Source organism: Hirundo rustica, chromosome 13 (genome assembly GCF_015227805.2).
Source record: "Hirundo rustica isolate bHirRus1 chromosome 13, bHirRus1.pri.v3, whole genome shotgun sequence".
NCBI lineage: Eukaryota > Metazoa > Chordata > Aves > Passeriformes > Hirundinidae > Hirundo > Hirundo rustica.
In genome coordinates this window covers 8,068,493-8,134,124 of record NC_053462.1, presented here as the reverse complement: position 1 = coordinate 8,134,124, position 65,632 = coordinate 8,068,493, and the positions used below count along the sequence as shown (strand labels likewise).

Genomic DNA, 65,632 nt, shown 5'->3' with positions numbered 1-65,632 from the left:
ACAACTGCTTTTGACATGGCTGCCACCTCTGTGGTATAATGCTACTGCAGCTGGGAGAATATTATTGCAAAAGGATGAAGACAATCAGAAATAGACTGGAAGGTACAGTATGCAATGGAACAAACTTGAAATGTGCTAAAAAAACCCCTATGAAGAATCAACTGTCATTTAATTGTCACCAGCAGTAACCACTTTGCAAAGAAATGAGTTATGTCCTTATACGAATTTATTAATTCACTACAACTAATAGATTCCTACAAGCTGTTACTGAAACTGAATTATAAACCCTTATCTTATACAGATAAGGGGATCTAGTTCAGTGGAAAAGAGTTTGTTATAATTCTTTCTCAAGATACCTATAAGCCCAATAGCAAGATTAGCCTGAGACAACTGTCCTATGTCTGCCTACCTTTGTGTTATGCTGTTGGCTTCAGCCTCTAGCACTTAGGAGTAAATATTTTATCCCCAAAGATCTTGATTTAACAGCTTGATTTAAGTTTTTGAATAGCATCAACCTAATAAGATTTTAAAATACATTAGAAACAGCTGAACTGCATTTCCCATGCTTACAGCTTTCATGTAACCTGGCTCACTATATCATGCCAAGATCCATGAGTGTCATTAGGCAGTGCTTTCAGAGCTTCTCACCTTGCTTAATTTATGGTCTGGGAGGCAGGAAGACCTTGGCAGTGGGTGCTGCAGAGGAGGTTTTGTTCTGTATTCATCCCCAACCCATGCAGAAATTCCTCCACAAAGCTACTCCCCAGCATCCTTTTGAACCCTTAAACCTCTGTTACAGTTGTGGCTTGCCTCAGGATCAAGAAGAGGAAAGTGTATTTTTCTAATCTTTTTGTTTTGAGTCCCCAGACACACTCACACAAGAATGTCTGTCAGGGTGAAATATACTCATGTTCTAGAGTACTACATGATGAGTGCTCTGTGCACTGGGTACAGGCTGGTACAGTTATACTTTGGGATGGGAAGTTCAAACCTTCAACCCAGGATGTCCAATATGCCTGTAACAACACCAGGCATTTAAATAAAACAGCCTGATTTTTAAAGGAAAACTCACCTCCAGCTCAAATTGACTTCAGCAGAATTTGTCATTCCTGCAATGTTTTCAAAAACCAGTCCACCTCTACTCAAGTTCCTAATTATGGAATTAGGCATCTAATTTTAGATTCTTATTTCAGAAACTGTTGACCCATGTTGATTGTCATCTTGTTGCATCAGCTCTCCCTGGAGACAATGGAGGTACTTCTGCAGGAAGCCTGTCCCATGTCTGGAAAATCAGGATCTGTGACAGAGTAGGAAAAGCAATATTTTAGTTTTCTTTCTTAGAAATTCATATATTGTGGTCATAGTGTTTAATATTTTGAAGAGGGTGAACAAACATAGAAAGCATAAACCAACAGGTGCTCTGCTGTTAGACCCTGGCTGGTTTCTAACTTACAGGGATTTTTTTGTCCATGCAGTTCCTACCAAAGTCATCCATTGCCTAATTTCACTACTAATTGTCCCTTTCAAGGCAAAAACATATAGCTATTAACATGTTCTCACTTGCTAAATACACCTTCTGAAATCAAATGCAAAATGACATCTTGGGTTTTTTGTTTTCCTCTGTGTGTTCCCTCAGATTCCTTTAGGTTTCAAGTAGAACTTTCTCACTGGAGACACAGCCAAGACTAAATTGAGGAGGAACTGGGAGAACAATAGAGAAGTAATTGCACTCCTCTCAGATGGAAAACTTATTCTCCTCACCAGAAAATGATTTCCTGGACTCAACACTTTGCTACTAAACTCTGTTTACATACAGAAGATTCCTTTCTTTGGAAACAAACTGGTCCATGTCCAGTGCTGCTCCTCAAGTTTCCCGTGTCACATGGGATGCCCTGTGCCTTCTTTACTCTCCTGGCAGCAGCAGCAGGAGCTTAGCCCCTCTCAGGATGGAATCTCTTCTTCTGCCAGTCTTCCAGAGGCTGAGGTCTAGCAGTCAGTCAGGCCTTCTTGCCAACAGAAACTGAGCCCTTCCTGCATGTCTATAATTCACCTTAGGAAAAGTAGCTTGCATAATCTCTTCTCTATTTGGAGCAACTCCTGAACTGATATTTCATAAACTTTGCATGCTTCTTTAGTAGCTGATCTGTGATGTGTAATTAGATACCAGCTCCAGAGGAGAACAGTGCAGTCTCATCTGAAGTGGCAACCGGTAGCAATGGAAATATAGAAATGGGATGGTTAAAAGAGAGAAAGGTTCTGTTTTACAAAAATACTAATGACCTGTTCTTTTTAAATGTCAATCTAAGCAGACACCTACTCAGTAAGATCATTAAGTTTAATTGCATCACCACTTGACTAATCAGGCAATAATGCACTGAAAAGTAAATGATTGACTTGGGAATCGTTCATCAATCTCTGAAAGAGGAAAATTATTCTCTTTTACATAGAAGATCTTTTCTGTGGCTGTAATATGCATTCTAGACTGAAAGCAGGTTTTTGAAAAATTTTTTCAAGGGGATTGTGCAAGTCCACTGATGAATGCTAATATTAAACAATGTTTACCCAGGACTAAGCTTGATGGAAATATTAATCAGAAAACATATAGGTTTCCATATTAAAGTTGAAGTTTTTGTAGCAACAACAGGCCCTGACCAGAAGCTGGAGATGTATGTGTGCCAAGAGAAACAGGAAGATATTGCCAGCAGTAGGTTTGGGGAAAGTGGAAGCACAAGAACTGTTTTCAGTCTAGGTCATCTCTCTCCCCTCATCACTGTATTTACTTCTGAGCAGATACACCCAGGAGCTGTACCCCAGTTACTCAATGCAGTGATCCATCAGGAATCCAGGCACCCCATTTGCATTATTTACATTAATTTCAGTGGAAAGTGAGTGCATAACACTTGGAAGGAGGTGATTGGAGTTTTGCAATGTTGTTTCCCTATTGTTAATGAGTTGATCTATCTCGCAATAATTTCCAGCACAGTTATGTGGAAGTAATTGTACCAGATTAATTGCTGATGTAACTCCATCTGGTAAGAGTTCACAAAGTTCATCTTCTGGTGCCTCTGCCAGCCCTGTTTCCTTTCCCTCTCCTACTGCAGCAGCTGGGTCGTGGCTTTGCACTGCACCAGTTTGGTGGCACATCCCAGCCAGCTTCTGCCTCTCCGGCAGCTCCCTCACTGCCAGCAGGACTCAGGCTCGCAGCCTCTGCCCTCGTACGCCTCCCCTGCTAGCAGAGCTCGGACCAGAGGTAACGCTTACCGAGCTGCCCTGGCTCTCTGCGCAGTTGCCATCCCGGTCAGCCGGTCAGGAAGGCCTTGGACTTGCCATTCTCAGGCAGCGCTCATCCTCTGTCACTTAGTGCCCGTAGAGGCAGAGCCAGCATCCCTCCAAAGGGCCAGCTCGGCACAGACGTCACCCCGCAGCACAGCTGTGGCGCCGGGACAAAACCGGCGCGGTGAGCGCGTGCACGACACGCTAAAGGATCGGCACGGCTGCGCTGCCGAGCGTGCTGAAATTACACACAACTTTCCATGGGCGCTGAGAATGAAAAGGATAATTCAGTTATGTGGAGAGGCAATTACCTTGCTGGAACAACAAGTCCAACCTATAGTTCCACCCAAGCTAAATTAAGGCCACAGCTCCTACCAGACTTATGAGAGTAGGGCAGGAAAGTAGCACGTTGTTAAATACAAGGCAATATTTAATGTAACCCCATGCCAGGTTTACAAGAGAAGTCATGTATCATTTACTGAGGCAGTCAGGGAGTTGGGGCTTATTAGGCAAATGTCAGAGCTATGGAAAACTGCCACGGCCTTGTTCTAAAAATTTTAATCACATCGTTATTAGCCACAGTCCATCTAATATATCCATGGCCTTCAGTGGCCTATCCTATGTGTTAATAGTAAAGACTGAATGGAAATGGCACTGAACAGAATGTATTGCACACAGTCATGGGACTGGGGTTTTTTTCAATACAGAAATGTGAAATAAACCTAGATTCAAGTTTAAGTGGTTTCAAATGTTTGTGGGTTTATTTTTCTTCAATTTTTTAAAAAATAAAAATATTCTCTAAAATTCCACTCATGAGCTGCTAATCCTGTAATCCTATGGCTACAGTGAAGAATACTGAGGCTCACCTCATTTGTTGGCAAGGTCAGTCCTAGGCCCAGCTCCACTCTCTTCATACACCAAATTTCCTTGATACACACAAAGCCTCTGTCTCTCACCCCAAGCACAGTATTTGTTAGCTTTACTGCACCTGAAGCAAAACAATTGCTTTTTTCAAGAGTTTGACATCCCCAGAGTGAGAGCATAATAGCAACTATAGCAGAAAAAAATGAGCATTAAAGCTGAATACTGAAAGTCCTGATTGTGCTTTACTGGGTGAAAATAAATAAATAAATAAATATACACATATAAATCCCAGTGCCTGCCACACGTCATCAATAGTGAAATCCTTGGTCATACACAAAGGTCAGCTCCTCCTCACACAGAAGCAGCTAGAATTTCAGCTCAGGGAGAACTTTCTCTCCTACTTTCACACCAGGTCAATTATCATTTTAATCCTTACAGTTGATTTTTCTCATGCTGCACAGCATTATTTGAAGGGGAAGGGGAGCTTACATTCATTAAACTATCTTAAAGAAAGGCTGTAAAGTACATATACTAAAACACATAAAACTGCAGAAACTTATTAAATTGCTCACCTTTGGATGTCAATTAGAACTCAAAAACGAAGATCAGCATACACATCTATAGGGAAGTCAATACTTCCTTAATTAGCCTGGGTATTTTTTTCAAACTAGCAATACAGTTGGAATATTGTAGCTGTATCTGTGCTTATATTGCTTTTGGCTCCTTCTGAATTTCTTGGTTAATTTATTTCCCTTTAAAGCTGTTTGACTGAGTTCCTTTCTTTACACAAAACACAAGCAGCTTCGCTGCCCGGAAAACACAGAGCCCGATTGTTCTTACACCAGTGCAAATCAGCAGTGATGCCATCAGTCTATAGAATTACATCAACGTAAAGATGACGCCACAGAGATAGCAATCAAAGCCCTTGTTTCAAAGTTAATTTAATTGGTTTTGTTTCAAAAAAAAGAACAGATGAATACAGAACACATTTGTTCTCTTTCTCAACTGAAATGTCAAAAGAATCACTGCGGTTTTGGCATCTGGTCTGTGTGGGATTTGCACACGTGGATCACGTTTCAAAAGCAGGGCCCTAGTCACAGTCCACCATGTTAAGGATCCATTTCCTCAATCCAGTTTTAAGGAAGGGGAGGGTTTTTCTCCTCTTCCCTCGCTGTCATTGAGAGTGCTTTTTGCACTGTCCAGAGCCAGTAGTGAACTGCCATCAGCTGCCAGCAACGGAGCTCCAGCAAGGAACACGTGGCGCATTTAAAGCCTTTGCCCAGCTTTGATTCACCAAGCCACTCTGCACATTTAATGCTTCAGATTTTTCCTTGGCAGGAAAGAGCACTGTGAGACCTGTAATATTTTCCCCTCTTTACATAAACAGATATATTGCTTATGAATGGGGGTTCTGGTTTGCCTTAGGAGGCTGCTGTAGATCACAGCATCTTTAGAACTGCTCTGATTTACAGCAGGTACCTTTCTGACACAAATCATGTGAAGCTGCTTTTCTCTGCATCCTCTGTCTCTGGTCATTGTAGCAATGAATCTTCATCACTGTTTTGCTGTCAGCCTTCTGGATTCCCCTCCCTTATGTTTAAAAATCTGGAAGCCAGGTCCTCATTGCAAAGGACCAGGTGACGGCCGTCCTCGCCAAAGCAAGGCAGAGGTACGTGGCACTGGGGCACAGAGGGTGCTGCCGGGAGCCGGCCCCTGGCCCGCTGGCAGCGCCCCTCCAGCTGCACAAAGGCTTTCCCTGCCAGCAGCTCAGGTGGCTGTGTGCCGCCGTCTCCACAGTGCCTGTGGGGCATCAGCAGGGGTTAATGCACTTCTGACACGAGTCGGAGCCGCAAGGTCTGGTTGGCGTAACCTGTCCCTCCATCAGCTTTCGTTTGAAACTCCTGATGGAGTCATTCCCCTTACATCCAAATTGGGGGGTGGCCTTTTTCACATCGTTACTCGAACACCGAAAGTACTTGGGGTAGAAGCTACAGCATGTGTGGAAGAGAAAACTCAGAGATTTCCTCACACTTCCCCAGGGTGAGGGAAGATATATTTTCAGGGGAAAACACAGTAAATCACAGATGAGAAGAAGCTGCAGAATCTAGACGCAAGAGCAAAACTGATCAGACAGAGATGTGCCCCACTGGCCCCCCAAATTCTGCCTTTACCCACAGTTTCTAGGAATGCCAGTGCAGCACTGCCCTCAGAGCTGTGGAGCTGGAGAATCTCAGGGAGGCAGGTGTGTGTTTCTTCTCTCTTTTGGTGGAAGCTAAACAGCCTTTCATCCTTCTCGAGTATTTGTGTGGAACTCCCAGGCCATGTACCATGCCAGATATCATAAAGCCAATCTTTGCTGAAATAGAGGAAAACATGACAACTTCTGCCTAGCACATACAGAAGCTACAGCTCTAAAGGGTGCTGGAAGAGGTTTACTTGTACAAACAAAATTTGGTTGTAAACTTCCTCCACCTTGGTCTCCAGCCCAGCAGCTGGAGCGGGTGGTGGGCACCCCTACCCCAGCTGCCCCCTGCCCTGTGGCCCAGGGCAGCCCTGGGGTGGCACACACTGTGTCAGCACGTTAAGGTTTCATGCCAGAGGACTTCAAGGAGGCTGAACTCCCAGAGGAGATCACTGCCAGGTGTGGAACACTGGCTGCTTTATGCACAGGGGTGAGAAAGGCAGTATTTACCTACTGGAATAGCTGGAGTTTAATTATTTATTTTTCGTGGCACGTAGAGTCTCTGTTGAGTAATGAGACTCCACTGTGTGCCAAGTGCAGCAGACATAGAAGAGGAAATATTATTTCCATGAAGAGGCTGAATCCTGGAAAGGCAGGGCCCAAACACATAAACAGAGAAAGGAGTCGCCAACGGTCATATTTTAAAAAATTAAACAAACGAATCACTCATTTGTGAATTGCTGTTATTACTTTTTCACGTACTTTAGAGAAAACTCATTTTCATTGTAATAATTTCATTAATTAAATACACAGTAAACATAAAAATGCCAAAGGAGTAGCTATGATTCTTGATGTTTACTATGTGGTAGTTTAAATATTGTCATTGAAAGATGACAAAAATAGGAAAAAAAATTAAGATTAGCCAGATTACAATGTTCAGAACTATAGGCAGGAAATGAGGATTCACAGCAACTACCTGTGAAGAGCTTCATATTTTCAATCATTTGCATTTTATCTGGGAGATCGTTTGGAGTAGCGCTTTTTCACTCACTTTGAGTACCTGTTTTTGCAGACATTACAGTATACTTGTATTTCAATGCATGAAAAGACTGGTTAAAAATATCCAAAATACCTGTGTTAGCTGTACTGAGATCAGTGAACCTTAAGGAATATGTGTGTTGCTTGCAATACTCTGTCCCGGACAGCACTTTCAACATGTTTAAATGGAGAAGCACAATTAGAGGGTTTTAAAAGAGCTCCACCCTGCCCTAACCTCTCCCGTGCTGGCTTCACTTGATGGCCTCTCCTTGGCAGCAGTTCCCTTGTCTTCACTTAACTCCAGCTGCCTCTGAGGTCAGATCCAGATGCTTCTCAATCTAATGAAGAAAATCTGAAATAAGAGAGCAGTGTAAAAGCACAGTTTGCTAATTTACCAAAGATCAGAAAAACTGAAAAGGGAATAGCAAAGGCCATAAAAAACAATGAGGAATAGAAAATAGATTACTGGAGGAACAGCCCCTTTCCTGTTGCTGCTCTGAGGACACACACAGTCTTCAGAGTCTTCCACTGTCTGGTTTTACACTAAAATGCCTTAAACCCTCTGACTTTTCCATCTTTTCAAGTTTGGATTTGTCATCAGGTGTTAGCAGATTACATGGACCACAAGTCTCCTAAACAGCCTCTTTTGGTTTATATACATTAATTGATCCTGCTGTCAGCCACAGGGAGATGCATCACCCACAGGATAATATATAAAGCTAAGTCCTGTCTTGCTAGGGAGTGTAGAATAATATTCTGATTTTTATAGCACCTTTTCCCTAAAGCCCTCAAGGCACTTTACAAGGAAGATTGAATTAAGCTTGTCAGCACTCCATATGGGAAGTAAATATTTCTTTTCTATGGTGGAGAAGGGAAACTGAGGCATTAATATTAAGTCCCCAGCAAAGGATTTAGCTGCATGCTTTCCAGCTCCTTAAACTTCTCACATGATTTAATTAAGCACATACTCAAGTGTTTTGCTGGAATAGTGCCTAAGAAAAATGCTACAACCACACAGCAAATTCAAACTGCAGCTGGGAAAACACCACAGGCTCCCCATCACTCATTCTGTAACCAGAACTTTTTAAATTATTATTATACTGATGGTTTTCCTAAAATTAGCATCACATCTTTCAAGTGCCACTTATATGGTGTGTTGCTGCCTGAGCCTGGATGAGTCTTGGGACATGGCAACCCAGGAGACTGTTGTGTCTCAAACCTACTCTTGGGTGTCTCTTCAGCCCTGCTTTTCCCAGGTCTGCCTTACCTCTGTTGAGACAGATGTTCCTTTCCATCTCCAGTTTGGCTGTGAAAGGGACAAAGAGGACCAAAGTTCTCCTTGGGGCTGGTGCTCAGCTGGAGGGCCCGTGGCATCTCCTTGGGGAGCAACACATGCACTCAGTACCGAGTCACACAGAGCTTCTGGGCTGAAATCCTTAAAAAACTGGCAGCAAACCTCCATCCAAGTACCAGATTGGCTCTGCCTGTTCTCCCTTCTCTGTAGGGTCTAATAACTGCAGGAGCCTGGTGGGGTTGTGGAGCTGCAGAGTTTGCAGCTGTGTTGTCATCTCAGATGTTGTCACTCTCTTCCTCTTCATGCCAATGACCACACTGAGAGCCAGATAAAGTGAACTTGTTTCTGTCCCTTACTGCACATGACTTCCTGCAATTTAGTGTTTGCCAAGTGAGGCACAATGTAAAAAAAATTAGTGAAACATAAGAAAGGGGCAATCTAAAGTCCTTCTAAGGTCAAGTGCTTTGGAAATGCAGGGCTATATAACTTCAGGGATTTAAAATCTGGTTTTAATGCATATCCTCATACCTACATAAGCAAGCCTGACATCAAAACAACCCTTTAAAATTAATGCACAGATAGTACATCATTACTAACATTATATACACTCTAATTAAAGAGATAAGGAACATATAATTTCTGTTAGAGGTGAATGGGCTAATTACTCTAGGTAAGCCTCCTTCATAAGTGAGTGACACTGAAAAAGCTGCCAACACCCAGCTGATGCAAAGCCCACTAAAATTAGTTGAAAGAGGGATGGGTCACAGTCTGCCTTGCTCTGGCCACTAATTTCTCCCTCCAGAGGTTCATGGAAACCTTCATCAACCTGAAGAAACTATTATTAACCCTAAATGTTAATGTCATTCAATAAACTCTCAAATATCACTGCATTGATCTACAATCAGAAAGAATTGCAGTTGATAGAACTTGGCACATCTTACCTGCTTTCTGGTTCTGAAATTTTTAAGGATCACCACCATGACGTTTTTTCTGACTTTCACTCTTCAAAGCAATGTCCCAAGTGAAAGTTACAGTTCTCATTTGTCTCCCTCTAGCCAGTGAGGCTTTAGGGAAAGGGTAGATTTTGAGAGACTTCTGATAAAACAGGAAGCAGGCAGTCACATAAATCTGAAGGCAAGTTGCTCCTTTGAGCAACCAAAAAGGATTTCGATGGAGAAGGACAGGTTTGGGAGGAGATTGGGGCTGGGTCAGCCCAGCACCTCATGGGATTGCTCTTCAGCCAGGCTTGTACTTCACAGTCTTTAAAATGCCTATGAATAGAGTATTTGCTCACCATTTGGAATGTAAACTAACTGCAAAAGGTTCCATACCTGAACCAGAGCAGTTCAGCTCATACCAGCTGTACTCCGTAGCAGAAGCCTGCTAAAATGTCTGATGTACATCCAACCCCTTCCCTGAGCTTGCTGGCAGAGCTGGGCCTGGCGTTACAGCCCCTCCCTTGCATCTCCCCCGGTGAATCCCCTCCTGTCCGAGCTGTGCCCGCAGGGATGGCTGCCCCAGCTGCACTCGTGGCCAGCAGAGCCATCTCCTGCGTGCAGCCCTTGGCCCCCTCAAAGTGTGGGCACTAAACTGGGAAGCAAGGGTAGGAAAAAGATGTAGCCACCTTCCAAGCATCTGCAGCCTGGCTGCAAGGGGCACTTGTACATCCTTGCCATGTGCCAAGGGTGTGATCCACAGCCCGGCAGAGCCAGGGGAGCTCCTTTGGCTCGGAGACCCAACTCCTTCTGCCTAACTCCATGAATCAGGCCCCAGAGTGCCTCATTTCTCATCAACCCTCTGGATATTTATGCTTTCACCTGCTGCTTTTGCCTTCATCATTACCTGCACCTCTTCATCGGCACGTTCCTGTTCAAAATAAATATGCAAAATTTCCTTGCACCTTTGTAAGACACAGGGGCAAGGGTTGCACAGAAAGGAAAGACGATGGCTTTTCCTTCTTGTGTAAAGGAACACTTTCAGCCACATTTCTCCTTGGGGCTTTCATTCAGAGTATTTTCTGAGCGGATTTCTTATTTTGTTTACTAACTTTGGGACTCCAGGGATGCAGACAAGCTGGATAAATGAAGTGACTCCTGCTGGTAACTCCACACTGCCTCCCCACAGCAGGTAATCCTCCAGGAACAAGGGGACAGAACCCCAGAAAACACTTGTGCCTCAGGGAATGCAAACCTGGGCTCTCAGCAGAGGTCCCAAGGAACCCCCCAGGTTGTGATGACCCAAAATGAGCCGAGGGTTTGGGGTGCTGGCTTTTCATTGCGACACTAACCCTCGTGCATTCTCTCGCGTGTTATCATTTCTACAAAACCCTTAAGGCTTTTACTTTCTCCATCCGCCCCTCACCAGCAGTGCCTGGGCCCCACAGCTCAGGTGTGTGCTGGGCAGTGCCCAGGGCTGCTCCCTGGCCCCTGAAGCCCAGCAGAGCCGCCGGGGGCACCCCGGGGTGTCTGTGTCTGTGTCTGCCCTGGGAGCTGGTCCTTCCCCGCCTGCTCAGCTCAGCAGTGGGAGCGGCTGCTGTGCTCCAAAGCAAATCACTACTGCTCGCTTGCTATTTTCAGTGCCTGCTAAGAATATAACAAATTTTCTCTTCTTCCTACAAATCCAGCAACCACATAGTCTTTCACTACCATAAAGAGTAAAAAAAAAAAAAAAAAAAAAGTCCAATTCAGGATTTAAATTAGATCCAGGAAACCTCTGCTGTTTTTTCCTGCCTTAAAGATATTTTTAAAATAAAAGACAGTTTGAATGTGGCTTTACAGACCCAAACTGCAGCCCTAGATCTACCCTTAGAAGTGTCAAATTTCATGGAAGGAAATTAAAGAGGAATTACTGAAGTTATTTGTATTTTAGTGCTATACCTAACTGGAGCCAGGATTTGGCCAGATGGGTGGAAGTGGCAGGGTTGCTGTGGGCAGAGCTCTGCCCCTGCCCAAGGGAAGAGCAGGGAGAGGCAGCCTCAGCAGCACAGCCCTGTGCGGGGTCTGGCCTGGCCCCTCTGGGTGGGAGGCAGCCACGGGGCTCTAAGTCAGCTCTGCAGGCTGGCTGCTGCTACATCATCTTCCTTCTCATATTTCATGTCTCTTCGTTGGAGGGGTATGAACATTTTTCTCAGATGAATCTAGGAGGAGGTCAGTGGGCTGGGGAAGCTTCAAGACTTCACTCTCCCACTACATTGGCAAATTTTCACATTTCACGCAGCAAAAAAATCTGCTTTGCTGAAATAGGTGATGCCTCACCCCTAATTTGAACAACTGGGGACTTCTGCAAACTTACACCTACTTAATCTGCACCTGAAATAACACTGCAGTCTGTTCTGCCTGCTTTTGTGTTCCTGCGAATGATTTAATATGTTGCCGATGCAGTAAATCAGAAAACCTTCCTACTGAGCATGTGCATCCAAACTGGTGCTCACCTGACAGCAGGTCTTGTTCTCATTCTCAGACCTTGGCAAACCAATTATTTGCTTGGAACATTTTCCAATACGCTCTTAGATATTTTAATTACTTTATTTGATACTAAATCTGTTTTACAAGTGATTGGGAAAGAAGAATTAAGCAACAGTATCCAAAATCCATATTAAAATTGCAACCTCCCTTGTAGTATCTGAAGCACTTGCAGACAACTGAAGGTTTTCAGAGCCTGCATAGCAGCATGTGCTTGTTCCTACATGGAATTTCCCTAATTCCTCAATCAATTACCTGCAAAAAGCAGCCATTTTAATCAAAACCCTAAGGGTAGATGAAATCATGAGAAAACACGAGCTTTATTGCGATGGATATTGACTGTAACTCATTAAGATGTTAAAGTATTGACATCCCGTTTGATGAGAAAAATGTCTGATAGCGAGTGTACATAACTGTGTTAGAGAGAATGCCAGCATCAACACATCATAATGAGTAACTAATGATGTCTGTGGCCTAACGAGGTGATTAAAGCAGTATCCTTTGATCTATGTCACTGACTTGATTTAATGCCAGGCTGAGATTGAATCTCCGCACACCACTGGGGAGATTCAAGTAATTTGAGTAATTCACTGGCCTTGTCCCTGCATCACCAGGGGTATTTGCGATGAACACAGTCACTTCTGGAGCTGAGTCACCCCGGGCAGCACACGCTGCCAGGGAGGAGCCCGCTGCTCCCTGCCTGCTGGCAGCCCCTCGCAGGAGGCTCCCTGCTGCAGAGCAGGGCTCTCACACAGCCTCCTGCCACGGCCATGCATCTTCCTTTTGCCTCACAGCGCTCTCACGCCACTGGCAGATTTTGGAAGCGCCCTCCACCAAGCAAAGCTCAAGTAAGGTGCTTTGCTACCTTTCACCCAAGCAGAGCAGGCAGGGCTCACACTATGCTGAAACCCAGGGCTCTGTGCCAGGCACATGCTGAGCATCCTATTCAAACCACCGTGCTTGTCCAGCAGGACAAAAGCTCAGGTACCTGTTCTTTGGGACAGCAAACAGCGTGCCAAGAGCCCGAGGTGACACCAGAGGCAGAAAATTTTGACCCAGTTCACAAAATGATGTGGCCTGGTTGCCGCAATAGCCCGTTCCTACCAGTGACAAACCTTCCCACCCTTAGCAGGGGAAGGGACTGTTAACCCTGTCACGTACGCCACAGCAGCTTTTTCAAGCAGCCCCTCCTACCCGTGCAGGCACACCTGGGCTGAGCAGCACTGCCCTGGGAAGACAGCTGTTAAGCCTGGGGTTGTATTTTCTTCATGAAGCTACCAAAACAAAAGCATGGCCTCAGTCAGGCCAAGGGTTCATGTCTGTGATACAGGGGACAACTGGGTGCCCAAGGGCAGGGCACACAGACTGGGTGGGCCTGTGGGTTGGCACTCCTTGGTACTTGCTCCACTGCCAACCACTTTCACCTGATATTCTGAGCAGTGCGTGGTTTATATATTAGCAGCTACTGTGGGTTCATCTACATTAGGTGCTTATACTTTGCATTGTAGTATTTCCTCCTAATGAAGCCAATAACAGGGATAAATTTTCCCTCCCAATCATCTTTAACCTTAAGCAATAATTAGTACTGAAAGCATAACTGAGACTCAAATTCTGGGCACCTCCCTTGGCAGGAAATTATTTTTCTTGATGAATAGACCTTTTTTACAAAGGGCTTTTTCCTTTGCATAAATAACTGTGCTGGCTTCCAGATGTATGGGTGTGATACTGCCATCTCCATCCGAACAGGGATTGTCACCAGGGAGAATAACGACCCCCAGCACAGGAGCTGGGCACTGTGCAGCCTCATCTCCCCTAGCAGTACCCTAAAAAAGAAAATTGCTCAGGCCTTGTCCAGGTGCTGTCCCAGCCCTCAGGCAGCCCCAGCACGCCCCTCCACCCCTGCTGGGGCCCTCCCTGTCCCTGCCACAGAGGTGGGCCCAGCTGCAGCACATCCCTCCAGCTCTGTCCCCTGCCTCATTACCCACCTCCCCTCCACAGCCCTGCTAGAGGCTTTTAGCATTTACTGGTAATTTATAACACTGACAGCAGCCCTGCCCCATCACACACAGGGCACCTGAGCCATGACCCACCACTTCCTCCCCCCACACACAAACACAAAACCCTAAAGAGCTCAAACCTGAACACAAAACACCCCATATTTCCCCCCCAACATACCAGACCTCCTCCTCTTACCAGGCACAGCTCCTCTGGCTGGGAAGTAGTGTGCAGCTCAGGCAGCCTTTATTGCCCTGGGTTAGCCACATGCAAACTGGCAGCAGCTGCTGCATCACCTGTGCTGCCCGTGCTGCCACCAAGCGTGGCCTCACGCCACCTGTCCTGGGGAGGTGGTTTGCATTGCTGTGCTCACCCTGCATTCTGCCAGTGCTCAGAAAAGAAAGTTTGTGACGCTCATTTTGGTGTTTGGGTTGTGGGCTTCTTTCATAAGCTCAGCTCTCTCCCCTGAGCGTGCTGGCATAAATGGTGCACACACCAGATTTAATTATAGCTCCAAAAGAAAGTTCTAATTTGATGAAATAACTGGGAAGCTGTGCAGGCTTCTGGGCAGCTCAGCTGCCCCTGCTTGTCCCTAGAGCATGGGCTGGGTGGTGCCCAAAGTTATGGGGCAGAGAGCCACTCTGTGGGGTGGTGGCTCCCCAGGGACACGCTCCCGTGCAGAGATTAGTGACCAAAAGGACTCATGTGAGAGGGAAACAAGGGACAGGAGGTGTGGACAGAGGTCACAGCAAGGGGACCCGCTGTGGCTGTGACGGGCTCTGCCCACACGCCGCCCGTTGTTGTCCCCTGGCCGACGGGATGAGAACTTGGGAAACAGTCCCTGTGTCTGCCTGACGTGCTTTAACCCCCGTGGCATCTCCGGATTGTTTTTTTAGAAAAAGCATTTTGTTGTGTCCCCTTCTCTGCCAGGTGAGGCTGAGCGCGGCTGGAGCCCTCACTTTGCACCGTGGCCCTGGCCAGGACCATCCCGTGGAGATACTGACCCGAGTCAGCGCCAGGCCTGGCCGGAAGGGTGCTGCAGGTGAACAAATCCCAGAGCTACTCCTGCTGGGGATGGAGGACATTTCTGGCTTCCCATACCCCCTTTGCCTTTGTTCTTGCCCTGGACAGGGGTTCATGGTGATGCTTTGGTTTCTGACATGGATTTGGGATAGCGAGCCTGGGGGGAGGCCTCCGAGGGGATGCGCTCGGTGCCTCTCGGCTTAGCAGTAAAAAGAAATTGCACATCAGGGCACAGGCTGCAGGCGCTTCCAGAGATAAAATATTGTCAGCAGAGTCCAGACCATCCATCAGAATAAATGTAGCTGATGCAATGATTTATGGGACAACGATGAAGGTTTAATCCTCCTCTGAGCAGTGCGACCTGATTTGCCACAAAACCCTGTTAAATTTTGTGGCACACGCTTCATCACTTCATTAGGAGATAGAGAGAAAACAGCTCAATGCATTCCTGAATCTTTTATGGCTGGGACTTTCCTCCCACCACCCCCGAGTGATGGGTAATCTTTCTGATCAGATCCCCAGGAAAAGACCCCATGGGATTACAGAGAGCGAAGGCATTAACAACAGTGACAGGAAAGGAATACAATATCCCTTTAAACAATTAAATATTGATCCTGCAGGCCTGGGGTGGACTCCATCACACAAAAGGAAACACCTCTGTGAATTAGTTTGGTGACATCCATACCCTTAGATGATATAAAGGAAACCAAGATTATTTGCTTCACTTATTTTCTTAATGTTTTTTCCCTCAATTAGAGAAATGAGAGAAATCTGGTATGAACCACACTCGCCTCTCAGACACTTGGCACTTGTCTTCCCGGAGCCCACCGGGATGGGATGGGATGGGGAGTACTTGCTGTGGGTGGGGGCTGCACAGCTGTGTGTGTAGAGGGGAGAAGTCACAGTGCTGGGAAACCTTAAGGTGCCCTTTTTTGTGTCCTCCCCTCTCCCCCCAGGCTGTGGATGTCCCTCCCAGGACTCCACCGAAGCTGCCCCTCCTGTGGGAGAGCTGGGGCTGCCCATGGGGCTCACCTGCTCCCCTTGGCTCAGCCCAGTGCCTTGTGGCTGCGCACGGAGAAACAAAAGAAGGCAAGAAATGTCTAAATTTAAAGTGCTGGAAAATCCAACCTTTTATTTACTACATTTTTGTGACTACATAAACGCTGAAACATTGTAACGCTGAAACATTGTAACACTGAAAAGCATGATGACATCATCACTTGCTTTTTTCTTTTTTTTAGCTTTTTCTCTTTTTTTTTTACCTTTTTTTTTTTTTTTTTTTTCCTTTTTTGCTTAGCAAACACAGCAGATGATATTGCACGGCATAAAGTGAGAACAGTAGCAAAGCTTAAAAAAAGTAACTTAAGGAAATCTTAACGCAGTACAGGAGATACTCATACCCAACCCAGGGCAATGCCTAGTGCACTGCACTTGTCATCGCTACACACAAAAATACAGAAGAAGCGCTTGACTAAGAGAGAGAGTGAGGAAATATCAGCAATCAACCGTAATTAGGTACAATAATCACTTAGTCTGAAATGCAGATGCAACGCATAAACTACTGCTGCTTCCTAATGGGCGAACTAAAGATGGCAGCAAAGGGCTTTAGCAAAATCTTCGCTTGTTTTCGTGTTTTTATCTTTTTTTTTTTTTTTCTTTTTTTTCTTTTTTTTTTTTTTTTTGGTTTTGTTCCGTTGCTCTGGAAGAACTCCCGCTTGCTCTGGGAAGATTTCCTACCCCTGCGGAGCTGGGACCTGTGATTGTCTCTGGCGCCCTGGCTGCGGCGGGGCCGGGGCGGGGCGGGGGATGCTCACAGCTCCCCGGGCAAGTCGCAGACAAGGGACAAGGCCGTACCCTGCATTCCCCGCTGGTCGGGTCAGGCTGCAAAGCTAACGCGGCCCCACGGTGAGGATGCGGTAAGTGCAGTAAATGCAGAACATTCCGTGAAAAATCAAACTAGCGGAACGGGACGGGAAACCGCGGCTCCCTGAGCACAGCTTGTCCAGGGCTCCGTGGCTCGTGCTGATTCACAGGCTAATGCTTTGCCTCCCCCTCCACGGGAAGCAGAACTCATTGCGCAGCATTAGCTCCCGTATTGAAAGCAGACGCTGAGCCAATGCCCACCAACGGATCATTTAATGATCCTTCATTTCAGAGCGTCTTTATTGCCCCATTTCAATACTTGAAGTATAAAAATGTACCTAGAAAGTGTAACTTCCGACCGAAAGCTCAGACCCTGCCCTTGTCCTTCCCTCCCTCAACCCCTTCGCTATCCCCTCAAAGGAAAATGAGGTACACCCGGGGCTCAGCTACCGCACGGGAAAGGAAATATCCGTAGCCATCACACACCGTGCCAGCACACAGCATTTAGTCGAACCAGAATCCAGTCTTTACGCAAAATAAAACAAAGTGAGTGGCATCCTCCTCTCTGTGCCGTGATGCCATCATCAGCTTTGCAGAAGTATCATTGTCATTACTCTTTCTTTTTTTTTTTTTTTGCTTTTCAACCCCGAACTGCCTGGACACGCTGGAGCTGCGGGGGCGGCAGGGCAGCTCTGTGGCCCTGGCAGGGGCTCAGCACAGGTCCCTGTGCGCTGCCCCACAGCCGGGCACCTGGCTCAGGCCGCAGCCTCGCAGCCGTGCCCCCGTGCCCGCCGGCCTTGCCTGGGCAGCGGGTGAGCTGGCGGCGGCCCAGGGGTGGCCCCGGGCTCTCCCTGCCCCATGCCCGCCGCAGAGGCCTTTCCGTGAGCAAGGTTTCCAGATTCAAGTCAGCTTCTCTCCCAAGGCCCGCGCCCGCTACTCGCTTGCGCTACCCGTGCGAATGGCGAAGGAAAATAAAAAAAACTCAGCAAAATCTCTCACAAATGCCAGTGCTTTTAAACATTAAACGACTTTGAAATTCTTTGGATGTGCGGGTCTCACCCGCAAAGCAACCTTTCTAGAAAAAGACAAATAAATTAAAGAAAAAACACACTAATAATGCCTTTCTGCTTTCTAAGTGACAAAAGTACTACCTTGAAACACTCATTTTGGCATGTACAAGTTGGGGGGAAGGGAGGCCTGGGGGGTAACCTGGCAGTGTTTGTAACACGGGTGGAAGTGCATGCCAAGACAAGGCTGAAGATACACCCTGCAGTCAAGAGAAGCACTCTCCTTCAGTTCATCTCAGCATCAAGAATGAAAAGATTGTAACATAAAGCTTTGGCCATTTTTGAATCTACTATATACAATTTTTTTTTTTTTTTTTTTAACTACACAGTCATAAATTAAAGCAGTGATTAAATAAGCGTATACAAAATGTAATTAAATTAAAAGTCACAGCACATTATAGAGAAAAAATAGGAACCATTTATCACAGCAGAGAATATTTTTTTTTTTTTTTTTACCCTGTGAAAAGAACATCGACTAGCAAACACAAAGCGTCCTAGTTGAAACAAAAGTAATTGAAGCCATGTTTCCCTTTCTTGCATTCATTGCAAACGGCAATCTTTACCCACTTCGAAACATTCCCAGGAATAAGGTCTTCCTTGAGTATAACAGAAAAGTTCTGCCAAAAAAAAGGAAAAAAAAGAAGAAACCCAAACCAAACAATATAAAAGGAATATACAAACAAAACAACCCCTACAAAATAAATAAGAATTATAAAGCTTTTTTTTAAGTAACCTTAACAATTATCAAACTAGTAAGTTCTGCCTTATCACATAGACTCTCTATACAACATAACCCTAAAGATTTATTACTATGAGGTATTTGGAGGAATTGGTAAAAGCGATGCACGGCCTGTCTGGGGTGAGGGACTCAAGCTGCTTTGGGGGAAAGGATAGGGAACCTTTGGTTTGTCAGCAAGAAAGTGGAAAAAAACATTTTCCTTTGGTATCAAAGAAAGTTTCATTGCATGGTTGCACGGCAAAAAGCACCACGGTGAAGAATTATTCCTTTTTTTTCATTAGTGGCCTTTCTAACAGGCTGAGGTATTCAAAGAGTATAAGGTGAGAGATAAAGAGGTCAACAGCGGTTTAACACTTTGGTTCAAGCAAGGCACTCGTCCTATGAGTTTACAAAGTTTGCAACATGTTTGCCAAGAGCTTTATTATTATTATTATCCTTATCATCGTCAGTAGTAGCAGTTGTAGCAAGAGAAGTATTCATAAGGTTATTAGCATTACCACTAAGAATGAAGACAAGGTTACACACTGAGTGAAGGTGAGGAAGGGGGTCAGGGGATGGGGGTAAGAAGGAGGATGAGTTCCCTTTCCAGACCAAGGCCGTGCATGAAAAATCTTTGGTATTCTTTGGTATCATCAATGTGATTAAAATCACCAATGGAAATCGAGTGAGGTAGCGTCTTTGGTTCACACTATAAATAGTAGATCTTTACACACTTTTTTTTTCTTTTTTTTTTTCTTTTTTTTTTTTAACACGTGGAAGTAGCTATTCCTTACCTTTTGCTTCTTTGTCTTTAGCAAATAGTTACCAAATGTATTGTAAAGCTAACCACACCACAATAATAAACCAGGAGGCTAAGCAAAGTCTCAAAATTAGCCCCTGGGCCTTTGAATGCACCCAAACGCAGTGAGATAGAAAAGGGTAAGTGCTTTCTCTTTGTTTGCTAAATGCATAGTTTTCATCCCTATGTACAAAGGAGGAGGAAGAGGAAGAGGATAGGAGGAAGAGTAGTAGAAAGAAGGAACATTTTGGGGGGTAAAAATGTCTTGCTTACAACTCAGGTGAGGAGAGGTGTCCTAAGACTCTTTGGTATAAGCTCAGCAGTGTTTGCGAGCCCTCCGGGCAGCAGCAGCCCCTGGGGCAGCGCCCACCACCACCGCGGCCTTATCCTGAAATCCCAGGAGAAGAGCGGTGCCCACGGCAGCCCTGGGGCTGCTCTCATGCCAGGCCACCCCGGCCACTCGGCTGCCTGGGAATTTGCTCCTGGCATGGGGTGTGCAGGAGCAACTTCTCAAGCAAAAGCCCCTTTGCTGGCTCGCTCTGGTGGGGTTTGCTTTACCTGAGTAAGGAGAGGAGGCTGCGGCCCTGGAAAGCCATGCAGGGCTGACAGAGCGTGATGGGGCAGTCTGAAGGAGGAAATTTTTTTTTGTTTGTTTTGTTCTTTTTTTCCTAGAAATCTAACGATGCCATTTACAATGGGGATGGATGCGGACAGTTCACCTCTTGGCCAGCCTCCCCCTGTGGGTCACTGCGGTCATGTTTGGATGCAGCCTGTTAGCTGAACGCGTGTTCCTAATGCCCTCTTGCCCATGGAGTCACCTTTGACTGAAGCTCCATCTCCTGATGCTCCCAAACTGTCTCGGGTTCTGCTCCCTCTCCTAATCCTTCCTGGCAGAGTTTTAGATCCTCTTGTCGAATTTGAAATTAATTTCCATTTTGTCAGGAATGAAATGAACCGAAAGACTAACACTAACAGACAGAGACAGGTTTCCTGGGTAATGTTAAATGCAGCATTAGAAAAAACTCCCCCTCAAGGATGCCCTGCTGAGTAACGGCACCAGTCAGAGCAAGGGAGCACCAGGTGACCTGTCCACGCTTCAGTCGGTGTGGCAGGGCAGTCTGCTCAGAGGTAACACAGCCTTCCAGGTAGACTGAGCAGTTCCAGAGTTATTTGCTTCATGTTTTGAAGGAAATCAAAGAAAAGTGTGTTCTTTGCCTATCCAGAGTATGAGGCGCATATTGCTTATGGGAAGAGTGGTTTGTTCCTAATGGCTTAGAGAAAACCTAAAGGCTTGTAAAGGTTTATCCCTACTTAAACAGACATGTAAAAAAACCCAAAACACTTCAAATCTATAACTTGTGCATCAGTTTTAGTGTGCGTGGACATGTGTGTAGGCATGTATACATACATCCATACACCCCATAAAAATGTGTGTGCATGTACATATACACAGTCCTGTTTAGGGGCTTGCATGTGTGTGTATCAGAGATCCTGAAATTGCATATTGGGTGCAAATTTAATGCTGGTATGAAAGTTCTCTTTGGTTTCAGCAAGTAGTCTATAAAGACAATACAATGGAAATACTAAAAATGCGGCGATGTACTTTGAATTTCCCTGCATTTTTAAATTCTCAAGTTTTAAATAAATAAGGCTTTATTCTCTAAACTATAGGTATGTTACAAAGCAGTGTTTTGCTGGAAAAAATTAAACCGTTAGTTATCACTGTCCTTTATTAACCTTACACTAATGAGACTGCATTCATAAGGTACTTTATATGAGAGCTTATCAATGTTTCCATGTCAATTATGTTTCCGTGGGGATGGAACACTTCAAAAGAAAGATTGCTAAAATTTAAGGTAAGCTAGAGACTCAAAAACCGTCCAGATTATATTCCATTTTCACAGATAGTTGCTTTGTCAGCCTTAAAGTGGGTTTAACATACTGAAATATGAAGAAATATTCACTGCCAAAAATATTGGGTTTATTTCACTTTGTGTTAATAAAGAGATATTTTACCTGTATTCTAAACACTGTGTGGAAATAAATTGTATACCCTGAACCTTGACTAGACCCTGTCCTCTGGGGAAATAACTGGTGCTATAAATGTTGCCCTACTTTGGTGTCCCTGGCATTTTGAGTTGGCTTCATCCCCCAAACCAGCATCTGCTACAGTTTATAGTGTTTGGATTCTAGTTTACCTTGAATTTTTCTATTTTCCTTTTTTTTTCTTAAAACCAAAAAGGTTGGAAGTAAGATTACCTATTTCTAGTCCTTGCATTGGGCCTATAACTGCATATTTGGTTATTTTGGAATTTAATATACCTAGCATAATTACTACAGTAATTTGGAATACCAGTTAGAAATCTAACAGGCACATGTATGGTTTTTAGTCTGTTTTCCCCTTACATTAAAATTTAATATGCAGATGTTGCACGCTTTTCTCTTTAAATTTGTCAGAGTAGGAACGGGATGATTTTTCTCCTGTGGGTCTGTTAGCAACAGAGCGTTTAAAGCTTTTCAACTACAAACTTCCAACTATTTCATGCATTATCCTGACTAATAGATGAGCAAGAAAGAATGCATGGGACAAGAGCTCAGCCTGCTACACATAGATACAAAGCCACAAAACATCGGGCTGTATCTCGGTGTCATGGAAATTTTGCCCTTGACTTCAGAGGGATCACAATTCTTCCTTCCAAAAGCACTCCTGGAGCTTCTCTTGGAGCTCCTCCCACAACACTGACTGATGTTGTACCGCTGTTCTCAATAGGAAGAGACCACGAGCCTTCAAAGCTGTCACTATTCCTTTGCCTGGTAAAGTCGATAGGTAAAAAAAAGCTCACTAATGTCAATGAGTATTGATCAGACGCTGAGCCCTGTGGTTTTGCATCCCTCAATTCGTTTCATTTTTGCATCCTGAGCGCCTCAGGTCTCCTGTTCGCAGGCTAGATGGCAGAGCTGAGCCGCGCTGGAACACAGCGCCTGGGGACAACAGCGCCTGGGGACAGCGCCTGGGGACAACAGCGCCTGGGGACAGTGCCACACGCGGTGCCACGCGCGGTGCCACACGCGGCTCCTTCTTGTGCTCCCGTTGAAGTCAGCGAGGAAAGGGCTCACTGAGTTCAATGGAAGCAGCATCCCATTCCCGGTTCCCAGTGCTCTGCCAGGGGCTGTGATCTCCTCGGGTGACATTCTTTCTTGCCAATCACAGAAACAAACGATAAATGTGGTTTTACTAATTGCAAATAACAGTCTTGATTACAAGTGTTATACAGTTAGATTAGTTTATACCTATAACTCTACATAGTATTTGTGTAAAAATAGCTTTGGAATATTAAAATCATTGCAATAAAATACCTGCAATATAATTATTAAACGTGTTCTTTGGTAGCTAGTTGATTTTTTTATGGATGGAATAGTTTTCCTTTTTTAAATCTGAACATTCCTTAACAAACAAAGAGAATGCACTGGTTTAGGTACCATTCAAAATTTCTTTGCCTAGTTTGAACTTGTTTCCAGGCATTGCACCGGTCAAGTTCAAACTGTGAAACAGCAAAAATCACACTACCGTTCCAAGGAATTCAGACGACTCCACGCTTTGGCGGCTGTGCCCTGGCACAGCCCTCTCTGGAGACCAGCCCTGACTAAGTCCCTACCCACTGGCGTGTACGCAGTATGGATACACCGAACACCTTCATGGCAATTGCTGTGGACATGAAGAGCTGTATCCAAAGAGATGTCTGTTCCATGACAGGGAATCACTATGCTCCAAACCACTAAACAGCCAAGTACGGTGAAGATGATAATGGGCCAAGGTGTAAGACCAGTGGTCTGTTCCTCTTCTCTTTGCTTTCCGTTTCATTCCCTCCATCTCGCTTTCTTCTTCCTCTCTGCTTTTTTGCAAGTCGTCATCCTACTAAAGTGTGTGTCTTAGAACAAAGTCATAATGCAGGTGAAATAAGTCTTTGGTTTCTTTGGACTTATAAATATTTTTTTTTTTCAAATAGTTTTAAGTATAAACCTGCTATTTTGAGGTCCTGGTCTGTCTTTATTTATTTATTTATTTATTTTTAAAGCTTTTCCACCGAGGTTTTAGTTTGTGGTTATTCCTTCATGCTTTGGTACAAGTGCTTGATGAAGAAGATGAGTTGCCTGAATTGGAGCTGCCCTCGTCTTGCCACTTATCCAGACTCCTCCTCCGTGCATTCATGAAAAAGTTGCTGACGGTGCTCAGCTCCAACCCGAGCTGCTGGGAAATGGTGATTTGTAATTCTTTGGACGGACGCTTATTTTCCTTGAATATTGCATGTAGAGTTCGACGCTGGACATCAGTGAAGACCAGCCGAGGCTTTTTGGGTGTATTCCCTCTATCCTTCCCGTGTTCTTGTTCTTTCCTCTTGCACGCTGCAAGAAAGGGAAGGACAGTTAGAGAGGGCTGGCAGAGGAGTACGTGGGAGTGCAGTACAGGGCAAATTAGGGGGAAAAGGACTGTTCATGTCAGCTTCCAAACTTGGAGAGGATGCGGGACATTAAAATCGCCTACTCATTATAAACTATGACAAGTATAAGGAATGAAAGTTAGAAAATACCTTTGTGGTTGTCTGTTAAAACTCAGCAAATGCTATTGCTGAGAGCTTACATTTTGATACCACCTATTAGTGCTGAGAATTTAACTATTTAATATCTCTAGGAGGTAGAGTGGGAATTCAGTGAACTCTAAAGTTAACCTTGGTCACACTTTTTACCATTATTAGTTGCTTTCAATCCATTTCTGTGGCTTTTTGTTGACTGAGAAATAAGGAAGGGTGAGAAAGCAGGGTGCTACCACAGCCTTACAGGTCAGTTGTATTCTGAACAAAACAACACGTATTTTGTCATGAAAAACAATGGTATAGTAAACCTTCTTTATAGAATTGCTCCTTATTTCATCTATCATCCCTTCTTTCCCTTTCAGAATGTTATTCTGCTCTACAGTATTAAAGAGTGCTTGCAATTTGAAATCTGCCTCCCAGACCACCTTCCAGGCAGGATCTGATGGGATGTGAGGGAGACTCCCAGATCCCTCTGTCAGCCTTCGACTGTCTGCCAGCTCATCTTGTTAGCATTTTGCTAGGATGAAACTTCCTTGGGAGGACAGATTCCTCTGTCTCACTTTCAAAATTGTCTGAAGTTGCCTGTTTCCCTTTTTCTTCTAACAATGTCCTTTAATTCTGATTGAGAGATGTGTTTCTGAAGGTAACATGAATGTTCTTTTGCTGTTTGTGTCCAGTCCTGGCTTTTGTGAAGATCAGTACTGATTTAATGAAGAATTTTGTGCAGTATCTCTACTTACACCATGGTTATTGGAATGAAAGCAACAAATTACTTTGCAAAGGTCCTTTCTACAACTTCTGTTACTAATGAGAGCCAGCCCTGGCATGAGGGCTTCACTGCTCGCAGGAGGTATCAGAATAGCCATCCACCTTTCGTACTTGAGAAATACGAACTGCACAGAGCAGGAGCTGCGAAGGTTCCTTCTGCTGGCCCAGGCAGGGACCAAGACACTGCTGGCTCAATCCCCTCTGAGGAGAGGCTTTCCAAAAGGTCCCTAATAATAAATATTCCAGACACATACTCTTTCATAAGAAACCACACGTCAATCAAATAGACTGGGCTGCCAAACTCATGTCTCCTACAGGTATTTTTATCTGAAAACCTTTGAAGAATGCTTTGAAATTACATCCTGACCTCCAAAACACCGTGGAGCTTCTGGGCTAAAAACCAGGCTTCTTCATGTACGTGAGCCCCTGCTGAAGCCAAACTGCTGAATTCACTGTGGGGATTGCTGCCTGCTGAAATAATCTGCATCCCCATTGGAGGTTAACATTGGCAAATCAAGGGTTAAAAATGCTTTTGCAAGAATAGGCTGCTATTTACTGAAAAATATACAGAATGAGGAAACCAACAGCATCTCAGTCTTTCCTATATGTCTCACCATTCGATAATCAGAAATTCTTGGGAAAGCAGCTGCGGGAGCTCAGCTTTAACAGCCTCAGCCTCCAGCTCTGACTGCCCCTGCTAACAGGCTCAGGCAGAAAAGAAGACAAACCAGGTGCAGACTACTTTTGCTGCACTTCATTTCTGCTCATGCTGCTTTACACCTTCCTTTTTCAAAGACTACACAAATTCCCTCCTCTGCCTAGATACTCCACCCGGATCACAATTTGTCACAAAATCCTAACGGCACGGCACAGATAACGTGACCCAAGTCAGTGCTGTTCAGTGTGAACCATCACATCACAAATGACAGTCACAGCAGTAGGTACAAAGCCAGCTCAATTAGCGATGTGAGCCTCGGGGGCTTCGATCGCAAGCTACTACATGAGTTCTCTGAAATAGTAGGGAATAACAAAAAAACAACCATCTATTGTGAAACCAGCTTGCATAACACATTGTCTTCCTGAGCTTGTGCTCATTTCCTGAAGTGTCGTACTCCTGAACAATTATTTCTATTCCATAGAAAGTGTCCCAAGAGTTACAACGTACCTTGTTCCCCAACTTCAATTGTATCAAACCCCTCTTAATTAATATCTTAATTAATGCTAGTGACATCACAGAGGAAAGAAAAAAGAGCTCATTACTAGGGAGAGAAAAAAAAAACCCCACCTATCTAGCATATGAGACAAATTAGCACATTTTACTATTTTGCAAATATTTTCAGCTCTACTTCCATTAGCATTTGCCAGAGGCAGATTGAGGGCAAAAACTTCCCAACACACTCAATTGTTCCAAGAGCCCTTGCACTGCCAGGCCTCAGGGTGTGAGCAGCAGGGGTGGATACCACCTCTCATCTTCTGCCTTGTCCAGGCTCAGGAATATTAATAGCACTTAAAAATAAATAATGGTGATAATGAAAAACTGTAATAGGGTTTCCTTGCAATCGTTTTCCCTGCACTGGAGCCAATCAATTTTAATAATAAATTGTAGCTTCCAGCTTGCCAGAGAACAAATGTACACCATGGGATAAAATCTGCTCCAACACGAGAGCAGATCCAGAGCAGGCCCAGCTCACCATTTCAGCTGAGAAATTTTGACTGTGCCTGCTCTGGCCAGGTCCTCCCCTAATGTCTGCTGAGGTCAGGCCCCAGAGATGGCAACTGAAATGGGTTTTTTTGGAAAAACACCAGAGCCTGTCTTCACAACAATTTATGACACACTCCGTCTCTCTTTTATCTTACATAGCAGAAGATAATAGCAGTAATTTGCACTGATGTCCTTCTTGTGCCCCTGCCCTTGAGCACTGTGAGTGGACCCTCTCCCACAGCACAGAGGCTGAATTTAGGTGCTTTGCAGGGTGCTGTGCTCCCTAGAGGTGTGCACCTCTCCCGGGACACGCCTGCTCGCACGCTGCCCTCGCTCCCTGCCGCAGCCAGCCCTGCTCTTTGTCTCCAGGCTGCCTCAGCTGAGCGATGCTCCATGTGATGCCTTTTGAAAAAGCCTTTAAGAAAATCTTGTTAAGAAAGAAGAAAAGCAGAGGATAAAGGAAGAGTCACCCTGACTCTGGCAACACACGTGCAGATATGACAATGTAATATTATCAGTGCCAGGAGGAGCCTTATAAATCCAGTCCTGAACTCTGGCCTCTCCCAGTCACTTCTATCTTCCTCTGCCCTGAGCAACAGATATTTCTGACACTTGCAATTCTCCTGACACAGCCCATCAATCTATTTTTGTCTCCCTTTGTTCCTTCTAAGTCACCTGAGGGATTTGGTCAAGGAAACTTGCCAGGCCTTGCCTGCACATTGCACTGCATCCCAGCTGCCTGTGCAGGATGCAGAGGTGGGCTCTCACCCCTGCAGCTCTGCTGTCTGTTGGTGCCCTACTGCAGCCCCCAGCTGGGTGCAGCATGGTGGGATCAATTCTGCTCTGCCAGGGCTGTGAACAAGATCGTGTCCCCTATGAAAATGCACCAACTGCGGCTCTAGGTCGAGACAGTGAAGAGGAGGCTTTGCCTATCTGTGATACGCACAATATTATTCAGTCAGTCTAAAAGTCAAGATTATGGTAAGCTCAGGTGTTAACCCTGATGCTTGATCTAGTGGTTCATACCTAGACGGTGGATTTCTTTTTAAAATTAAAGGAAAAAAAGCCCTGATTGCTATACATCAGTATTCAGGTGCATTTGGTGTATACACGTGTCCCTAGCCATTTATGGCAAACTCCAATTTTCCCTTCTAAAAAACAGAAGCAAAGAATGAAACTGATAATGCTCTCAACAAACCTAATTTCTGATGGTTTCTGGTTTGGTTTGTGAACATAATAAAATACCACCACAAGTTCTGCTGTCTGCTTTTCTGGGAAACTGTCACTGAAGCAGAGAGAACAGCAATGGAAAATTTTACTTGGCCAAAACCTGCCTCAAGCCCTGTGGCTACTTTTGATGTCAGAGGGCAACTCTCCCTGAGAGAGGCATTGCTCAGCTGGTGGCCCACTGACAGGGGATGGAAAAGTGCAGACATGGGTGGATTTGGGAGGTCTCAGGCCTGGCACTGGGAGAGCTGTGGCCTTTTGAGCACAGCCAGGCTGAGGCAGCAGCCATGCACCCTGAAAGCCACACTGCTCACCAGCTGCCTGCAGCAGCTCCCATGGCTCCAGCACAGGGGCACATAATGGCCACAACCAGACTTCTGCCTGTACAGAGTGGCTGGAAGGGCAGCAGGGACACAGGGCAGAGAGGGGAGCACCAGCAGCATGGCAACATAGCTGCTCTTGGGAGGGAAGGGTACAGCCCAGCTGTGCCTGGGCATGAGTCTCCTCACCCTGGGGAGGAGAAAGCCAATGCACACAGGGGATCCCTGCTTGCAGGGAGCTCTTTTCTCCTGTGTTTGCACCCAGAGTGGGTCCAGACCAGCAAGAGAGACACACACACAGTGCTTCCCCAGCCATGCTGAATTCAGAGCCTGTGGACATGGAGAGGAGATTGTGTGTGGGTCACCTGTGATGGGATGAGACCTTTCACCCTGAGGTATTAATTAACCCAGCCTCATGTGTACAGGACTGCCTTAAAGACATCAAAAGCCTTTTTAGAAATCTCCCTTTACATGTATTTTCTAATCTAATCTTGTGTCAGGTCTAGAAATTTCAGCTGCAGTCTGAACTGCATCCACCTTTCCCAGTCATCTGTTTCTAGTTTTGAAACATCACACAGTATCCAATAACATGTTTGGAGAGTGAAAACTCTTCCCTGGTATGAACTGGAGAATATACTGTGGGATATTCTTCTCTAGGAGGCTCTACCTTCTGGCAGAGAAAGCAGCAGTATTTCTGCAGGAGGCTAAAACTGCTTGAGGACTTTGACCATCATAGACAGTTCTAATCACACAAGCTACAACAGCTCAGTGGAAACAGGTACCCAAAATCTTATGGTAAATTCATGGTGGCAATAACACATAATAAAGTGTGATAATTTACATCCTTATCATGTGAATAACACCTCTGGGGCATGCAGGCAGGCACACAAATAACAGATCTTTCCATCAAAAACTTAATATTTGGGGGAATATGAAAACAAAATAAAAGGGCATGTGAGACCCAGGCTACCTGAAGGTTGGATGTCACCATATGAACTAAACCCAAGCAAATCTGTTTGACCCAAATAATGACTACAACTGCCAGGTGACATTCACTCTGATACATCATCCTTTCGTGGTCCCCTGCACTGCCCTGTCCTTCTTGACACTGCCCAAGGATCTTCAAAGGTGCTTGGGAAATGGAATATTCCCCTCTGGAAAGGTGCTGTGTGAGACAGCCTCCACACATGGTGGCAGCTCGTGGCCACGAGCTCCCGCTGCAGCAGGTAGCAGACAGCACTGATGCTTGAAAGAGCATTCCCTTCAACTTCAGCCCACTGTGGGGTAAGGCCCTTCACAGCTTTTTAGTGATGAAAGCCTACATGGGTGACACAGGTCATTGCTTGCTCCCCAAAGCTTTCTCCTTTCAACTGAAGAGAGTCTACTCTGAAATGTCTGAGCACACAATAAATTATTTCTTTTTAATCCTGGCATTATTCAGCATTTCGCACTTGTTTCTCTAGTGATTTGTATTTACGCTTCTTCACGGTGCAGTTGTTTCCATATACCCAGAGATCTTCTGATCTGTGTCTCATTTCTCTGCCATCAAACCCAGGGAATACTCTTTTGTTGTTTCATAACATCAAAAGAGATGAAAATACGTTTGTGTATGGGAAGCTCACAGGATGACATCAACCTGCCAACATACAGATCCCAGCTGAGCCAGAGCGGTAAACATCTCATTCCTGGGCACTGTATTAAAATGAGTGACCTTAATTTGCTGTCCCTGGAATAATGAAGTGAATCGGCCTGAGGAGTGCTGACTCAGCAGTTCAGGATTCAGGGGTTTACACAAACTTAGTGTTGATGGGTCTGTAACCGCTTCAGCGAGCTGACATCACCGCTGCCGAATATGTTGCTAAGTGGATCAATCAGGGGAAAGCACCCGATTTCCCTGCGATATCATTTAAAGCAAATGTTAAAATTCTTTAGCTAGGTCTTTAGTTAACCATATTACTGTGACAAATATTTCTTTGCCCAGCATAAGTAATTAGAATTTAATCACTTAAACTGCATCTTAATTACCCCAAATGAATTGAAAGGACATTTAATAGCAAAGATTAAATTGCCTTAATGAACGATTTTTGCGACTACATCAATATTTTAATCGCGTCAGCCCCGTCCGGCCCCCGCCCCACGCCGCAGCAGCACGGGCGGGCCCCGGCCGCGGGATGGCGCCCGCTCCTCGCGGGAGGGGCCCGCAGCGAGCCCGGAGCTCCGCACCGCGGGGACCGCACCGCACCGCGGGGACCGCACCGCACCGCGGGGACCGCACCGCACCGCGGGGACCGCACCGCACCGCGGGGACCGCACCGCACCGCGGGGACCGCACCGCACCGCGGGGACCGCACGGGACCCCAACTCTTCACACCCCACCGCGGGGACCGCACCGCATCTCACCGCACCGCGGGGACCGCACCGCACCGCACCGCGGGGACCGCACCGCACCGCACCGCGGGGACCGCACGGGACCCCAACTCTTCACACCGCACCGCGGGGACCGCACCGCATCTCACCGCACCGCATCTCACCGCACCGCGGGGGCCGCGCAGCACCGCATTCCACCGCGCCGCGCCGCGGGTTTCCTAAGGCCCGCCATGCGCTCCGCGCCGCGCCATGGGCCCCTCACCCGCGCTGCCGCTCCGTACCGCACCAAGCCACGGCACCCCTGTGCGGAGTGCCAGCCGCTCCGTTCCGCTGCACCCCGCATAGCGCAAGCTGGAAAACACCGCCCGCTCACGCCGCGCTCTGCTCCGCTTGTGCGCCGCGCCCCGCCCCCGCGCCCCGGCCCCCTGGGCCCGGGCAGCACCGCCCGCCCCGCACCTGGCCTCGCACCCTCCGCGCATCCCGCCCCCGCAGCCCCGCCCCGCCCGTGTCCTGTCCGCGGGACGCACCCGGGTGCGGGGCCACACCGGGTCCGATGGCCCGGGCCGCTGACGCCGGCTCCGAGCTGCGGGAGCGAATCCCCCCGAGGCGTTCGGGTGCTGACTCCGGCGTCAGGTTGGGTCACTCCTCCCCCTCCCGCATTCCCAGTCAGAGACTTTGCTACGGCAGCCGACAATTGAGTTTCTGAGCGGTGGAAGCGACGCGATCCGTTGCAAAACCTTCACTGAAACATTGGGGATGGCTGGATTCACTGAAAAACCCGGCTCGTTCCCCTGGTTCTGCTCCTAAGGATCGGCCTGCCGGCCTCCGCTTCCCCGGCTCCAATTCTCCGTCAATCCCAAAATATTCAAAATAACGAGATACGTTTCAAATAAAGGAGGAATGAGTCCGTGACGACATAAAGAATTCCTCCGGCTGAGGGGGTCATTAAGGAAGCCGTTTGGCAGCCTGCCTGTGCGGGGGGAAAATGGGGGGGAAAGGGGCTGCGGGACACTCTCCCGCCCGTGGCTCAGTTCTTATCGCCGGGTTTGTAATGCATGTGAGAACGAGTGCAGAATTCTGCGCCCTAAAAATATCCAAAACCTGAATCCGGGCTCACTTCAGTGGCTTCTGCACCCAAGCGTTAAGGAAGAGCCCCCTATACTGAATCGTGCCATCCGACCCAATACTTCGCTCGATCTGAAGCAGCAGCAATTCTAGCTGCACCAGCCAGCGCCCGCACACGCCGGGGCCGCGCTCCGCTCCCCGCAGAGCCCGCGGTGCTGCCCGCACACCTGAGGAACAGCAGCCATCCATCGCGCTTTAATTGCCGTTTGGACTGTACGGAAAATGTCACCACTGAGGCCCTAAAATGGGGGAAAAAATGAAAACTACTGTTCAGCTAATAAATTGTTCCTATAAATTAATCTTTCTGCATCATAAAACTGACTTCTTAAGCAAAAACGGCTCAGGTCAGCTGCGTTTCCAAAGAGAGTCTGTCAAACATTGGTCACTTCTCTGTCCGTGTATGATTAATCCAGGTAGATTTATGTCTGAAACGCGAATCGACATTTATCGATTTGATCATGGAAGCACCCGACACGCGGCCATGCTGGGTCCCGGTCGGTCCTCAGGAAAAACTCCCCACGATGCCTGTAGTCTTCATGTGAAATTCAACAGCACTTCAGCAACTGCTCCCGCGCTTCAGTCACCTTAGAACTCCCTGGAAACTAACTCGTCCCTTGTGTGGAGCTTATGCGGACCCTTCGGCTCCACAGACAGGTGAAGGCTGCCTGAGGCAAAGCAGGAGCGGTGGTTTAATGCCAGTACAGGCAAAGCCAGGCACCGAAGCATACCTGGCCTGTGGATTTCGGGATGATTTTGTCTCAATCTGATCATCACGTTCCTTCCTGGCTGCGAAAAAGGCAGATCGCACAGGCCAGAACCCAGCTGTAGCACCGGCAGGAGCCCGGGCTCCCTACAGGAGGCACCTGCAGCGGGCACAGGACTGCTACCACGTACCACGTAGCTCTCCTCTCCCTCTCCTCCCGGGGTATCCCGACCCCTCTGGCTGGCTGAGTTACCCCGCTGGGGGAAGCTCGCGTCCCCTCTGGCCCCGCACCCATTCGAAGGCACTCCTCCCCAAAACAGGTGCCCCCAGGGCTCTGCCCTGCCGGGAGCCGAGCCGCTGCTGCCGCGGGCAGCCCGAGCGCTCAGCCCGGCGTTCGCCGCAGCACCGCGGCACTAATTGCCGGCTGCCGCTCCGTATAATCGATGCGATGCTGCTCTCCATCGGGGCCGGCAGCCGTGGGGAGGCTCAGCAAGCACCTGCGCCAGGCTACGGGCGGCCTCGTCCATGAACGGGGAGCGGGGCCGGGGCGGAGGCGGAGCTGGGCCGGCAGCGAGGTCGCGCCCTGCCGGCGGTCGCTGTCCGTGGTGCTGAAGTCGGGCAGAGCCTCTCTCGTTCCTCGCTCGCTGGGAACGAGAGGACGAGCCGGCCCGGGGGGCTGCGCGGGGCCCTCCGCCCTCCGGGGGGCCCGCGGGGCGCTGCCCGGAGCCGCGGCCGCTGCCCGGTGCGGGCCGGGTGCCCGGGCCGTCGGGGCCGCTCCCGCCCGCCGGCGGTCAGTAGATGGCGCAGAACCCCCGGGAACCGAGGGGCGACGAGCGAGGGCTGCGGACGGCGCGCTGGCCCCGGCCGCTCGGGGTGGGCATCGCGCCCACAGCCCGGCTGTGTGACCCCGGGGTGGCCCCGGCGGTCCCCACGGGCGGCAGCCGTGGTTTTGAGGCTGTTTGATTTCAACGGCAGCGAGGGTGGGACCGGGGCACGGCCCCCGGGTGCCGCCCCGCCACGCGGCGGGTTAATTAAAACAAACAACCAAGCGAGCGAACGCGGGCACGAACGAACAAGCGGGGGCCGAGCCGCGCTGCGGGGGCGGGGGCTCTGCCAGGACGGGTGCGGGGCGGGCCCGGCCCAGTGCGGAGGAACGCGGCTCGCCCGGCCCCGCTCCTCCTCCTCCCGCTGGGCAAACATTAACGAAGGGCAAACGCGGCTGTAAATCAATCCCGCCGAAGGACGCGGCCGGCAAACAAGCGCGCCCCAGCGCTCCCCCGGCTGCGCACCGGGCGCTGCGCTGGAGGGCGCGACGGCTCCGGGTGCTCTCCCACCCTCCGGTCCCTCCGGGACGGGGCCCCTTGGCTCGGCTCAAGCACCGCAGCGGCAGCGGCGGAGAGGCCGCTGTCACGGCCCAAGCTGCGTCGAGCCGGGCCCGGGCCGTCCCCGTCCGGGAGGTCCGCAGGGTCGGGAGGGGAAGGGCCTCTCCCCCGGTCCCGGTCCGCGCTCGGAGCGTCGCCGGTGAAGGCCCCGGTCGATGCCCTCCGCCTCCCTGATGCAAATGCCTTTATGCAAAGTGCCCGCAGGGTAAATATTAAACAGCCCCTAATGAGGCCACCGGGGCCGGGGCGGCCCCGACCTTCCCGGCGCGCTCTGGGGCGGCGGCGGGCGAGAGGTGCAAACGGCGTCATTAGATTTCATATTTAATGTGGAAAACGCTCTGATTACTCCATCGATTTCTTTACAGTTAATTTGGCGAGAATTTCTCGCCGGTTTCCCAAGGCTTCAGCTTAGCCGGGATCCACATTAGGAGGGAGAAAGGCAAAGAGGTGCAGCTATGAAAAATACCAGCCAGGTCGCAGGCAAACATGGAGCAGCTTTGGAGGGACGGGCCTGCCCCGTCCTGAGAGCCGCGGGCGAGCGCGTGTTCCCTGCGGCGCCTTTTCCCTGCTGACACCCGCTCGGGGAGCCCCCACTGCGGGGCCCTTCGGGACGAGCTCGCTCGGAGGACGCACACCGGCAAAGGACCCCTCCGGCAGGAGATCCCAAGGAGCCTTGGGTTCCCTTACACTCCTCTGGTGCCTTCGCAAAATGTGTCTTTGCCGCGTTTTCCCCGGCCGCTACCCTTCCTCCCGGATCGGCGGGCCCGTGCGAGGCCGGCGGGCAGTCGCAGTTCCAACAATGAATGCCTGAAAGCAGATTATTTTTTCCTGAACAAGACAAAGTCGATGTTTTTTCTTTCTTTATCCTCCCTGTTTCCTCTCTCAGACAGACGAAAAAAAAAAAAAAAAAAAAAAAAAAAAAAAAAAAAACCCACAAAAAAACCCCAACAAAACAACCCACAAAAAACCACAGCAAATCCACCAAAAAAACCCAACCCCACAAAACAACCCTGAAATAAATTCAGCCTTAAATCCCAGCAGGCTGCAGAAGGGATGTACTTTTCCTTTTAATTGTATTTATTTTTTCGGCGTCCCTTCACAGCCCTTCCAAATGTCACTGAAGGCGAGGGGGAGGGAGGGAAGACTAACAGAGAGACAGTCAAATAGATAAATATTCAGTGATAGAGAGGAGAGAGAGAGTGGGACAGACAAAGGAAAAAAAGAACAGAGAAGAGAAGGGAGATAGGATGAATAAGATGGAGGCTGGAAGAGGTCAGCTTTGCAATTAGCAGTTCTGCTTACATTTCAAGAGACAGCCCAGGAAGTGTCAAGACCTCAATCCTACTTCCATGTAACTACCAATTTTTCTTCTATTTGTCGGAGCTTCTGTAATCTGGGAGGTAGGGATCCCCCAGGGACGGCAGAAAGGGGCAAATACTCAAGATAAAGTGCAAGGCGAGACCGCGAGGCCTAAAATAAGCAAGCTCCATCCCACTCACTGCCTCCCGGTTGTTGTCTGCAGGAAATCAGAAAGGGAAGAAATGAAGGCGGCTCTGGGTATTTATCTACCTGATAATTCTCTAAACGCCCGGGAGTGAGTTGTAATTTGGACGTAAAATTTAATTTGCGTCGGCTGCAGTAATTTATGTTATTTTGAATTGACGTTCATACATCAATATCAATTGGGGCAGATTTTTACCTCTTAGTAAGATCATCGCACATTTAAAACCTGAACAAAATAAAATCGATACTTCATGCATTTACGGCCGGTGGCCGGCAGCGCGGCGCGGAGGGGCGCGGAGGGGCGCGCAGGCTGCGCGGGGCGGGGCGGGGGCGCCGGGACCGCCCCATTGACAGGGACGCAGCGCTATGCAAATGCCCACGTGCTGCCGGCGCCCAGGTGGGCAGCGCCCGGCGAGGCCCGGAGCCCCCGGTACGCGGGGAGAGCCCTGCGGGGCCCGGCCGGCACAGCCCCGCTGCGAGGGACGCGGGGAGGGCCGGGTGCGGACGGCACATCCCGACCCCCCCGTGCCTCCAGCCCCTCTTCGCCCCGGGGAAGCCGTTTCTGTAAGGTGCCAGCTTTGGGGTTTCATCGGAAAGGGAAGGCGGAATAATGAGGCTTTGTCTCTCTAACGGGATTACCGGGATCCGTTTATGAGAGGGCAGCGCAAGAGGGGGCGGTTTGGGGGCAGAAGCGAACAATGGGACCCTCCGGACCCGGCAGCTGGGCAGAGCAGGACCGCCTCCCTCCCTCCCGGCCCCGCAGCAGCCGGGGCTGGCAGAGCTTCCCGGCCGGCAGCGCCAGGGAAGGGATGCCAGCAGGCTCCGAATCGAGGGGTTGTTTCCAGTATCGATCTATGCAAATGAGCGGAGATTCAGGTCGACCAAATTGTCGTAAAAAACCGCTCCAAATCGAAGAAAGTTCGCCTTAGCAATCGTTACGGGGATGTAGGAAACACAAACTCCATCCTCCTCTCCTGGGTAGCACCAGCAAGACGAGGATTTTTCGCTGGTGGGGTGGCTGCCCAGAAAGGGAAGGCGGAAAGGGCAGTTTCTGAGAGCTCAGACCTTTGAAACTGACTCTGCAGGAGTGGAAGCCAAAGAGAGCAACGTCCTCCCACCGGCGGGCACCTAAAGGCCAGCTACAGCGGGGAGGGAGGCCCTGCCCCGGACCTTTCCTAGCTCTGCTTTAGGTTTCCGGAACAAGGCGGTTGACTGCAAATAGGCACGGAGCACGGTGGTGGCCCAGCTGCGTCCCTGCGCCCTCGGGAAACGGCCTCAAGTTCTTACCGTCGCGGTAGTCGAAAGCGCAAGACCAGTTGTGCTTTTGAAAGGAGAAAGATTTGGCCCTTCCCGTATTTTTGTCTGTGAAACGGATCAGTGACCCCGGCTCCAACTCGGATTGACTGTCTTGCGTTCTCCAGGGACAAATTAATGGAGACCTATCACTTAATTAACAAACCCTCACTCTCGGTATATTAAACCCGGGCTCTGCACCGGGAGCGCAGACGGGAGGGTTTGGGGAGGCGGCGGCAGAGCACAGGTACGGACCGGGACGGCCATCTGTGAGCAGACAATACGGGACCCGCTCGAGAGCACACCGGGCAGCAAGAGCCGACAGCGGGGGGAGGCTCTGGAGCAGCGAAGCCACGACCCGGACAGTTTGTCTCATGCAGAGACATCCACACGAAACTCAAACTCCACGGCCTAATGATAACTACAGCCAGTTAAAAAAACCCCAAACAAACAAATAAATATATTAAGAAATCCAAGGATTTTAGCCAACGGCATTTCTCGGCCACCGCTCACCCGGCGGGCTCGGCTCATTCGCGCCGAACGCCTGTCCCCGGTCACCCAACCCGAGCGGGACGCTGCCCGGAGCTCCGCCGCGACCCGAGCCCACCTCCCCCGACACAAAGCAGGCGCACCGACTCCTCTTGGCGGCGCATTAGCGGGGCTCCCCCGTACCCCGTCCGTGGGCCCGGTCGGGCTCGGTTCGGCCGCCAGTTCAAGCATTTCCGCCTCGCCCTCCGCGCTCCGGGCAGCGTTGCCGCCGGCCGGTGCGGCTTTCGGCGGCGTCCCGTTACCGGGCGCGCCGGGCGTCGTTCTGCCGGCGGCAGGCGAGCCTGGCGGGTGCGCCCCAGCCGCGGAACTGGGAGAGCCGGGGCGCCGCACTGCGCAGCCCAAGCCCCGGCTCGGCTTTGTCTGAGAGCGGCGCGGAGGAACCGGACGGTGCCGGTGCGCCCAGCCGGGAGAGGGAGAGTGGAAGGGGGAGAAACGGAGTGGCGGAGCCGGGGATCGGTGCTGCTCTTCAGGGACAGGCAGGGACTGTGGCGGCCTGCCCAGGCCCGAGGCCCCGCTCTGCCGCTGCCGTGCCCCGACCACCCCGCAGCGGGCTCACCTGCAAGCCGCAGAGCAGACATCCGCTGAAACTCCGGCTCCTGGAGCCACTTCCACATTCTGCGGAAGGTCTCCCGGCCGGATTTGAGCTTGCTCCAGGGCTTGGGGTTCCTCAGCAGGTCTGAGAGCGTCCCTTGAGAGCGGCACAGCACCCTCTGGGCGAAGATAGCCTGGGGGATGCTGTACCGCTTGAGCTCGGTGGTGATCCTCTGAGCTACTTCTTTGGTATTGATTTCTTCCATTTGCCCTGAATTACTTCCACTGTTGACCTGCGAACCAGTTACAGAAGGGTTTTGCTCCCTGGCAGAGCCCAGGATCTGCCCGTGGCTCTGGGCGTTCAAGTGGGCATGGGGGTGGTGTGGGATCCCGTTGATAGGCACCATGCCAGCGGAGGTGGGGGTGAGGTGTTGGTCGCCATGCCTGGCTAACATGGCAGGGTGGTGGGCTTCAAATCCGTTTGGGGTGAGCATTTTCTCGGCGGGCATGGTGGCACTGGGGTGAGCGTAGTGGGGCAGCCCTTGCTGGGAGTTGTGGATGCTCCCCAGGCCCGATCCAGACAACGGAGAGAGGCTCTGCCCCATGCCGGTAACATCCTTGTGGTAGGGGGTGTAGAGATTGTTCATAGACGCCAGACCCCTCTCGTCCCGCATGAGCGTGAAGCTGCCGCTCACGTTGCCCGGTATCCGCTGGTGGGGATGGTGATGGTGGTGATGGTGGTGGTGGTGGTGAGGGAACTTGTCCGAGACCGTCGAGATGGGAGGTAGAGGCTGCAGGGGGGTTAACGTGGTGTAGGTGCTGCTCATGCTCATGCCGGGGGGTGTCTCGCAGGCCATGGTCATGGTGGGGTGCAGGGGGCCGGTCAGCGCGTGCTCGGGCGGCCGGTGGTGGTGGTGGTAGTCGCCGCCGTCGAGGATGGACGCCATGCCCATGGAGCGCGGGTGGGCCGGCAGGTGGCTGCCGCGGTGGGCCACCGCGCTCCGGTGGTGGGGGCTGCCGCTCATCAGGTCGGCGGCGGCGGGCACCGGCTCATGGCTCACCCCGTGCAGATCGCCGATGTTCTCCATCGCCAGCTGCGCGTTCATCGTCGGCCGTGCGGGCGGCGGGACCGCACATCTATCTGGTGGGCGGCGGGGCGTCCCGGAGCTCTTGGCGGCGGCCGGTTGCTCCCGCGGGCCGGCGGCGGCGGGCGAGCGCTGCGGGCTGGCGCTGGCGGTGGCTGCTGCTGCTGCTGTTGCCGGGCTGCTGGCTTTCCCGGTTTAGGTTGGTTGTCGTAATTTTTTTTTTTTTTTTCCTTTTAATTTTTATTTTGTGGCAATGTATTTATTTGGGATTTTTTTTTTTTTTTTCCCCGCTGCTGGCTGGCGCCGCCGGGCCGGTCCTAGGGCCGCCGCTCCCTCAGGCCGGGCCCCGCAGCCGCGGCCGCGGCGGGCGTGTGGCCGCGTCCCTCGCCATCCCCAGCCATGGCTCTCTCTGCGCCCCGCGCTCCGACACCGCTCCGTGCTGCAGCGCCGCCGCCGCCCGCACCGCGCATGCGCGCGGCGCCCCCTGCCGCCCCGCCCCGCCCCGTGACGTCACCGCCCCTATTAAGCGGGCGAGCCCCGCGCGGCGGCGCCCAGAGGTGGCGGCGCTGCTGCCCCGCGCCCGCGGCCCCCGCCCCGGGCACAAAGGGCCGCCCCGCCCCGCCCCGCCGCCGAGCAGGGACACCCGCCCCTCCCCTTCGGTGACTCCGCGTTTTCCGTGAGCGCGGAGCCTCCTCGCCTCACCGGGAGCTTCCGGAGGTGACATCGGACCGCCCTGTCCCGGCGCGCCCGCGGGCCGTGCCCCCGTGCTCCCCGCCGTATCCCACCCGCGCTGTCCCGCACAGCCGCCTGTCCCGGTATCGCTCCTCTCAGGTGCCCTACGGGGAAACTTCTCCCGTTGCCCGGCTGGGGAGGGGCGGTGGGAGCCCCACGGCGCTGCGTCCCGGGATCAGCCCCGCGGCTCAGCTCCCGCTCCCCCCCAGCACTCCCAGAGGGGTCCGGCCGGGCGCTGCGATGGGGAGGGACGCCCCCCTGCAGCCCCCGCCGGGGACCCCGGGCGTGCCCGGCAGTGCAAGGCGAGCATATGTCCCGAGGCGCCCAGCAGCCGGACATGCCGCTGGTTTTCTTTTATTTTTTCTTTAAAAAGAAAGAAAAGGAGGCGGAGAGGAAAGAACAAGCGAGCTCACCCGCCGGCCCCCCTCGTTAGCTAAGGTGCCTTTATGCTGGAAGAAAGGGCAGATGTGCCTATTGTTCGCCCATTAACAATAACGAACCACGCCGGGCGGAGTGCAGCGTGTGCGCGGCGCCGAGCGGCGGGAGGGACGGGCCGAGCCGAGCCGAGCCGCTGGAGAGCCGCGGGGCCGCAGCCGGGCGGCACCGGGCCCGTGGCGCACAAAGGCCGCCGCCGCTTCCCCCCGCTCTGCTGTCGGGGACCGCGGTTGCTCTCGGCACCCTGCGGAGCCGCCTGTCCCCATCACCCCGGCCAGGCCCGGGGACGGCAAGCGGATCGCCGTGCTGAGGCTCAGGCCGGGACCCCGGTGTCTTTTCCACAGAGAGGGGGGGATAGGACTCGAGCACCTGTCCTGGCAAAGCCCGCACCGCCGGCACGCAGAGCGGGGTCAAACCGCTCAAGACCGCAGAGGTCTGTGACAGGGACGTTGTCACCCTCCCCGCCTTCCGCTGGAAGCCCCAAGGCCCCTTCCCTGGCAAGAGGCAGGAGTCGGTCCTAGGGCAGAGTCCCGCTGGGAGCCAGCTGAAATCAACCCCTGGGGTTACTTTACTCGGAGCTATTGCTCTAACTTTACGGACAAGGCCTGCGGAGATTCCCTTCGGTGCGAGGGGAAGGGCACGGCTCAGGACCCCGTGCGGTCTCGCTGTTCTCCGGTTCGTCGAGGCAGCGAGACCCCTCGCCCCGCTCTGTGAGCCCAAAGTACCGCAGCAGCGGCCGAGCCCGGGGCAGCGGCGGGGCCTCGGCTCCGAGCCCCATCACCGGAGCCAGGCCTGGCCCCGCTCCTGCCCCACGCTGCCCGTCCACAATGCCCGCGGGACCAGGCGCGGCCCCGCCGCGGGGTGCGGCACGGGGACCGTGCCTCGCACCGGAGCATCTGGCCCGTCCTCCCGCACCCCCGTCCCGCAGCGGGACTCGGAGGTGAGCGGGAGCCCCCGGTGCCCCTCGCTCAGGCACCCCCGTACTCCTGGGACTACACAGGGGACCGTGCCCCGGGAGCCCGGCGTGGGGCTGCTGTCCGGGACCAGCCCCGTGCGTGGCTGCGTGTGCACGACCTGCGTGTGCCTGCGCTCGGGGAGCTCAAAAACCACCAGGCGCCGGGAGGCTCGCAGGAAACTTTCAGAATCACAGCTATCGTCCGTGTCTGTGTGTTGCGTGAATGGCCCTGGAAGCGAGTATACTTTTTCGCCTCTCTAAATTCAGAATTTCCACAGCGGTTTTATGCATTTCCCGAAATTAACAAACACACACACTTGAGCTATTGAAGCCCTTCTCCGAAAGAAATCAATTACTCACTGCCGTTCATTTTCCCTGGGCGCAAGGAGCTCCCCCGTATTTTATTTTGTGCTAAAAAAAAAAAAAAAAAAATCCCACATACAAATTCGGCACTGTTTCTACCGCCCCAGCCACCCCCAATCCTAAACCCTTCCACAGCTCTCTAAATTTTTGTCACGTTAACGCTGACAGTATCTCCATTTCTGATAGCGAGGAATAGATAAGGAAAGGTATATCTGCCAAAGAAGAAAAAATAAACCTGAAATCTAATCAATGGCCTCAGAAAATGTTTAGGAAAAAATACAATAAAATACAAAAAATAAAATACAATAATAAAATAATCGAGAGCGTTTAGAGACCGAAGTGAACAGCTGCGATTGTTTCCCAAGCTAACGCAAGGTGATCTCACAGATCTAATCGAAACACTGTCAGCTTCTTCATTATCAATATCTGTACACAATTCACAGTTTAATTAAAAATATTTAAACTCCGTGTATTTAGCGATTAGTTATCAAAGCAAACGTCATAGCGAATATGTTACTCCCTCGAGTTTGTATGAAATTGCAACATCAATTTTTTCTCCAAGGAATGAGTATAAACCCGACCGCAAACAATTTGGAGAGTCCTGTGACACGCCGGCCTCCGTCGAGGTTCAGTCTCTAACCTTGGAAAAGAGTGGCCGTATAAAAGCACCCAGCTCCCTCCAGCCCTACACGCATCTTTTATTTTTAAAATATTTTTTTCCGTTACTCTGGGGGTGACCCAACGACGAAGCGGCTCTGGTGCGCAAAAGCCGCCGGCGCGGAGGACAGAGCAGGACCTCGGGCCCCACGATCCCGGTCCCGTCTCAGCTGCAGGGTGCCCCGGGACGCCGGGGTGGGCTCGCAGGAGCCCGGGAAAGGGAGGACGGGGCCGGCACATCTCTCCGCAGCCTCTGTTCTCCGCCGTCGGGGGTGCAGTGCGTGGGCTCCCCTCATCGCGGACCCCGGCACGGTTCCCCCGCGGAGCTTCCTGCCCCACTGGCGAAGGGCGAGAGCCGGAGAGAGCTCATTTCGGTGCGCTAATCAATTACTGCTTGTGCAGTCAAGTACCATATATTTAACAGAATAATCGTTACCGCCCTTAAGTCTTTATTTGATCAGCAGATACTCGGAGCGGACTTAAAACGCAACTTGGCTTGTTTGAATTGCGTGGCGTGTGTGTGCTTTTTAAATCCGAGCTAATGACACCATGAAACGGCCGTAATCTCCCGCTTGACGCCAGCAAACACCGCGCGGGCACCGGGGCCCGCCCGACGGGGCGGCCCGGCCCGGGGCAGCGATCGCAGTGCGCGGCAACCGACCGGACAGAGTTGGTTTTCTTCCCTTTTTTTTTTTTTCTTTTTTCTTTTTTTTCTTTCTTTTTCTTTATTTTATTTTTCTTTAATTTATTTTTATTTGCATTATCTTTTCCTACTTTGATTTTCTTTAACGGCGTGTGAGGGGGCTGCCGCCGCCCGCGCCCTCCCGCGCCTCCTGCGCGGTGACAGCTTGCGGCACCGGGTCCCCTCGCACGGGGAGCGTGTCAAAGGTGACGCTCGAAGGCTCCCAAAGCCAACAGCTGCCGGGGGGGATTAACTTTTCCAGACTTTCCCCTGTCGAGCTTCTTGGAAACTTGCTTGGCGACAAAAACATATACATCTGTCGGGGGCAGACAGAGAACAGAGGGCTGCGCCGGCCGGGGCAGGTGGGGGAGGGACTGGCTTTCAGGGGAAGCTGCGGCGCGGCGGGGGCTCGCTGCGGGTGCCCGCCCGGGGGGGTCTTGCCTTCCCCCCTCCCGCAGCGCTCACCCCCGGGCCCGGACTTCTGCCCGAGGGGAGCCTCGTGGAAGCCAGGGTCGGCAGAGCGGCGGCTGAACTCGCTCCAAGCCGGCCCCTGCCACCCGCCTAAGGGCGCTGGGCTCTTCCCTTCTCCCCTCTGGAGCCCGCACGGTGGGGTCTGGCCGGCTGAAGGACGCGGAGCTGGGAGAGGGCACCGAGCGAGCCCCGAGGGCTGCGGGGCGCTGCCCGGCCGAGCCGCCGCGGTCCCTCTGCAGCCGCGCTCTCCCGCACCCCCCGGAGCAAACCGCAGCTCTTGTTAATGAAGGAACTTAGGGAAGATTGCAAAACACCGTAAATAATTTAGCATTGTATTTCAGGAAAAAAAAAAATAGCTTTCTTAAATCATCTCCTCAATATAACTTGCAGACTTACAGTATGGCCCTGGTAAGTCTAAATTTTTAAAGTAGCAATATTCAAAGAGACAGAGATGTCTGTATTAATTATTTATCCGCTGGTGCCTTCCTTCGTTTCTAACTTATTATTAATTAGGCGCCTCTAGTCTTTCGCAGAGAGCTCCACAGAGCCAGTTGCAGCTTTAAATATGAATTAAAAGCAAATCCAAGCTACTGTAATGCGAAAATTATTCCGTGTCTTCCATGGCAGAGATGAATAGCTGCGTAGATCAATACTGTGAAGCTATGCTCCAAACGACAGGGTTATTGATAGCTTATATTAATGATGTTAATGATGGAAAAAGGAAAACAAGAACCCGACCAACTTATAAACTTTTTATCTGCTGAAACCCCGCAATCAAGCGGACAGGAGCATGAATTAAGGGGGCTGGAGATAATAAGAACATTATTTATGAAACCGGATAAATGACTTCTGATAGTTTGATGCGTTTGAACTCTACGCTGCCGCCTTCTCGGAGGCAGGCGGGGACCGGCCGGGTGCTGCCCCTCGCCGGGGCGGCCCCCGGCCCCAGGAGGATGTGCGGTCCACGCACGATCCACGCCGTGACGGCGCGGCGGGCTGCGACCCTGGGCTTTAGATCCTGCGAGGACGCCCTGGGAAACCCGCAGGAAAACACTCCTGGGGGTGCAAAGGACGCGCTCCGCGCCGCCACCGCCGCCAGCTGTGCCCGGCCGATGGAAACCCTCTCGGCCGGGCAGAGCTGCGGGTAACTGGAGGGAGGAGAAAGGGAAGGAGCCGCGCTCCTCCTCCCTAGGAGCCACCGCCCACGGTGCTCCCCGGACACGCGGGGCCGGGCCGAGCCGTCCCGCCCGCGGAGCGGGTGTTCGGGGCAGGACCCGCCGGCGGGGTCGGCGGCCCATCCCACGCCGGGCCGCTGCTGCCCTGGTCCGCCCCCCCCGCATCGGGCCGGTCTCGGCAGGGCCCCGGGGGCTCCTGCCCTCTCTATCGCCCCTCACGGCCACGAACGCGCCTTGGTACCCCGAAACAGAAGTAATCCTTGAGGTCACAGCGGCTCGGGCTGTCCAAACCCGGGGGCGGTAACACAATGGGGATCAATAGCGCTTTGTGAACACCATTCTTCTGGGTCATTATTTAGGGAAAGGTGCTGTTAAATCCCCGGCGGGTGAGCGGAGGTGATGCTCTGCCAGGGCGCCGGGAAGGGCACCTGGCCGTGCAGGCAGCACGTGGCCCCGAGTTAGCAATTAAGTCAGGGACACGTTTTAATCTGGCAGTGCTGCTCGCAGCGCCCTGGGTTCCTCAGCTGAGATCTTTATTAGGTACATGTATGAGCGAATATAGTCACTCTTTTTTTTTTTTTTTTTTTAAGATCCTTTTCTCCCCTTCCCCGGACTCCACACCGAGGGTCCTGTAAACTCTTCGCCTCTGTAATTATTCGTATTAGGCATTGTTCCATGCAATGCTCTTCCTTTGCCTGTCTTAGCGCATTTTATAAAATTCTTTGTCTAGATGCCGTCTCGGATAGACGTGATCAATCTCATAGATAATTTTTCCCTCTACTTTAAAAATCTGATGGTTTAAGAAGTACTTTTAAAAAAGTATTTTTGTAATTATTATTTTTAAAAAAGCTTCTGCCAAAAGAAAGTCGCACTTGTTTCCAAAAACAATTCACAGCAGATAGTGTAGATATCACTTAATTCCTACAGAAATCAATGTGAAAATTAGATTTATTGGCTACTTACATTGTTAAAAATGACAAAGCGCTCCCTTTTATTTTCATAAAACCACAGAAGACCGAAAATCATTTAATAAAGAATCCACCTAGTTTAATTTCACTGTAGGTCTCTTGCATCGAAACCAATTCTTCGAGCCTCTTCCTCATAAACCTGCCTTCTATTCTAGCATTAAGAGCAAAAATAATATTCTAGAAGAGAGTTAAAATAGTAGATTCTGTTTAGTGGCTGAAAAACATTTCACGCCGTTAGCTGAAAGGAGTCGTGTAAATAAAACAGGATCCGCGGTTTCAAATCGTTCGGTGTTCTCTATTAGCCCCAAAGATTTGGTGATTCCTATTAGCATTTTTTTTTAAAAAAACAAAATTCCCCTTTAAAATAATATTTAATTAATTAGTGTATTTCTAAAAAAACGGGAGAGAGAAGAGGAGAGCGAAGGGCCGCCTGGCTGCCGGCGCTGCCGGGCGTGCGGCGGCCGAGGCGGTGCGGGGCCGGCGGCGCGGCCGCTTCTCCTCCCGGTACTTGTTGGGAGCGAGCGCGGCGGGCAGGGGCGGCGGGCAGCTCCCGAGCAGCGGGCAGCTCCCGAGCAGCGGGCAGCCCCCGCACGCCCGGGGCGCTCCGCAGGGCCCGGCGCAAGCCGGGGGTGCGCCGCCTTCCCCCCAAGGCTTACCGCCCTCCCCTCGGCAGGGCCAGAGCCGGGGAGCGCTCCGGGCCCCGCGGCGGGCGCGGGGCCGGGCCGGGCCCGGGCCGCCGGGCAGCAGCCGCGGCTGGGCAGGGGCCGGGGGCTCGGGCAGCGCCCGCCCTCCCGCCCCGGCCGCTACGCGGCCGCGCAGCACCGCGCCTAACGCCGCCGGGATTTAGGATCCGCGCTCCGGCCTGGGAGAGCGTCGATAAAATTCTGCGTATCAAATGAGCAATCATTTGTTGTGGTTACGTGTTGGGTAATGAAAGATGTTAGCAGGATCAATAAAAATGAAAACACTTTTACTTACATCTTGAATTACTGTTTTAAGGAGTGAGCTGTGGTGATGCAACAAACCAGAGAAAGATCTACTACCATCAAATGTCTTCAAATGAAATCAAAATGAACGCGTGTCACCCTGGGCTCGTCCCCGGCCCCCTCCCGAAAGCTCTCCTTGTTCGCGTACCCCGGCCGGGCCGGGGCCGGCTCCCCTTGGTGAAGTCATCCCACCACATCTGTTTATTTCTATTTCGAAAGAAAAACTCAGCTATCTTCCGGGGTGTCTAAAGGTCAAATAACAGGTCGTAGCCCGAGGCAAATGGGAATTTTAGAGGGATGAGGAACCTGCCAGCTCCACGGCATCCTAGAAGCTTTCCCTCGGCTGCCGCTAAATAATAAAATTTCTACGCATCTCTATCGTTTATTCCCGCGACCCGGCAGGCACACGCTCGGGAATCCGTGCGACCGGGCTCTGCAGCGCACGAACCTGCGGAGGAACCTGCTCGCAATCGATCCCCCGACCCGCAATGGCCGTCGTAGCCCTGCTTAGCCCAACCGAAAAAAAAGCGGGGCCCTTATTAGCAGAAAATTATCGGGATCGATTTCGGGGACATTCACGGTGAATTTAGCAAGGAACAGCCCCAAACATGGAGGCTGCCAGCGCTCCGGGACCGCTCCCGCTTTCGGACGCGCCGGCGGGCAGCGGCCGCAGCCCGCGCCGGGCTACGCGGCGGCGGAGCGGGAGCGGGGCCGCCCGGTCCCTACGCGCGGCCCCCGCCCGGTCCCGACGGCCGCTCCGCGGGCGCGGAGGCGCCGGACGAGGCTCCCTCCCCTCCGCGCGCACCGCGCTCCGCGGGCGCGGAGGAGGCCGCGGGCAGCGCTCGGCCCCCGCTCCGCGCCGCTGTGGCTGCGCGGCCGCGGCCGCCCCGCCCCGCCCCGCCCGCCGGCCCCTCCGCCCGCGCCGTGCCCCGCTGGGCACGCTTACCCCGCCGTCCTCCGCACGCCGCCGGGACGGCCATCCGCCGCGGGCTCGCCTCCCAGATTTGTCCCTAGGAGGAGAAAACTCAAAATGAAGAAAAAAAAAAAAAAAAAAAAAAAAAAAGGATCTGCATAATTTCAAATGAGAACGAGAGGAAGAAAAAGAAGGAAAAAAAAAAAAAAAAAAAGGAAAAAAAGGCAACCGCCGCGGCTGCTACGCCAGTCCCATTAAAAAACAAAGCACTAAACCCTCACAAGGTGTAGGAGAGATCTTTTATTGGACCAACTTAAATGCAAGAATTTACAGCCAGAATTACACGATCTTCATCAGCCCAACAGGCACCAGAGGCAGAGGCACAGGCAGCAGTTTGTGTATTCCCTGGGTCTGCAGGAGCTGAGATGGTTTTGGTGGAGAAAGGGGACAGGAGAGAGGGCAGACCCTCTTTCCCTCCAAAGAGCCTCAGTTTGTGGCTCAGGTAAAAATAAAAATAGGAAAAAGGAAAAAGAAAAAAACCACAATGAAAAATCTCTTCAGCGCCCCATTTTGCTCCATCCTTAAGTCCAGATGAGGATCAATTCTTTCCCTTACATCCCCAGCCATAAACCAACAGCTTCCAGCTAAACCTTTTAAAGGTTAAAAGGAACAAAAATAGAAATAATAATCAAGGGGTTTTTCTTCTCCTCCTGCTTGTAGGACAGCGCATTTTGGTCAGTCTAGCCTTGCATTTAGGGATGCTACTTGCATTTGAATAGCTGCCTGGCTGGTTATGGATCGGGAGGCTATGAGAGGAATCAGTATGCAAATTGTTTCAGTTACAATCGAAGGGTTCGATCTGGAGAAGGTGCCTGAGCGGAAGTCGCTGTCAGCCAGCGGTGCATTAGGCTGCCATTGCCTCCGCCGTCTGGGCCTGCTCTCCCTTTCCCTCACCCTTTTTTATGCTTGTGTACAGGTTTCTCCGGCGGTAATTAAAACATACACACAAATCAGGGGCTGCTGCATATCACGTTGGTGCCTTTTGCAGGCTGCGGGCACAGGGAGAGGGGGAGTGGAGAGAATATATCGCCCTGCTGCTGGGGTTATTATTATGCAGCAAGGGTGAGGCGATCAGTGAAATAAAACATTTATAAATGGTTTCGTGCTTACAGTAGGAGAGGTGGGCTGGTGGGGGGGGGTGGTGGGGCGGGGGGAGAGGCCGCCCGGGCGCTGATCACACAGTGCAGGCTGCAAATCGATAACCCTTTCCTTGTAATCCCAGTAATTGTGGGAATCACGGCTCTCCGTTAAAGGGACAGCGGGGCTGCAGCGGGGGCGCGGGGGCTGCGCTGGAACAGCCTCAGCTCCCCGAGGGCTCACCCTGGACCCCCCAGCTCTGCCTGGAAGGCAGCTGGCAGGGCTGCGGGCAGGAGGCCGGGGCACACTGATCGCACCAAGCACCATTTCCAAAGAGCCCTTGGCGGTTGCGGTGAGGCCCTTCCTGTCACCTGTGGCATCCTCCTCCCGGGGCAGGACATGTCCAGAACCCACGGCGAGAGGCACGGAGGGGAGCGAGGGCAGCCTCTGGGGCCGTAGGCAGGGGAAGGGGCAGTCCACAGCTGTGCCTCCCCTGCTCAGGTTTCCTGTGACTGCCCCATGTCCCCACGGAGCCTCGGCAGCCCAGCCCAGCTCCTTCCTCTGTTCTGGCACTGCCAGGAGCAGCGGGAGGCCCCGGGCACTCCGTACAGGTCAGGTCTCGATGGATTTAGCGTTATTTTGTCGTGTGGCAGAGGGATGAGAAGGACTGGTGAGGTGCTGGCCGGAATCACGCTGGCCCCGAGGTGTCCCCAACGCAGCCCCGCTCACTGCCCCGTGTCCCCCAGGTGTGTGGCTGCGGGGTCGGGGTGCCAGGCAGCCTCCAGGGCGGCCGGCGAGGGCGGTGCGTGGGCAGGAGCAGGGCCCCATGCCCCCGGCGCTCCTGCCCTCTCCCTGCCGCTGACCATCTGTCATTCAATTAGGGCTGGGAGGCAGCTGAGGGGCTGGGGGGAGCGGGGCTGGGGGTCAGCGACCCCGCACACAACGGCCTGCTGCCTCGCAGACGAGAAGAAGTTCAAATGTTAAATGCTCTCCGGCCCCGGCTCATCCAGGGCACTCGCCTTTGGAGGCAGCGGAGGGGTGAAGGGCATCAGTCATTAGCACTTAGATTTCAGCTCCGAGGCTGACCCTGCCTTCTGTTAGGGGATTTTGGCCTGAAAAGCCTTAACCCTTCCAGGGCAACCCCCTCCCCTCTCCAGCCCCCAGCCGGGTAGCCCCAGGCTGGTGCTGCCCGACCAGGCTGCTGCCCACAGCTTCCCGGTATTCTGGGGCTGCTCCCCGGGCAGGTGGGTTTGGGGAGAGGAGAGATGCCCGCAGCCGTGCCCGGAGCCGGCCACTTCCCTGACCCTGTGAGGCCGGGCAACAAGTCGGCGGCAGGAGGGAGCCACGGCCAGACCCGTGCTGGAGGCGGCACACGCGCCTTGCCCACCCACGGCTGCACCTCCTGCAGGGTGCCTGACACCCCCTCTCCTTCCTACAAACAGACCAGAACAAATTGATGAATTGAGTTTCCACTATGCTAATTTGGACATTATAAATATTTAATTACCAACCCTAGCAGCCAGCCAGAGAGGGCTCCTCTCTTCTTCACATGCCACTTAATCTAAAGTAAATGTTTGCCCCAGAAGTGGCTAGGGCAATCTGAGCATCTCATTCCCTGCCCCTTCCTCCCTCAGGGGAGCCCTGAAGGACCAAAAGGGAGTCTTGTCACGTTTGACTCATTTTGTAGTCTCCCTGATAGTTTTCCTCCTTGTTTTGGGTGTGTTAAGAAGCTAAGCTGAGGGAGGGATTGAGCTGTGGCTTCTGCCTAGGAGGATTCTGACATGGTGCCCCAAATCAGAGGTCTCTGGTCGCATCACCCGACACTAGGCTGCTCTGCCTAGAGCAGATTTCAAATGTATTAAGAGATGGAGAGATCCCTGACTTTGGATCAAGACAATGAAGAATGAGTTTTCATTCTCTTTCAATGAAAACAAATTCCTCTGTCTCAATATTTATTATTTCAGTGGGATTTTACCTAGCAAGTGAACTCCCCATATCCTTCATTTCAAGGACAGACTGTATACCCCTCTTGACATCAGCATTTGGTATGTTTGGTAGATTTTCATGTTTGATATACTTGCTGTTTGCTGCTGAAGGGTAGTGATTTTCTCTTTCAATGTGGTAACACATCAGAAGTGTTTGTTAATGATCTCAGAGATTTGTTTTTCTGAAGGGCTTGAGCAGCTCTTTGAAACTCTTGTCTGTAACAGCCTTGCAAGATATTCACCTTAGAGGCTATAGAAGCAAAAGAAAATGTCACCCAGAGTAGTGCAGGGGTGTGTGAGGTTCCAAACAGCTCATCTGGGGCTTGGTCTGGCATTTTTAAGGTATACGTGTGGCAGCAATGCCACTCACATGTTGCAGCAGGCAATTGGGAAATTGCCTTTCTGAGCTCTGTAAATTTGTTAACGAGAAGTTTAGGATATCTGTTACTTATGCTGACTCGGTCTCTCACCTGCCAGCAAAAAGTGAAGGTCTCCTGTAAAGAAGAGTTCCCTGGTGCTTTGGTACATCCCTGGGGCAGACACCGTGTACCACTGCACACTGTGAGCTCATGTCCCTTCTGACAGCCCCCGACCAAGCACAGAGCATGGCACGAGAAGACAAAGACTCGCACTGTGCTAGATGTGTCCAGAAAATACGAGAACAACCATGGGTGTTATTACCTGGGCATGCACAGGAACATGACATCAATCCCTACACTGAAATACAAGAACAGGAGATGGTATCTCGCCTGCAACAGTCCTGCAAATCTGTGCGGCTTCCCTCATACCCTCATCCCTCAGTTACTTAGAAATGCTGGGAATGTTGGTGTATTTTTTTGCTCTCTTGCTCTCCCTTGCCTAGGACAAGCTGGCAGCAGGCTGGTAAGGTCCTGGTAGAAGGGACAGTGCAGCCCATCAGGGTGTAAAAGCAGGGTGGGTGCTGCACTGGAGATGTGAAACACTAGTTTGCTATAGGGTCAGATATTGGATTATCAGCAAAAGCCAATCTCAGTCACATGACAGATCTTACATTTGCTGTCATAAAATCTATCATTATTTAATAGGCATGGAAATCAAATTCTTCTGTGGACTATGAAACAAGAATCTTTAAAAAATGTCTGTTTACCACAACAGACAACATATCGATCATTAGCTTTGCAATCTCACAGATGATTCAGAGATGTGTGTGAACACAAGCTGGCAGCTTGCTTTGCTCTGTTCACTGCCCAAAATCAAACCCCACCAACTGCCACACACTCAGCTTTCCAGTCAGGTAGATATTAATTTCTTTGCTTTAAAGACTACTGTTTTGTTAAAGACAAATAACAAGAAAATTATATAGCACCAACCTGCCTTCTGGTGATGCTGCTGTTTCCAGTGATACTGACAGGTATACACAGTGAGCAGACACTCTTGTCTCTTTCCAGAGAAGAAAAACTGCCTTCTCTGAATGCAGCTGACCTGGTATTTACCACTGTGAACAGCCTCATCCATTTTGGCAGCTCAAAGGGGCTGATCTTCTCGTGACTTGAGTCAATATAATTTTTTTCCTGGTATTAGGGGCACTGGAATGGGTGGAAGGTGGACCAGGTTGCTTTATTCTTCACAAAGTCTACAAGTACTGTTTTTATCCTTCAGCTGCCTCTTGGGATCCCTGGATGAGAGTTGTGAGACAAAATTAAAAGGAAAAGTTGCAATGCTGGTGTGAAGCATGTAGGAAGTCGAGTGGGTTACAGCACCCTGTCAGAACCTGTTCTCCAGCCAGTGACAAAGGTGTGCCCATCCCTCCTCTGTGCCCTGGCGAGGTAGATCAAGTCATGAGAAAGGGCTCTCCTGGGTAAGGATCATTAACAGCAAACCACTGACTTGTAATTTGTACCAGATTTCCTGATAGAGACAGTCAACCATCTCCAAACCACGGATTACTACAGAGTGTTTATAGATGTATTTTCCCATCTCCGTGAGCTGCCATGGCTCCGTGGTCCCCAGACTGAGCCCCCTCTGCCCCTGCCAGCCAGTGGCACCTCTGTGACACTGAGAGGAGGAGGAGGGGGAGCGAGCACTATCTCACTCTAGCTTTAGAACTAGCACAGTCTTTAATCTGTGCATATTTTAAGGTGTGGGGATCCCATAAATCCTTTCACATCTGGGATCACTTGTAATGGCCAGTGTCAGGAGTTTACAGAGAAGCTTTCCTAAGATCTAGTGCCCAGAATCAATAGCAGCTGCAATTCCAGGCAGGGGAAAGGCTGAATCCCGATTTGATTCTCAGGTGTTTTCAATTGTATTTCCAGCAAAAAAATTACTGTTGTTAAGTGATTCTGCTGGTCTGGTCCTGCCTTTTGAAGTTGCCTTTATTTCTTTGAGCTCAGATTCCTTGAGATCCTCTAGGTGCTCCGTCCCCAAACCCGCATGTATCTAATAAACCTGACAGCTTCCCAGCAGATGTCTCTATCTTCTCCATTTTCTCCTTTATCGAGGGGACAGACTTCAGTGGAGAGTGCATCTTAGCAAGTGAGGCCAATGCAAGCTCTTCAGAGAGCTCCCAGAGACCCAAGTCATCTACTCCAGCCATGGAAGAGCAAGGGGACCTTGTGTGGCAAGGCAGGTATGACGTACCCGCAGCTCACATTTCTTTGTTCTCCACTTCCCCCTTGCCCTCGCAGGGTGCATCTGACAGCATCAGCTCCCATCCACCTGCAAGGATGAGTGCTGCTCTGGGGTGAATTTTTTTAGGTTTTTGCCACCCCCCCTTCCCTGTGGGGAACACCCCTCGTCATTAACAGCATCACCATTCCTGTTTGTGCAGGGCACTGCCTGGGAGCACCAGGAGAATGGAGTCTGGAGAAAGGGGCTCTGTTGTATAGCGTGTCTTTGGCCACAGTGTGCTGGCCAGGACTGCTGGCTGGACTCTGCCCTCTCCATGAAGTGCTTCTGGACCTGTGCTAAATCACAGGCAAGTTGGGGCCAGACTTCCCTTGGCTGTCCCTGTTCGCTCTGAACTGCCTACATCTGAATTCCTTGTGGGTGGAAGAAAGGAACATGGAGGTGATGGGCAGCAACTGTAATAGGAAATTGCTGTCTGCAGATGTGTGTGTGAAGGAAAGCCTGTGTCAGAAAATGGTATCAAGGGATAAATTCCACAAGTGAGTGAATCCATCTGAGTGTAAGACACAGCTTGTGCATTTTCCTCAAGAAGGAGCTGAACAGCTTCAAGGATATCAATCCATTTTATGAATGACGTTTTCCCTATCATTGCCTATGCTTACTCAATAGGAGAGAAGACAACAGGCAAACAAACAGGTGTTTGGCCCATCTTGGACCAGGTTTTGAATCCTTACTCCCTTTGCATTTAGGTAGAGCTATACTGGCAGTTTTGCTTGAGTAAGTATGATTACATTCCTCTTTTGAAGGAGCAGTGTGATAGTGTCCAAGCTGAAACACCCCTGAAAAATACAACCTTGTCTCCTGGCTGACTCTGCAGGTGAGTGGTGTGCAGTGGGAGATGTTCCTGTTCTTTTAAAACAAGGCTTTGCCCATTGACTATAATGGAAAGCAGCTTGTTACCACGTCTAAGCACAAAAAATTCTTCTGCCTTTGCTTTGCACAAATGGAAATCCGATTGCTCCTTCTAATCCTCCCCAGTACACCTGGTGTTGTAGGGACCAGTGACAACCTGGCCCTGATAAAGACTTCAAGAGTGCACCTATTATCTATACCCCAGAAAAACTCGATCATGTGGGAATAGTTAAAAGTAAGAAAATATATAACAGGTCATCTGTCTGTCAGCTCCAGTCAGCTCGGAGGTGGGAACAGATTGGCACAGCTGGGTGCAGCCATCCTGCTGGAGCCTGCGAAGGCTGGCCAGCAGAGCTGCAGCTGGCCAGAGCATAGCCTGTGCCGTTCCCTTGGAAGCTGTGTGTCTGCCCGGGCCTGGCTGCCAGCTCTGGGGTGGCCAAAGCGCTGAAGCTGCTTTCTGCCAAGCCCACTCTGCCGAGATACTGAGACCTGAGGCTGGGTTTGGTCCTCTGTGCTGGAGGTGCAAGCGATGACATGACCTTTTCTTGATCCAGCAGCCCCCGCAGCCCTGGCACTGTGCTGAGGCCAGAGCTTGCTGGCAGAGAGAGGCAGGGAGCTGGCTGGTGCCTGGGGCAGGGGCTCTCGAGCACTTCAGGCAGTGCAAACCCTCCCTGCCACCCGGGCCTGGTGCTGCAGAGGGTGTCACACTGGGGAAGCAGCTGGATGCTGAGCAGTGCAAGCCTTCATCTGTACGCTGCTCTCTGGGTATTTGCTCGTACATGGTATCGTTGTGGGCAGGGTGTAACCCCTGGCCTCCAGTGCAGATGGTTGCATGAAAACAATTAATCTTCTGGAGAGCAGTGAATGGAAACATTAGTGCCTCGACCCCTAACACAGGTGAGCATCACTGCCCAGCGTGAAGGTTTGTGTGCACAGGGAGCTTTTGCTGACTGCAAGCTTTTGCAGGCTTGTGGGTCTGTAAGAAAAGGCAGAGACAGATGGAGAAATGGATATAGGGACGCAGAGGAGCATTGCATTCTCCTGGACGAGCACTGGGGCAGGAACCCTGAGAAAAGGCAGTGAGTTCTGATGGGTGTGGGCTGCCCAAGGGCCTGGGAGAGGTAGACAGCGAATACCCCCTGCTCTGATTGCTGCTGTGGAAAAGGAAGCGTGACATGGATATTTGCTCCTGGCAGATAACCTGGAAGCCATCTAACGAATACCCCAGCTTCACCTGTTATCCCAGGGGGAATCAACCGTCTGCAGCCCTGCTAGCTGTGCTGGACAGGAAGGGATAGTTCATTAGCAATTTATACGTTTGGTTTGTCTCCTAAAATGGATCTTTCCAGCAGCAGGGATGTGTCATTTCCCTGTTGAGATGCTCCTGCTTGCACAGTAGTGACTCCCAAGCCAATCACTCTCAGCGTGAGCTGGAGTTACCAGCGTATGTAAATGATGTAAATAAGCTGCAGGAGCAGGGTCACATAACTGTTTTGTTAGGTTATGCCCTGTCAGCCCTATTTCATGGATTCTGACAGAATATTAACATGTTTGCATATGTAAATGTGTTAAAGAGAACATCAGCTGAGGGAATACATTAAACCCAGTCATCCTTCCAAGTTGATTTAATCTGACAGCACCTCCATTAAAAAAATAAAAAGCATCAGTTTTCCTTTTGTGACTTGATGTACAGTAATTAGCTTGTTAGAGCAGGAAACACCTCCTTTCATAATTGATTTTGCACCCCTTTTACTTGGATATCTCTGACAAGCTGTTTCTTGCTCCCCAAGGACACCATCAGTACTTCCCATGTGTTTGGAATTTCATGAATGTGAATAATGAATATGATTTATCCCTCCCACACTCCCATGCACAGATAATATATGTAGCCAATTTGTGAACTGGACCTTGCATCAGAAGGATCGGTGTCAAAGTATTAATAGCGCAGTGACCAAATGTGCACAGGAATTAGGGCCCAGCTAAGCAGAGGTTTTTGGGGAATTAGTGAGATGGAAACAGGTTGCACCACGTGTTTGTCACTGGGGAGGGAAAAAAGGATGAAGATTTTCTGAATGGTCCTGTGTATCTAAGTTAGCATGCCAAATTGGTTGCTTATTACAGCTGGCACAGTGCCTTAGTGGGCTAATGTGTTAATAATGTGTAATGTTTCTCTTAGGCAATGGCACCACTCTTCATTAGCACATCTCAAGCCCTGTCACTGTTGCTTAGCTCGACATTTTGTTTCTGATGTTCGAGTGAGGGTATTTGAAATCAGGGTTTCAGATCTGCTAATACATGTCACACACTCTTTAAAAATGGATTTTAAAAGGGCCTCAATAATTTTATGGCTACTAATAACATTTGTAGCTATGTGAGCTAAGCTAATGATAAGAGTAATCAAATTTCATGTTTCACGGCATAAAATGAGCAACTGTAGGGGTCAGGAAGGTATTCACTCCCTGCCCTCCTCCCCTGGGAACCACTGTCTTTTCCGGTTGGTTCAATAGATGAGCAGTGTTTGGGATGTGAAATAGCACAGTGCTGCAGGGAAGTTCAGGTCTTGCACAGTACATAGCAAGGATCTTCTTTGTAAGAACCAGAATTCTGATTTCAGCTGGCAAATGGAGCAAATTATTTGAATTGTTTCACACTGATTACCACTCATGCTGGCATCCAGTACATGGGGTTGAGTCTCCCCATTATTGTGCCTGTTTACTCAAGTCCCCTGGACTTGGACATATGAGCCTTAGACTTCTGAGAGGCCCCAGCACAGTCACATAATTCACGTCCTAATTTTTCCATCAATAAAGATGCTCGCTTAGACTTCCCTCAAATTTCTGTTTTCACCCTCTGTATTAGCAAGTTTGTTTTGAGCATTTCTTTAACACTGAGAGTAACTGAGAGGCATCCAAGAGAGTCTGGAGCCACCAGCAAACACTTTTCTTAGCAGCTGGCCTGCAGGACTGCAGTGAGGAGAAGCATCAGTGCCTCACCTCAGCCTGGCTGCAGCTTGCCCAGGTGCGCTGTGCCCGGCGCTGAAACAGCAGGGCTGGAGCCGGGACACTGGGATTTGGCAAGACAACAAACTGTTTAACTGCTGCCTGGCTTTGATAAAGACTTCCCTTCCCTTTGCCAAATAGTGCCAAGAGCACTTTCTAGCACACATACTTTTAGTGTGATGTGTTTTCTAAAGCCTTTTAGTGCATTGCACCAGTGATGCAGTGATGAGCCTGAAAGGACTCACTTAACACAATGCGTTATAAGCCAGACTGGAGATGTGCTGAATAAAATAACCCAGAAGAGGCAGCCAAAAAGCTATCTGTATTTTTTGAACAGGAAAGCAGCTTTTATTTTTTTAAAAAAGCTATTTTCCAGAAAACCTTGGCATCAGGCATTTTTTGAGGCTCAGAGTACATTGCCATGAGGAGGGGGCTTCCTGGTACATCAGGGAACATAATGGGAAAGGCTGAAGTTAAAGACCCTTTAATTGAGGCCTTCAGAATGGTAAGTATAACACTGCATCGCTGTGTTTAGGGGATTTTGAGTATCTCTACCATCAAGGCTACATTTGTCTGTAGGATTAATCACTTTTTGATCCAGAGGGTTTAAGACAGACAGCTTACTAGGAATGTGCTGCATGGCTCTCCCAGGCTGGCAATTAGCTTTGTTTCTTCATGTTTTCTTGTTTATTATACCCTTCTATTATACCCTTCTCCATCTCTTTTTTTTTTTTTTTTTTTTTTTCTGACCAATGTGTTAATATACAAATTCATTTTAAATTCATTTAAATCAAATTTTAATCCATCTTTAACTGTGCAGAAGGCTTTTAATAAAGTCTCTGTGTCAAATACAGAAAATGAAAAACTCCTGCTGCTAAGCAGAGAGCTGGTTTATATATAGACGATACTGTAAAAAATCCTTGGGAAAACCCAAAGACATAATTTTGCTGTATTTTAGGGCTTTATCTCTAGACTTGCTGAGGTTCTCTTACTTGCTGGAAGACCATCAAGAATCTGAATTATTCCCATTACATTTGACTTGAATGCAAACAGGGTTTTTTTTGGACAGTTTGTACTTCACATGAAAGAAAAAATATGTCAAGGTAGCTGTGTGTGGGCACCCACTCAAGTTCCTTCAGATGCTCAGAAATGACCTCCTGCCCTCAATTGGCTCTTTTCCCCCGGATATCAGTGGCCCTGAATGGCAGAGAAAGCACAAACCCTGAGTCCCATCACATAGCCTCTTCCATACTCCTACTCCTTTATGGGTTAGTACAGAAGATAGATGGTGTCCTTATTTCCTTATCTTGTGTGCTGTTTGAATGGGAATGGACAAGCAGGAAATAGTCCTTGAGCTCTGGACCAAAAACATCCCTCAACACTGTGTCTGGGAGGCATCCATGTGAAGTTCTCACGTGGGATTGCACATGTATGGGACTTGTGAGCTGCCAGCAAATAACATAACACTTGGCAAAGCCCCCTCAGGTCCGAGAGCTTGCTTTGGGGCTGGAAAAAAACACCCAAATATATTTGAATGCTACCCAAGGGCTTAAAGTTTTCCTGTTTCCAGATGGCTTGGCCCTGAATCTGCTGGGTGGCCTTGGTTAACCAAGTTCACTGCTCTGCATCCAATACCCACCTGGGGACTCACGGGAGTGATGCTGGCCACTTTTATCCAGCGTTTTGCTGTACCCTGAGGACAAGCACAATCTCAGACTGAATATTGCTGTGTAGAACAGCACAGGGTTGATGTAACTAGAGTCCCAAGCCAAAGCTTACTGACATACATGGGATTGCAATGAATTGACTTTGGTCAGCTTTGGATCGGATGCTCGAAGCTGTAAAATTTTTTTGACCTTATAACATCCCCAGTGTGAAGTTACTAGCACGGTCAGAACTAGATGCAGCACGTACTGTGCTTTTCTGTCACAAACAGTTTGTCTTCCTTTTTCTTGGCTCTTCTTTTAATGAATGTAACTCCTATGGCTCAGGCATTGTGTTGAACCACGCCGACAAATGTTCTCAGGTTTTTAAAATATTCTGTATTAAAGAGATCAGGCCAGATGTGTTCTGCTGCCTTCATCACTCTCGGTTGTGTACTCTGTGTTGAAATGATTATTGTCATCACCCGGTGAAAGGCAGCTGATGAAAGACTCTCTCCCCCTCTGATGAGCTATCTATCCACCCATGCCTGGTGCAGAGAGCACAGGTTTTGTTTTTGAATGATATATTGCTGTGTCAAAGTGGCTTATGTGCTGCTTAAACTTGCGCTGGTGAATGATAGAGAGTGTGCATTAAACACTCTCCCTGCAATGGGAGCTGTATTTTCTCATCTCCATCTTTGGGAGCACCAAAGCCAATACCCTCACGGGAGCCCGGCAGGCACTCCTGGGGCAGTGTCTGGGTTTGCCTGTGTTCAGCTGGATATTTTTATAGAAATATTATCGAGTACCATTTAAACTCTTTCTAGAAGACACAACTGTTCTTTTTGTCCACCCTATCCTGTTGATAAAGGAAACTGTTTTACATGACACATTTTGAAAGGTTTTGGGTTTGGGTGAATTTCCCATAAAATCTTTCCTGTTCTCAGGTACTGTAGCTTTTGCTTTCCCACTTGTCCCCCTTTTACTCCACTTTTTTTTTTTTTTTTTTTTTTTTTTTTTTTTTTTTTTTTTTTTTTTTTTTTTTTCCCCTCTTTGCAAGGTTAGCAACAATAGCTAAGAAGGGATAGAAGAAAGGGAATTCCATTTGGAGTCCACTGACAGACTTCCAAACCATCTTCCGAGGAAGCGTTTGATAAACAAAACACATTGAACCAACATTTTGTCTTGAAAAATATTTTGATTGGAAAACTCAGTTATCAAAGCCTTCCACACTTCCATCGTCCTTCAGTACATCTGGTAAATTCCAGCATCCCTGAGCACAGCCCATAACATGAATAAGACCTTTCCAAACAACTGAGAATAATTAAAAAACCCAGGACACAGATATTTTCTTCGTGTAGTGACACAATCGAATACTTAACCAAAAATAATGTAATGAAAAGTCTAGGTCACAAAATGGAGTGCTGCAGCCTGCAAAAATAGTTTTCTGACCTTCTGGATTTCCTCTATTAGAGGACTACTGTGCAGTGAGCAAATCCTATTTCTTACAACAAAGAAATTTAGCAATCTGGAGGCTGTGTCACCTTGCTGGCAGAAACACTGAGCGGCAATAGTGCTGAATGTCAACACTAATAGCTGACACCAAATTAAACTGCCAGGGTTTGTGTGATGTAGTTCTGTCACCCATTGACACATTTGATGGGAATTCAGAGGCTTCTGCTGTAAACTCATCAGCAGAGCTCATGACGCATCATCTTTACATATCTGTCCATCCACATTTGTCAGCAAACTGTGAGCCTCAAATGACTCCAGCGATTGGGATATAGATTGCTTTACCTTCACGTATAGTGAATAGAGTGTTTTAACACTTGTGATACCCTCAGCTCCAGCTTTTAACTGACAAAGTCTTGTTAGCTGCACTTCAGCCTTTCTGCATCCACACTGAACGTGGTGATTGATGTGGGCTGATTATGGCAGTGGGGTGGCCCATCCCTTCGTAACTTGCAGCTCAAATCATCTCCAGTTTGCCCATGCAGAGGAGCAGCAGGCGCACTCCTAAGTGTCTTCATGAAGTGCCTGATTGAAAGGCCACAGCCAATTAGGTTGAGCTGAAATGGACACTTGCAGGATGTCTTTGCCTCTCAATTCCCTGTATGGCGCTTGCAGAGAGCAGGCACTAGAAAAGTGCTGAAAGCCCTCACATCTGCTTGCATCACCCAACAGCTCTCAGATCCAGAGCCCAGTGTTTCAGCCTGAGAAACATGGCAGGGTGGCTGTGCCCCCACTTCACAGCTTTGGACCAGGAATGGCCCCAGCAAATGCCAGGGCTCAGATCCTGATGCAACAAACTGCTCACAAATGCAAGTCACGCTGCTGAGGCAGTTGTTGACTGGTGACAAATAAATAATCTCCCCCTAAAAATAACATGGCATTTCAAAACACAAACAACTCCCAACGCGCACTTCTCCCTGGGCAATCCAAACGGGATTTCTCATTGGTTTTCTCTAAACCAGTTTGTGTTTTCGCAGTTTAAGATTGATGCCTTTTGGTTAAGAGCTCCTGATTTCCCTGTTAATTTTTGACTAACTGAGGTAATGAAAGCAGGACCCCTCGGATGACAACAAATTCTGCTGAGGTGCACGTGAATGCCAGACTTGATGTGATGCTCTGAGCAATGCTGAAGAGACTCTCCAGGTTTGTGCCAGGCTTGTGTCACCCCTATGGACCACAAAGGAAAAGGGTCTGCAGTTTCTGTTTATGTCTCCACAGTATTTTAACATATTTTCTAGCTTCAATAACATCTTATTTGCCACATACTGCCCTAGTATTGTAACATTTTGTTCTACTGACTGGCTTTGCTATCAGTGTAAATTACCATGGAGAGAAAGCTATATTTAGGCTCACAGGAAGAACAAACAGACCAAGAAATCACTTTTTAAAAAAATAAGTCTATTTCAACATATGGCTTAAAAGACTACCTTTATAAGGTGGCATGCATTAAATCACACTTATTCAAGTGTGAGCTATAGCAGAATGGGAACAGAAACATGATGTCCTACAAGAAAAAACATATCTCTGTTTTCACCCTGCGTCTCCAAATCTCCTGCTCTATAATAACTGGCAGAAAAACACAGCACAGTGTCCCACATTCCGATAACATTTTGCACCACTACAATTATTTCCAAAAATGGTGATAGAAGTTTACATTTGCTCTTAAAATTCTAAACTCCATAATTTTGTAAAAAATTAGGGGAAAAAGTATAAGCTTTAAAAATATTTCCCATCAACTTCTACTGCTGCTTGTGACCTGCTCCATTTGGAAACTGCTGCAGAGTGCCACTTGGACAGTGTGGTGGAAGCAGCTTGGGTTCTCAGACTGCGCACCTGGGATTTAATTTGACACCTCGAACAGCATCCTCTTGTCCTCTGGAAATGTCTCCTTGTTTCCAAGGTCTGCAAGAACTGAGTGCAGCATTAAAACAGAATTTGGAACATCCTTTCTTTCTCTCCTTGGTGTAGAGTGGCTCCTGCCCATGGTGCCTCAGGAACATGTGGGTGGCCAGGAGGGACACAGACTGATGCAGCTGAGAGATGCAGCCTCAACCTGCACAAGCCTTGGGGCATCTGGGGCTCTCTCCATGCACAGGGGGATTGTAATGGAAACACTGACAGCTCTTAATAGTTATGACATCTAGGTATCTCTGTAATTACTGCACAGAGGCTTCTGGCATGCAAACAATATTAGGCTACATCTTGTGCCTGACTTGTTTTATCTCTGTGGCAAAGCTCCCGAGGACAGGAAATCACCGCTTCTCCTCACGTTTTTAAAACACTGGCTGTGCTCTCAGCAGCTTACAGATACTTACTAACAGCAGTGGCAATTGGACTGATTCAATGCTTATTTCAATTGTCAGATTTCCTGTTAACAAACTGCAGAGTCCAGATGCCCAGTGCAAGGTACTCAGTGGACAGCAACTGTCTCTGCAGCGTTCCAGAGAAGAGAAACCTTAAACCTGCACCTACAGAAACTATTTATAAATGCACCTGACTTTAGCTTTTGTGTCATGTCATCACTGAGACCAGGGCTTTTGTCCTTTCTTGCACCTTCCTGGCTGGCAACAGGGAAATATAATTCCTTGTCTGCAAAGGGACTTATCCCACCAGTATTTGGCACTTTCTAAAGTAATGAACAGTACAAGTCTTATGAGTACATTTTATGGTGCTCTTGGTTGGGTAAAGGTTTAAATCAGATGAGTTAAAATGGGTCATGAGATGCAAAGCAGCCATCTCTGACATTACCTGGACTATGGCCAGTACACCACAGCATTCCTGCAACAGCATTGCTTGTATGAGCAATAACTACCTGGAGATAACATTACGTGACAAGCCAAAATATAGCAACTAAGCAACAGCCCCCTGCCTCCCCCCAAACCTCACCTCCAAACGCTGAAACCGTTGGTGCACTAAAGACTACAGCTCATGTGAAGCAGACAGTGGTGAGCAGGGAAGTGACGAGGACCAGAGATGTAGTCCCCACTCAGACTTCGGCTCTCAGTGTGGCAATTTTATCCTGCATTTTCTTCTCCTTGGGTGCAGGCTCCAACACAAACTGCAGCAGCCCAGTAACAAGTTCCCACACCGACCCTGGAGGCAACTGGATTAGAGTGGTGCCCCGTCAGGAGCCATTGGGTTGTGTGCATGGCAGATGGAGGGTTTCACAGCCTTGACAGAGAAATATTTAAACTAATTTAAATAAGTTCTCTGGATAATTAGATATCGTAGCACCCTCTTCTGGCTTTCTGCATTCCCTGGGCTGTGGCTGTCACTCCTTTTTGAGACCATTTGGCTCACATGGGTTTCCTGATCACGGTTTTGAAGTTGCATCCATCCCAACCCTCTCCCAATTTCTATAACCTCATGGCTTTCTAGGAGAAAGATACCTCAAACTCATGTTTCCCACACTGAGTCCCTTCACAATTAACCTTTTTGTGCAACCTTTTTAAAGCAGAATCCCTTTTTTTTTTTTTTTTTTTTTTCAGTTGGTGATCATGGAAAAAGCCTGACTTAGCACATCTAGTGTAGTTGTGACTGCACTGCTCTGGAGAGGGTTACCCCTGAAACCAGAGGGAGGGATCCTGCCTGAGGAGCAGGGACTGCCCCAGCAGTGGCTCGGTGGCCTCGGGGAGCAGCAGAGTGGGGAGGGTCCCCAGCACCGCCAGTGCTGCTGCTAAGGCAGTTGGGGGCCTTCACACAGGTTTTCGGGGGTGCTGCTTCCTCTCTGATGTCCTCATTGTGAACCCAGAAACAAGCAATTATAATTCATAACGTGGGTGTGTAAAACTCCCCCTAAGAGCTAATTAACTGTGCGGACTAATAGTTCTGATTAAGGGTCCACAAATGTAATTATACCATTATAAAATAAACTCTTGGAAAATAATTCATTTTTAAAATAAAACATTGCTTTCCTTTTACCTAGTAGGCTAGGGTACTTTGTTCCACAACATCAGCTTTAAATTTTTCATGTCAGGGTAAAAAGTAATTTTTAAATTATAATTTTAATGCAACTGACCGTATTTCGTAATGATACGTTTTGAACCCAACTTGTAAAGGTGTCAAAAGAAAATATGTCTATTCCATAGAATAGACATAGAAATATATGAATCATAAGAACACAGTTTAAATAAAATAGTGCTTCTAAAAGCGCCAATTATTTATTTTAACTGTGATATTACAGCTGTCATTAACAGCTGTAATAATTAAGTGTGGGAAATATTTTCTGTATTATCAGGGAAGTTTCAAATTCACCAGCTTCAAAACTCACGGAATTTACAGGAATATAAGGTACCAGGTTATGGCTCGTCCAAAGCAGGTCTGGTGGCAAAATTCACCCTTAAATCCGTTTTAACTTGTCTCCTTTGCGTTCTCCCTTCAGGTGACAAAGCCACCCTTCTCTGCCCTGCCTCACACAGCACCCTCCACTCCATTCCCTCGGGGCACTGGGCAGGTCCAGCGCTGTGTGAGGGCGAAGGACGTTGTCTCTGCTTTGCCGGCTGAGCAGATGAAGAGCAGGGCCCGTCAGCACATCCCGCTAGCCGAGAGCTGGGACACGGGCTGGGAAGCGCACCTGGGAGGTGCCACCAGCAGCAGGGCCCCGTTGGCACGGCTGAGGGCCCTGCTGGTACCGGCTTAGGGCCCCGTTGGCAGTGGCTTAGGGCCCCGTTGGCAGCGGCTGAGGGCCCCATTGGCACCGGCTGAGGGCCCCGCTGGCAGCGGCTTAGGGCCCCGCTGGCAGCGGCTTAGGGCCCCGTTGGTACCGGCTTAGGGCCCCGTTGGTACCGGCTGAGGGCCCCGCTGGCACCGGCTGAGAGCCCCGTTGGCACCGGCTGAGGGCCCCGTTGGTACCGGCTGAGGGCCCTGCTGGCACTGGCTGAGGGCCCCGCTGGCAGTGGCTTAGGGCCCCGTTGGTACCGGTTGAGGGCCCCGTTGGCAGCAGCTGAGGGCCCCGTTGGCACCGGCTGAGGGCCCCGTTGGTACTGGCTGAGGGCCCCGCTGGTACCGGCTGAGGGCCCCGTTGGTACTGGCTGAGGGCCCCGCTGGTACCGGCTTAGGGCCCCGCTGGCAGCGGCTGAGGGCCCCGTTGGTACCGGCTGAGGGCCCCGTTGGCACCGGCTGAGGGCCCCGTTGGTACTGGCTGAGGGCCCCGTTGGTACCGGCTGAGGGCCCCGCTGGTACCGGCTGAGGGCCCCGTTGGCACCGGCTGAGGGCCCCGTTGGTACTGGCTGAGGGCCCCGTTGGTACCGGCTGAGGGCCCCGTTGGTACCGGCTGAGGGCCCCGTTGGCACCGGCTGAGGGCCCCGTTGGTACTGGCTGAGGGCCCCGTTGGTACTGGCTGAGGGCCCCGTTGGTACTGGCTGAGGGCCCCGTTGGTACCGGCTGAGGGCCCCGTTGGTACTGGCTGAGGGCCCCGCTGGTACCGGCTTAGGGCCCCATTGGCAGCGGCTGAGGGCCCCGCTGGCACCGGCTGAGGGCCCCGCTGGCAGCGGCACATCGCCGCCTCCCTGGGACCTGCAAGGCAGCTCTCTGCCCCGGAGCTGCTGCTGCTGGGGTTTGTGTGCTCTGAGCCCAGGCAGGTCACAGAGCCCGGCCTTGGGTTCAGGGACTGTCATTTCTGATGCCAAGACTGTGCGTGGGCAGGGAACAGGGCTGCAGGCCCAGCTGTGACTGAGGAGTTTTCCCGACTGGCTGTTCTGTTCTGCGGGGCTGTCCCTGCCAATATGCAACCCTCTCGGTCTGGGGCTGCAGGTTCGGGTGTCTGCTTGGGGATGGA

The 65,632-nt window shown here is 50.1% G+C and overlaps 1 protein-coding gene and 1 long non-coding RNA gene across 2 annotated transcripts; both read right to left on the bottom strand.

Moving 5' to 3' along the window:
- Nucleotides 1–4,916: 4,916 nt before the first annotated feature.
- Nucleotides 4,917–8,760, bottom strand: LOC120758856 (uncharacterized). The gene is made up of 4 exons (XR_005703034.1): nucleotides 8,625–8,760; nucleotides 7,593–7,695; nucleotides 6,830–6,963; nucleotides 4,917–6,493 (listed from the first exon to the last, which is right to left on the bottom strand). It is a non-coding gene; the product is annotated as an uncharacterized LOC120758856 (long non-coding RNA).
- Nucleotides 8,761–16,833: 8,073 nt separating this feature from the next.
- Nucleotides 16,834–38,745, bottom strand: ONECUT1 (one cut homeobox 1). Its single transcript, XM_040077694.1, has 2 exons — nucleotides 37,665–38,745; nucleotides 16,834–23,981 (listed from the first exon to the last, which is right to left on the bottom strand). Exons 1-2 carry the CDS (start codon nucleotides 38,743–38,745, stop codon nucleotides 23,689–23,691), a joined length of 1,374 nt encoding a protein of 457 aa, XP_039933628.1. The 3' UTR covers nucleotides 16,834–23,688.
- Between the last annotated feature and the right edge of the window lie 26,887 nt (nucleotides 38,746–65,632).

Bases quoted from the DNA above. Each gene is read 5' to 3' on its own strand.
- ONECUT1 (XM_040077694.1), bottom strand. From the start codon at position 38,745: ATGAACGCGCAGCTGGCGATGGAGAACATCGGCGATCTGCACGGGGTG. The intron at 23,982-37,664 runs GTGAGCCCGCTG...CCTTTCTTGCAG, and splicing joins GTCTGCTCTGCGGCTTGCAG to CGTGCAAGAGGAAAGAACAA.